Here is a 72,089-nt window from a genome sequence, read left to right as displayed (position 1 = left end):
TATTTCCGGGCGTCGGATATAACCTTCCGTACTTTATCCGATCATTCGCCTGCTTCCAGAGCCTGCGCATCTTCGGCACGACGCACGTGACTGGTTCACAAGTCCCAAGCTTGGTCCCACTGGGTATCCTCTGCTCCCGCAATGCCGAATTCAATATCCGTACAGGCACGCAGCTTCGTGCCGGATCGACCGCCCTGGTCAGGTAGAATCCTTGTTCGGCGGTCGGCGATCCGGGTTCCACGAATACGTTGTCCCCTTGTATGGGTTCCTCTAACCGTGCAGTAACCATCTTATCGCTGGTGGCTGGTGTCACTTCGTCGCTGGCCAGCTTTAATAGCGCTACTCGAGGTTGCTTCCCTGGGCGTCGGAGCATTACCTCTTATTTGCTGAGCCACAACGGACGTCGTCCCACGTCGACAGTCGCCTGGTATGCCAGTAGCGCGTCTATGCCCATGGTGACCTCATTCGTAATGGTGGCGACGAAGGTCCAGACACGTATTTGCCGTCGACCCAGCGTCAGTTAAAGTAGCGCCTGCTTCTGGACAGGGATGGTGTCTCCTGGGGCCGTTCGCAGCACGTAAGGCCGATTGGGTCCCCACTTTGGCTGTCCGTCAGAGATGTCCGGCCTCGCGATGGTCAATGCCGCCCCCGAATCTATAGTGACCTGGCACGGCCTGTCCCGAGCCACCCGTCGGCGATCAAGCTGTCGTCGTTCCGCTCGGTGAGCACATTTAGCGTGAAACGAGGGGAAGGTAGTGACGGTGCCGACGAAAACCTCTCCTTGTCAGCTCTAACTCATTTCCTTTATCAGGGGCCGCCTGCATACGGCAGTTCCTCTGCAAGTGGCCACGCTCCCTGCGGTTCCAACAGGTGATCTACGTTGGTGCGTCGTCATTTCGGCGGTGGAGTGCGTCGTTCTCCTGGTCGCTCGCTCTCGCCGTCGAATATCCGCGGCGTTCTATCGGCTCGCTTAATCCCCTCCTGTAGCTGGACTCGGTAGGTGGCTCTCCGTTGGTGGACACCGCAGAACTCGTCGAACCCTCCCACCATACTGTCATCTTCTGTACACGTAGTCTGGCGACCGGATATTCGGCTCTTTTCTTGGACGTCGGTCCGACCTTGAACCGGGTCTGGCATGTTTTCTTGGAAGTAATCCCGTCGTCTCGTGCGATTTCCATCTTCACGACGGTGGAGCCGCCATCGTTCCTAGCAGATTTCATTCGCATCTCCACAGCCATCGTGTTCGCACGCAGGGCGCTCACTTCCACTGCTGGGCCTCGAACTCTGGACTCCACAACCACGAGCTTCTCTTCGGACCGTTTCTTTTACAGTTCGTTGTCGTCCTGCACGTCGACATTGTCGACCTCTGTTTCGAGAGACCGCACTTCGTCTTCATCCTTTAACTGCTCGCTCTTCCGTTCACTTAAGTCTGTTTTCAGTTGGTCCGGGTTAGATCTCCGTTCAGATCTCATTTCACTAATGAGTTCGTCATACCCAGATAAGAATTAATTTTGAAGTTCACTAAACTTAGAAAAATATGGAGCAGTTCGGAATTCATTTCACTCATAGAATGCCTGCCAACTACAAAATGCGGTAGCAGATACTCGATTATGACACCAGTTTTAACGTAAGAGATTATTGACTAGTTTCTCACACTTGTCCATCCCACTTCTGATACCAGTTGTTACGTGTTGGTGGGGTAAAAATAAGTGAGTACAGAACCTGGTAGCGTTCTAAGATTTATTAACTAAGCACTAAACTAGACAGGACTACACATTACTTTCGCTCATACACACACTGACACAGTTCGCGTGTGCACGCTCTCTCTCTCTTAGATTATCACTTGTTCTCACCCTACACAGTTTTACATCCGCTCATAAGGTAAACAGTTATGTCACCATTTCACACGTCACACGCCCACACGTTCTCTCCTTCGTCATCAATCCGTCCGCAATGTAGCACGCTAGTCCAACTATCACGGCAGTCCACACAGCACTGGCAGTCACTCCTCTCTTATATACCTGCGCCGGTCCCTCCAGAACAGTCCGGATGCTAAATGTATCCAGGAACTTCGCTAGATGGAAGACTCCAGATCAATCGTCCAGTAATTTCCATAATCCTCTGCTAGCTGCCACGAACGGAAGCGTGAGGGGGCCGGTCTAGCACTTGGCGCGGTTGAAGCGTAAGCGGGTGGGCCGATACAGTTACGCTCCCGGCCCGTAGCAAGTGGACGCTATAACCATTACAGTAATGTCCATATACCTCTTTTAATATGTAACACTGTATCGTCTTCTATGATTTCCTCGACCCAGAGTGAGATGTCGTTAGACCTTACACATCTACCCGAGGATCAGGCTAATTGAATGCAGTCATTTCCCGATGCGTTTTCGGAAAATCTTGGTGTGACTGATTTAATAGAACACAAGATTGAGGTGACGGATTCAGTACCCGTAAGATATCCTCCATACAGGTTATCTCCAGTTAAAATGAAGGCTCCAAGGAAATTACAGACCATCATTCGACCTTCCAAGTCGGCGTATTCTTCACCCATTCTTCTGGTGCCGAAATCTAAAGGCATCTTCAGGCCAGTATAGGGTATTAACTTGTAAGATTGTACTCCAATCATTACCCCTTCCGACATATACACATGTTCTTCTTGGTTTCGTAAGGCTCAGTTCTTCACCATACTAGATCTTAAGCCAGCCTATAATCAGACAACTCTGGCGGAAGAATCGAAACATCTGATTGCTTCCGCTACCGACTGGAATTTGTATGAATACAACCGCGTCCCTTTCAGGCTCTCAGTGAGCGCAGTGGTTCTTACTCGGCTGCTGGACAGAGTCTTCTCCGACATTATATTTGAATATCTGTACCATTATCTAGATGACGTTATTTTCTCGGAGATCTTTGAAGAACACTTAGCTCACCTGGGGGCAACTCGAGAACGCCTTCGTGAGGCTAGGTTGACGGTCAAGTTGTCAAATGTATCGTTTGCTGAACTATCTACGTCCTTCTTGGGGCCTATAGTGTCACCTGATGGAGTTTCAGACGATCATTCCAGAACGAATGCAATCCGTAAGTTCTTTGGCTAGTTGCTTTGCGTCGCACCGACACAGATAGGTCTTATGGCGGCGATGGGACAGGAAACGCCTAGGAATGGGAAGGAATCGGCCTTGGCCTTAAGTAAGGTACAGGCCCAGCTTTTGACTTGTATGAAATTGGGAAACCACGGAAAACGATTTTCAGGGCTGCCGACAGTGGGGTTCGAACCTACCACCTACCGGATGCGACCTCACAGCTGCGCGCTCATAACCGCACGGCTAACTCGCCCGGTAATCCGAAAGTTTAAGCCTGGCCAATTCATACTCAACTTTGCTAATAGGGCGGCACTCTTAAACCTCCTCCGTAGGAAAGGTGTCAATTTTGAATGGGTTCCAGGATTTGAAATTAGCTCTCTGTAATGCCCCAGATTTGTCAATGCCAGATTTCTACAAGAAGTTCATTGTACAGACAGACGCCTCCTTATCTCCGGTACCTGTGGTTCTTCTTCAGGAATCTGAACTCGGAAGGCGGCCAATTGCTTATGATTCTAGGACCTTGTCATCTCAAGAAGCCATGTACTCTATATACGAGTTAGCAGGACTGGCCGCCCTATTTTAATGGAAAAATTACGTCCTTACCTTGAGCATTTTAAATTTGAATCGGAGGCCGAAAATCAGGCTCTGAGCAAATCGATTTTCAGCATTTCAATGTCATGTACGAATGTTTTCTGGCGGGTTCGATTCTATTGACCCGGAGGAAAGTCCTTCAGCTTCTATGGGAACAAATTCATTCTTGTGTGTGGATGGTTCTCATGGCTATTTCTGTCTAGACTTGCCACTTCTCAATCAACTATTTCTTGGCTCAATACTATTTTTGCATCTTTTGGACCCTGCCAATACATGTTATTTCTGATAACCCTAAGGCGTTCACCTCTAATATTAATTTCGTTCATTCTGTTTCGATTTCTCTATCTCACACGTCACGACGTCAGCATACAACCCACAGCCATCTCTGGCTGAGCGGGTTAATCGTAATCCACGATCTTCCCTGCGATCCACCATGAAGTTCATTATCGTTGCTACACGTCATTACACTGGTTATCATTAGCCGAATGGTCAATCAATGAGCTTTTACCAGAGACGATATGCCCACAGAATATCCGTAATCTGTGGAGAAAAGCCAAAAATAATCGTAAAGATTCTCATGAGAAAGGAAAAGAAGAGGTACGATGGTGGACGGAGACATACCAATTTAAAAGTCGGAGATCAGGTCATGTTTAAAAATTTTGTTCCAGCAGGCAAGCTTGCCCCCAGATTTCATGGACCTTGTGGTTTTCTAACCGCCTGTCACCCTCTCGGTGAGTAACCCTGAAACAGACCTGTTTGAACACCGTTGCTTTTCATTATTGCCCACCAAGTGATGGCGTTGCCTATTTCATTATATTTCTTTCCTGAGCATCTTATTACTTGGGTAAGAAAGTTTGAATAAGGAGGCCTTCCGCCCCCTGTTGGTTGTGATTTATTCTAAACTTATTTCCACGTTTTTTATATCCTTTTGTGAAATCCTTCCACTCAATATTTTAATATTCCTGCCATCACCGCCCTTACCTCCAAACCTGAGCCATAAATTCAATGCACTCGTTCTACAAACCACCAATACTTACAGCTCCACAGCAACTCTGTCTATAAGCCAGTTACTGTCGCTCAGAAATTGGATTGTTACAGTGCCCTAATTTCACCTGAGGCCACGTCGTGTCAAATGACGAGGGAGGCCGGCGCGGGGTATGGTCACACCTCGTTCCGGCCAAGTCCCCTTCTGAACGGCCGACCAGGGAACTCTCATCATTTTGAGTAGCTTAAAAGCTGAACCCGAACCGTCCACTGTATCATTGGGCGGAACTATCCTACTTGGTCCTAAGTGACCATCCTTTTGGCTGCTCCTCTCATTGTACAATAGGAAGGTGTCTGAGGGTACGTGGGGGGTCCGGGAAACCCCACCCTGGCATCGGTAGTTGCAGCCTCTCTTGCCGTCAACTTTGGGTGCAACTGACCGGACTTCTACGACATCGCAAACAATACCAAGATTTCTTACTTCAAAAAACAATCTATCAAGAAATTTTCCAACTAGTATATATATTTTCAAAAATTGAAGTTTAAGGTTTCAAAACTGTTCAGACTATTGTAAAACGTTCGGGGGTGGAGGTCTGAACGGCGTGTACACTTCCGTCCCATTGAACTGCGCGCCTTCTTTGTTGCCCTTCGAGGCATGATCAGAAGACGAAAATTGTGGTTCCGGCTACGGCTGCTCTAGTGCTTATGATTTCTGTTGACCAGGAGTAGTCCTTCAGCTTCTATTTCCATGATTCCTAGTGTAAGCGCCATTTTGAGTAATGCTCCTACGCTCTACCATCGGCCTAAGTACCCCCTCTGGTGGGATAAAGGACAATTAATTCTGAACGAAATTTCAATATTTTTCAAGGTGGCAAACCTTAAGTTTTTGTGGATTTTTAAATGTGTAAATGTTGTCAACACACCTACGGCTTCCTCTCCCCCTTACGTTATTAACCAACCGGGAATTTTTGGAATATTTGCTCTAGTACCAATATAAATGCTCCGTTATTAGACAGTAAAAATTGTCCAGCTAACTCATTCCTGATTGCCAGCGTTTCGCCCCCGTGTGCTAGGCTGGGCTCATCAGTTGGTACCTAGCACACCTACCAAGACGCATGGCTAGTGCATACCGTGGAGGCAACTGCGTAGGCTAGTTGTAGCTACCGGCAGTGCCAATGAACTATGAGATACTTTGTCTCATTACCAAAAATTGATGCCTGCTTGGCCATCAGATGATATGGATGTTGATTCCCATAGGGAATCTGAAATATTTGTTCCGAATGAGTAAATTTATAAAACCAATATAAACGGTCCGTTATTGGACATTATAAATTTTCCAGCTAACTCATTCCTGGTTGCCAGCGTTTCGCCCCCGTGTGCTAGGCTGGACTCATCAGTTGGTACCTAGCACAATAACGGATCATATAGATTACGTATCTATCAAGGTAATTTTTTCCGTTATTTATCACATGATATGGCCAAGAACTCGCAATATATTTATTTGTGATATACATTAATTTTTGACCGAGGACTTCCATCTCAGTCATTTTCGGGAGCATATCGAACACTCGTTTATTTACATTTACGGGGAACAAATGGTGCTTAATCCCTTCCAATTCTGTTGGCTTGGGGAATTGTTTCAAAAGAGTGGTCTTGTAGTAATACATTTGGGTGTTTAAACGAGTTTATGCTATTCGCTCAGTTATTGATTGCATCTATCGCCGGCCATTAATCAATGAATATACGGCTCGATATGGCAGACAAAGACCAGCTACCAAATGAATAAAAAAAAGAACGTGACATTGTTCGCGTACTGTAACCGATGTTCTTATGGAACTGTTCCTGTAGATAATTACTTCTATGTATATATTATTTTACTCGTTATAAAGAAATCTGGTATAAAGTTCAAAATATGGTACATGGCGGTCATAATGTTTCGACAGGAAGTTGCGTCTCTAACATGACTGTGTTAATAATAATAATAACAATAATAATAATAATAATAATAATAATAATAATAATAATAATAATAATAATAATAATAATAATAATAATAATAATAATAATAATAATAATAATAATAATAATAATAATAATAATAAATAATAATAATAATAATAATAATAATTAATAATAATAATAATAATAATAATAATAATGTCCGCTTCTGTGATGTAGTGGTTAGTGTGATTAGCTGCCACCCTTCGGAGGCAAGAGTTCGATTCCTGGCTCACCCGATAGCTGCAGTCGCTTAAGTCCGGCCAGTATCCAGTATTCGGGAGATAATAGGTTCGAATCCCACTGTCGGCAGCCCTGAAGATGGTTTTCCGTGGTTTCCCATTTTCACACCAGGCAAATGCTGGGGCTGTACCTTAATTAAGTCCACGGCCGCTTCCTTCCCACTCCTAGACCATTCCTGTGCCATCGTCGCCATAAGACCTATCTGTGTCGGTGCGACGTAAAGCAAGTAGCAAAAAAAAAAAAAAAAAAAAAAAAAAAGATCCCTGGCTCTGGTACGAAATTTGAAAAGTGGTACGAGGGCTGAAACGGTGTCCACTCAGCCTCCGTGGGTCAACTGAGTAGATGGGGTTTCGATTTCCACTTCAGCCATACTCGAAGTAGTTTTCCGTGGTTTTCCACTTCTCCTCCAGGCAAATGCAGAAAAGGCACCTTACTTAAGGCCACGGTCGCTTCCTTCCCTCTTGCTTGTCTATCCCTTCCAATCTTCCCATCTCCCACTAAGGGGCCTTGTTCAGCACAACAGGTGAGACCGCCTGGACGAGGTACTGGTCCTCATCTCCTATTGTTGTAATCCCGACCCAAAGTCCCACTCTCAAGGACACTGCCCTTGCGGCGGTAGAGTTGAAGTCCTTCGGTGAGTCCGAGGAAAAACCAACCCTGGAGTGTAAACAGATTTAGAAAGGAAAGAAATAATAATAATAATAATAATAATAATAATAATAATAATAATAATAATAATAATAATAATAATAATAATAATAATAATAATAATAATAATAATAATAATAGTAATAATCACTACAATGAAAGAGTGATGTCACGAAATGCAAAACTTCGGAATTACAAGACTGTTGTTCTTCCGGAGGCTTTGTATGCTTCAGAAACCAAATCTCTAGGAGGCTACCCTAAATAAATTGGATAAAATTGAAAAACAAGAACGAAGTATTCTTAGGATAATATATGGCCCCGTTCATGTAAATGGTTTATGGATCAAAAGAAAAACTGTAGATTTGTACAACGCAATCGATAAGTCTACTGATACCGTACGCAGAAGACAATTAAAATTCTATGGCCACATCTCCACAATGGATGACACTAGATATGCAAAATAAAAACTGCTTGGTATAATTAATTCAAAGAAGGTCAAAATCAGCTGGTTAGACGAAATAAAGCAGAACTTAAAAGGAATGAACATCACGGAAGATACCATCAGGGATCGCAAGGCTTTTGGACCTCTGGATGCAAAACACACGTTCACGGAAAAGGCTAAAAGAACCACAGGGAAACAATGGACGGAAGATCGCAAGAAACAGCATAACGAGTTCATTAAGAGATTTTGGGAGGAGAAGAAGAAAGGAAAACCATAATCAAGTTAACATGTTCCAACGCACTCTGTAAAGGATCATAACCATTATTATTATTATTATTATTATTATTATTATTATTATTATTATTATTATTATTATTATTATTATTATTATTATTATTATTATTATTATTATTATTATTATTTTGACTTAAACAACAATTCTCGATACGTTAACGTCAAGAAAGACCTCAAAGAAATTGTCCTACGAGCAGAAGAGGCACACAAACGAGATTTCTTCAGAACAAGCATCGGTTGCACTTCGTGCTTTCGGGATATGAAGTGGACATCTGGTGCAAAGTGGTCGGATGAACGCCATGCTCGACATAGTGGCTAGTGAAAACCTACTGGATCAATGAAGAACAGAGTAAACGCCAGAATGTATAACGAAACTTACCGTGGTTCCTAGTTGACAGATTAGCGAATAATAAGTAAATAAATAAGTAAATCTATATAAATAAAATTGTTTCTGTTTGTCTGTTTGTCTGTCTGTTTGTCTGTTCCACCATCACGTCGAAACGGCTGGATAGATCTCAACCAAACTTCATATTTAGAGTATACTGACCCCGGGGAAGGTTTCGATATGCATATCATTTTAAAATCTTTGAAAAGACGGGGGTTTTATAGGAAAAACGGTTTTCCTCCATTTTCTCTTATACTATTATAGGCAAAATATCGAATTTGTCGTATAAGGACGAGACAAAGCTCAATTTAATCCTCTTGACGCAAAGAACAAAACTCGGTAAGCCCTACGGGCCCGAAAACCATGTTTTAAGGCCCTAAAACCAACCGTTACGGAGATATTGGCACCACACTACCCCTGCTCTAGGAATCGGATAAAGAAATGAACTGCCGTAACCATGGCAACGTCAGCTCCAGGATTCTAGAGCAGTGAGATTATGCATGTACGTTTGGGCATAGCTGTCAACCAAAATAGGTACAAATAAGACTTAATATCTGGGAAAAAAATATACTGTTGTGTAAGGCACTCATAGGACTCCTTTGGGCGGGGATGGAAAGGGGGTGAAGAACGAGTGTAAAAATCTATATAAATAAAATTGTTTCTGTTTGTCTGTCTGTTTGTCTGTTCCACCATCACGTCGAAACGGCTGGATAGATCTCAACCAAACTTCATATTTAGGGTATACTCATCCCGGAGAAGGTTTTGATATGCATATCATTTTAAAATCCTTGAATAGACAGGGGGTTTATAGGAAAACCAGAATGGTTTTTCCACCATCACGTCGAAACGGCTGGATAGATCTCAACCAAACTTCATATTTAGAGGATACTCATCGCGGGGAAGTTTTCCATATGCATATCATTTTAAAATATTTGAATATATGGGGGGTTTATAGGAAAATCAGAATGGTTTTTCCACCATCACGTCGAAACGGCTGGATGGATCTCAACCAAACATTGTATTTAGAGTATACTAATCCCGGGGAAGGTTTAGATATGCATATCATTTTAAAATCCTTGAATAGACGGGGGGTTTATAGGAAAACCAGAGTGGTTTTCCCACCATCACGTCGAAACGGCTGGATAGATCTCAACCAAACTTCATATTTAGAGGATACTCATCGCGGGGAAGTTTTCCATATGCATATCATTTTAAAATATTTGAATATATGGGGGGTTTATAGGAAAATCAGAATGGTCTTTCCACCATCACGTCGAAACGGCTGGATGGATCTCAACCAAACATTGTATATAGAGTATACTAATCCCGGGGAAGGTTTAGATATGCATATCATTTTAAAATCCTTGAATAGACGGGGGGTTTATAGGAAAACCAGAGTGGTTTTCCCACCATCACGTCGAAACGGCTGGATAGATCTCAGCCAAACTTCATATTTAGAGTATACTCATCCCAGGAAAGGTTCCGATATGCATATAATTTTAAAATCTTTGAATAGACGGGGTGTTTATAGGAAAACCACAGTGGTTTTCCTCTATTTTCTCTTATACTATTGATTTTCTGTAAACTTCGTTTACCGTACGTGAAACGTCTCTTCATTATAAACAACTTTCGTTATGTTCATAATTTACCTTACTCTTCACATGACGGAGAAATTTACAATTTTCTGCTGGTATCATGCTCTGCATTTAGTGACCGACAGACCGACAACGAACCTACAGGTTACCATGGCAACGTCTCTGACTGCATGTCAGTAGGGAAGTAACGTATTGCCATTTTCCTCATCATGCTTTTAAATTCGTGGTTGTTCCTTGGGTAGATGGCAAGAGAGGCATCAATCGGCTCATCTGCGGGATATTGGCGGAATATCGTTGGAGGTTATAACCGCCCTCGAATAGATTAAGTAATAACACCATTAGTCATCTTCATATTTGTTTACCTAAGAATCACTGAACCTAAATTTCTCCTCTGTTAGCGCTTTATTATATCCATAACTCACGGCATTTATTTATTTGTCGTTATCCGGCTGTCCTCAGTTATAATCCATTTTCTATTAGTTTCAACATTCTTAACTGTATTATTTTCTTCCTTAATTACGCCGTATGTACGTGAATGCTAGAAACTACTGGATGCATTTCCACCAAGATTCGTATTTAGAATACACCTGTCCTTGATAGGTTTCAGGGCAAATATTGTTTCTAAATCCCTGAACTAACTGGGGGTTTATACGAAACCGAAACAGTGATTTTGCACTTCCAAAAAATATACGCAACAAAAGTTTATGGAAGTCTACCTACCTTGGTAGAAATTAATGTCTAAACCTTTTTTTCTCATGTGCATCATTTCGATACGAGGATCAATAAGGGAGATATCATTAAAGGACCGTTTTTCTGTACAAGTCCCATCGGACTTAACTCACGAGCGGGTGCGTGTAAAGCGTATTCCTTACAACTTGAAAACTACTGAAGACATTCGAAACAAAATTTATATTTAGCATCCACCTGTCCAAAGGTAGGTTTTAAACGTAAATAACATTTCATGTTCCGGAATGGACTGGCGGTTTATAAGGAACCGAAATGGTGATTTTACTCTTCCACAATATATACAGAACAAGACCAACCTGACTGGAAATCGACCAAACCTGATGGAATTCCACCTCTAAACCTTTTTTTTCATGTGCATTTTTTCGTCAGGAGGATTAATAAGGGAGATATCATGAATGGTCACTTTTGCAGGTTAAGTCCAGCGGACATAGCCCAAAAGGTGTTTTACATGGAGCAGATTCCTTATCTATATAAATCAAATCGTAACGACTGTGTACCTCTACACTGACTATTTTGGCGAAATTTTCGTACAGCTTTCCGTTTAAGGGGTAATAATAACAATCTCCATAATTTTTGATTTCCTGAAAGTCCTAATTTTTACCCGCCTCGCCCAAAATCCACATTGTGGCATAATCTGCCAGAAGAATAAGAAGATAATTGAAATTTGACAAAATTATACGTTTTAGCCTGTAACGAATGAAAAATCCTATATCATTAAATTTTTCATTTTTTATCCCCGAAGAATATCGAAATATGCAGGCAATTTTAATGATGGTGCAGACCTTCGGAAATTCCTATCACGTAACGGATTGCACAATCTCCGTTCAATTTGGAATGATCTACAACCTTGGTCTTATGACTTTATGCCGTATCTGTATCCCTTTTACGTTTGATTTTTCTCTATTAATCGATGTTAAGTCAATTTGGAATTTTCACATGCATTATTCATACTTTCAATTACTTATATGAAATACAGAATCATCAAACTCTTCACGAAAATTGGCCCACTCAGTAGCCATATGTGAGCCAAATGCTACGTATGTAGCTGTCACATTATTATCCGAAAAGTAATGTAATGTGAGATGATCTTACAAAACCTTTACCCTGTTCCACGTTTCTAAATCTGACCCAAGAATAGATGACATATCATTGGACCAGCCATTTAGGCCACTAAATCCGGCGTGTCTTATGGTATAATCCTTTGTCGATATGACGTACGTTTAGTAGCAGTTAATCTGTAAATGAAGGTCTTCAATATTGTAAACACGCATATACTTTCGTATGTCGATCTATATATATTCACTGATGTCGATTTAGCGATCGAGAAAGGGTCGGTCGGTCTGCTATTGTAATCAGTACTCCCCACACCGACTTTGACTGGCAGTAGGAAAGGGTTCCTTCTCCAACTCCTGTGTAACTGTCATTAGTAAGGAAGGCCTACAATTGTAATGAATAGTTCCCTTCTCGATTTGACTTGCAGAAGGTAAGTGAGCATGCAGTTTTGTTTAAAACTCCCCTACCCGATTGTGTTTGGCAGTAGGCAAGGGTGCCCGCCATTATAAAGAAATGTACTCATCTAAAATGTGACTGGCATTAGGCATAGTGGCCTGCTATTTTGATGGAAACTCACCAACTTGGTGTGACTGGCAGTACGCTGGCTGGCAGTAGGAAAAGGGGCCTGTCATTATAATGATAACTGCACAACTCAATTTCGAGTGATAGTAGGGTAATTGCCTGCCATTATAATAAAAACTGTAATCTGTCTGGAGGTAGGAAAGGGGGGCTGCCATTTTAACGAAAACTCCCCAAATCGATTCTGTCCGCATAGTAGGCAATGGGGCCTGCAATTATAATGTAAACTTCCCAACCTGATTGTGAATGCCAGTAGGCAAGTGAGCCTGCCGTTATATCACAAATCCGTAACAAACACTTTACATTGGAAACGTACGGGGACCTCCCCATGCTCTTTCTCGGATAACGCTAAGAGACATGCAATTTTAAAACTATCTTATTTACTGCATGCACACTATTTACTTCGATATTCGAATACAATGTAGAATACCGTAGCGAAGCACGGGTACATTCGCTAGTTATTAAATATATAAGAAACAAATAAATGTAATATACCAGCATAGAGTTACAAGCATCCGTAACTACAGCAAATTTATCTTAAAGGATGAAGTGAACTACAGATACAGGATAGGCGGTGAAATATCGGAGACAGCGGAGCACATTGTGAGTGCATGGGATGCCATGGCAGGTAAAGAATATACTCTTCGGCGTGATGAGGTAGCGAATTTATTTTACCAGGAACCGGGAATGAAGTCAGGACTTATAGATGAGAAAATCGTTTATTATGAGTACAGACCGTCTGATGTGCTCGAAAATTGAAGGTTCAATCTGTACTGGAATCGATCTCCGCAGGCAAATACGATCGTAAAAATCAATCAAACATGCCAGATACTGTCCTTATTGACAAATAACTGAGAAATACTGACCTGCTGGATGTGACGGTCTATTCCTATCACAATGTTCACGGGGTCTTTGTCGAGAAGTTTGAAAAGTACAGTACACTGACCTCGCATTTGAATTTCGAAAACTGTGGGATATGGACCTGACAACAATGATGCCTTTAGTCATCTCCATCTCAGAACTTGTACACAATAATCTGCAACAGAACCTGCAGGATCTCCACATTGCCTATACACTCCCACAAACGCAGAAGGTTGTCATAAATACCTACCGCGTGACAAGAACCCTCCAACCAGTAGAGGTTGGGAGAACTTGACAACAATACGTCTCCTGATCGATGAAATAATATAATGTAATTGTGTTCAAAACTGAAGCTTCTCTTCTAATATTAAGCGTATACCTGTGAGAAAATCGTTCCAGATGTAGGCTACTTCATGAGCTTCAGAAGTGATGAATTGAAAAGATGAAGAGAAAAGTTTGCAATCATATTTCATTCAGAAATATTTACAGAATACCGATTGACGCGATACGGATGACAGAAATATGAATAATTCGAACTGTGGTGGTCAATACGGGATATGATCACCTATAACGGCTATGCGTGCATTATGTAGTCTCTCCACACTTTGGAATTCTTGTGATGACACTTTCCTATTTCATCACCATCTTCAACTGTCAATTTTTCGACTGATTTTCACATGACTCTAGGTGAATTACCGCAACGTCCTACACATGTTATGAGGGATTTAAATCGGGAAAGTGGGCAGGCAAGCCAACGCGTTGAAAATCTTCTCTTTCCATCAATTGCAGTACAGTAGTCTAAGATTATCATCCATTGAAAAAAAAGAAAAAAAGCTCCGGGCAATAGCATCTCTGAATAGACACGCATGGGAAGGAATGGTTTAATTGCGGTAGTTTTCGTTAGTTACAGTACGGCGTACCGATATTGGTATCAGTAGCTGCAGTACAAATCCTAGAATGATTTTATTGCGGTAGATTTTATGTTACAGTACCTCGTTCCAGTATACAGCATAAAATTGACCTTCCAAGATCGCCTGTATAGCCATATCTAAGCCATACATTAATGTTCGCAGTGCTGTACCGTGTTTCAGACTCTCAAGAGATTAACTAGATTAACTGGCGTCCAGAGTCACTGCTCGTATTAAATTATTAATTTGCACTCATCGGTGAAAATATTCTCAGCCAGTTTCAATATTGTGCAGTTTTCGGGTATTTTGTACCTCTTCAAACAGATTCTTAGATACGCTGTTGTAAACGGAACACAGCGCGCTGAAGATGGTTTTCCGTGCTTTACCATTTTCGTACCAGGAAAATATTGGGTTTGTAATTAAGGCCACGGCCAATTCCTTCCCTCTCGTAGACTTTTCGTATTCCATCCTTGCCACAAGACCTATCTGTATCGGTGCGACGTAAATCCAACTGTAAAAAATAAATAGTTATTTTGCAACTCGATGTATTTTTAAGTATTCTAAGAGCTATATCTGTTAGAAGAAAGAGCAATTTTAATGCATTAACTAGGTTTATGAAGGTAGAATTCAAGTAAACGAATAAATGCAAAATTCCTTCTAAACCTCTTGAACATGTAATTTATGACATGTTTCTTCAAGTTTTGCTTAGGCTACCGTTGTAGTGTACTGGTGATATATTCAAGGAAGAATGCCGTGTGCTACATATTATATTTTTTTATTTATTGACATAAAGTTATCCTAACCGAAGAATAATACCAGTCATAATAGAACGAGTACCGTTTAACCCACGTAAATATAAATCACAGTATCAATAAGTCACATTTAAAGGAATTTGCTGTCAACGTGACAATATATGTCAATGGTGTGAATGGTTTCCAGAAGCCATTTATCTACTGATGTAAATGAACATAATGATACATGTGACATGTGATAGATTATTGAATGTGTTACATCCGTGAGATCATTCACTCGGAACAGGAATTCCATCCTCGTACATTAACCAACCATCGATGTAGTGTATTAGCAAACTGCAATCGGCATTTATAAATTAGTGGAGTGGATTCTATAGTACTATATATAGCTCTTGAATTTCTAAAGTAAGAAAAAACAAATTATACATGTTGAACTTCCTATTCATTATTATTAGTATTTTTTATCATCAGTTTTGAGTAATTAAATATGTGTTGCCCAATACTTTGTTACGGTACTTACAAAAGACCGTACATACCAAATCATGTATAGGAAGTTGCGACAATGGAAGGAACATACAATACAATAAACGTGTTGACAAGTCAGTGTGCAAGGAGGGATTAATAGAAATACGAGACGAGGAGAAATTTAAAAACCATTTCAAGATAAGGAGAGTATCTGCGTAATATTCAAGCACTGCCGTTCTCAGATAGTTTCAATATTCACCAATCTCACTTGTATATCGCTTTATTCACAGCCCTCCGAACATGGTCCTGTCTCCGAACTTCATCAAGAGGACACGATTCAAACCTCATCGAGGAAGCATTTTGTTATATATTCAGCCTAGATGTGGGAATTCTAGTATAAGATGAAAGCCGAGTAAATACAAGAAAGGGGAGGAAAGAAAATGGCAAAAACCAATATGAGTGGGGAATGCTTAGGTACACAGAGAAATAACAAAACGTGGTAACGAACACAACTGCACCATATAAGAAACAAAGAAATGGCCAATCGAGTCATTCATTTCTAAAAACATTAACAAATTTATAGAATAAACATAGGTCCCAGGAATTAACCTGGGAAGAGTCCTTGTGGCTCCGAGCAAATGGGAGTGAAATGCGTCGTTGCCGGATATCTGCAACATAAAATATTGGATTCAGCAAGAGAATCCTACTTGCCTCTTTCACTCCAACTCCAGCATGTAACTTACAAGAGATGTTCCTGTTAAGTTGAGCAACCCAGTGGAAGGTTGGGTAACCAATCCCATCGGCAAGCTGGGTCAGTGAGCCGTTCAGTGCTGGGGACTTCAAGGCTTTACAACCTTGATAGTCAACAACTCATCACTTTCAGTTGAACAACTACACACACTTGTGTGATAGACTGTATCAAACATGAAGTACGAAAACAATAATGCTAAATCGCTGAGTGATAACCAATCCGACCCGTTCATGACGGGGCATGTAGGTCATCGGATTCTAAGGGGCCTATGCCTTCATGTAACCCAGTCAGAACTAAAAGAAAAAGGAACAACTCATACCTAGCTACGATCAATATTAACTCCCTGATCATGACCGGGAAACTTAAACACACTCTTGAAATCATCAAACAAAAGAACATCAGCATTGCAGCCTTACAAGAGACTAGGTTCCCAGATGAAGATACCATGGAGTCTCAAGGTTATAGAATATATAAGGGAAAGCCTGGTAAGAGAGTCATGATAAATTTACCCTTCCTGCAGACCGGGTTTGCAGTACACCACAAACTAGTTGCTAGCATACTTGGCTTCTCTTCACCCAATGACAGAACTTCAGTGCTATCCTTCAGGTCTAGCTATAGGGGATACTGTCTGGTTAACTTCCATGCTCCTACCAATGACTCTACGAAGAAAAACTCAGAGACTACAGATCAGTATTGGGACACCCTTGAGGAAACCCTAGACCACATCCCACATCATCATACGACAATACTGATAGGAGATTTCAACGCTCAGATTGGGAGAGAACAGAAATTCCGGAAGATTGTAGGAAGATACCTCGCCCATAAGAGAACCAACGAGAATGGGGAACGGCTAATCAGTCTGTACACCAAGTATGGATTACTCTTGAAGTTTACGACTTTTAAACGCCTACCTAGGAAGGCCATGACATGGCGAAGCCTGAACATCATGATGGGCAAGTTCTAAATTGCCCACGAATAGACAAGAAGCACCACTGCGACGTTATGAACTTGAAGGTTTTACGAGGCGCTAACATAGACTCCGATCATTACCTGTCCATGGTTAAGATGAATCTGAAACCACTGTATAAACCAAGGCTATGCTTATGAAGAAAAAGAAGATTCCTAAGTTTGATATCACCAAACTTAAAGAAAACAATGCAAGTTACCAAGAGAGTCTGAACTAACACATCAATAGGATTAACACCACTACAAAATGGGACCCTCTTTGGGATGCTATTACAGACGCGGGCTCAGACCTAAAGCAAACAAGCACCCATGGTGGTCTAACGAATGCGATAAGGATATAGAACCCAGGCAACGAGAATGGCTCAAATGGAAACATCATAAAAGCCAAGTTAACCTACAAGCCTTTATTACACATAAAAAGAACACTTTCAGCATCATAAGAGGGGCGAAGAGAAAATACAACAAAGAACTTGGGAGGATGTTGGAAGAAACAACACTAGAGACTTATACAAAGGTCCAAAACAACACACAACCCAGTTCACACCCCTAACATTAAACCTCCAGAGAACAGACGGATCACTCTGCATCAATGATGATGACTGCATCAAGACCCTATCTGATTATTTTCAAGGACTTTTGAAGGCTGAAGAACCTGCGCAGCTCCTCCCAGTTAGAGAACTAGCTAACCTGGACACCAAAGACGTCCCTCCTCCCCTCCTCCCACCTATGAAGGAGTCAAAGAGACCGTTAAACTCCTCAAGGACAACAAAGCCCCTGGAGAGGACGGAATAGTAGCAGAAATGTTAAAACAAGGTGGTGAGCATTCGGGCACATACACAAAGTACTCCTGGACATACTGGCTAAGGAAATGCTCCCAGATGATTGGACACCAGCCGTTATCCACCCAATCCACAAGAAGGGAAGCAAAACAGATCCCAGCAACTATAGAGGAATATGACTCCTTGTAGTATCGTATGAAGTCTTTTCCATGATTCTGGAACGTCATATAACAAGACAAGTGGATACAGAATTACAAAAATATCAATCAGGGTTCATAACTGCAATGTCTTGTGGTGAACAGATGCAAAATCTGAAGACCATTCCTCAATATAGCAAGAAAAGGTGCCGACAGTGGGGTAGCTATATTTGCCGACTTTCAGAAGGCATATGACTCCGTGGTTAGAATCACACTCTTCAACACTTTAAGAGAACTGGGACTAAACAATAAATTGATAGGTTGGTGCAAACCACGCTGCAAAACACCACTTCCAAAGTCAAGTTTTGAGGTCAATTATCAGAGAGCTTCACAACCAAAAACAGGGGTGAGGCAAGGAGATGGTATATCATGCATATTATTTAACTGTGTCTTGGAAAAGATCATAAGAGAATGGACCAGGTCATTACCTGAGAACACCGGATTAAGGATGGGATTTAAATCAGACAATTTGAGGATTCCATACCTGGCCTTTGCTGATGACCTTATTTTATTAGCAAACGACACGCTTGAGGACACTCTACAGCTTCAAACACTGCACTCTATAGTAGCTAAAGCGGGTCTCTTGATCAAAATTTGAAAGACCGAGTTTATCACCAACATCAAAGATGCCCCGACAACAATGAGAGTCAGTGTTACAAAACATATCAAGAGATCTAAAATGTGAAGTACCTTGGAGAGTGGATATCGGAGGAAACGATGGTTGTTGAACAAAGGAAAATTAAGTTAGACAAGGACTATCATCCCTGCAAAAAAAAATTGTATGCCCCAAAGCATTTATCAAAGAATGTAAAACTGAGACACTATAATGCAGGAGTCAGACCATCAGTCCTCTATGCAGCAGAATGTCTATTCCTAACTAAAAAGACCCCACTGAGGGGCCTGGAAGTGCAAGAACGGAAATTCTTGAGAAAAATAATAGGGCCAAGGAGCCTACCAGATGGAAGGCGATGGTACAAACCCAACAATGAGCTCTACCAGCATCAAAAACCTCATAGATGCAATCAGAATGAAACGCCTGACTTTCTATGGACACCTACACAGAATGGATCCTAATAGATTATCCTATAAGATCTTCAAGGTTGCTAACAAAGACAAAGCTACTGGATTCCCCTGGACCAAGCAAGTGGAAAAATATCATGCAGAGCTTAATATTAATCAAGCCCCCATAACTGAAAGGAATGCATACCATTTAATGGTCAAAACTAAACCTTTCCTAACACTCCTTACACGAAGTAGCCGCAAAGGAGCCGCGAATTAGTCAGATGAGCGCAGAAAATAATTAAGCGAGAAAATGAAGGAATACTGGGCCAACAGGAAAGCTCAAGAAGCCGCTAATAACACAATCCAGTACGCCAAAAGGGGCAGACGACGACAAAAACACAGATAGACCACAAGCACCGTAGTTCACAGATGGCCTAAATGAAAAAAGAAGAAGAATAAACACAGTGAGAGATCAGAATGGGAAGTGGGTGCAACAGAATGTGGAGAAGAGCACAAACGTGAAAACTCACAATGGAAGTGACAACCTCTATACCTTTTTGATATAAATCTCTCAAACGCTGCTTTGATTCACATTTCCTGTACAGTTTGTGAAGTACATCTACACTTCCTAAGAAGTTCTACACTTCGTACAAATAATGCAGGTATCACAATTAGTTTAGTTCAATAGCATACAAGTAAAGAGTATGTTAACTCTAGATATTCAGATATTTTCATCATATTATCATGAGAATCAGTACTGCAGCATTGGAAGGAATACAAATAATTAAAGGCCCACACAACGTAAACTATGAGATTCAATATACAGTATAGGCCTACAACATTCCACCATCCGTGAGTGGAATTTCTTGCCTTAACCTGCTTCCTTATGGCATCTATTGTAGTGCATTTGTGTATAAATTTATGGTTACAGATCCTTTTAGTATTATTTTTATGACTATTTTCCGGCTCCTTGGTTGAATGTCCAGCGCAGATGTCTTTGTTTTAAGGGGTTCGGGTTGTATTTCCGACCGGGTGGTGGATTTTAAACATATATGTATAATTCCTCTGATTCGAGGACCGGGAGTTCGTGTTTGTGCCACAGCACTCATCTTCATACACACACAACACACTACACTAATAACCATCACAGAAACACGAAATAGAACATATATCCTTCCACATAAGGTTGCTGTCAGGAAGGGCAACCGGCAGTAAAACCAAATAAACATGCGCGACACAGATCACACCCGCGACCCCACCAAGATATGAGAAAAGCGGTGGTAGATGAAGCTGATTTCTTTATGATATTGATGGTGATGCAGTTGATGTAGATATTATTATTACTGGTAGTAGCAGTTGTTGTTGTGGTTATTACTAGCTTAGGATAACAGTATCAGTTTTTCAACTGTTGTCATACAAAACGAATGACAATTTTATGCGACATCTTGTGAAGATTTTCATGTCTTCGTCCTCATTTTAAAGTAAATAAATAAATAAATAAATAAATAAATAAATAAATAAATAAATAAGTAAATAAATAAATAAATAAATAAATAAATAAATAAATAAATAAATAAATAAATAAATTTACAGTAATATATAAAGAGATGCTGTGAACTAGTTTGCATGTAACGGATGATGTTAAAAACTACCGGACAGATATTGAAATTTATTTCAACATTTGAAAGGTAATAACATCCCAGGTAACGTGGGCTATTTATCATCCCATGATTATAAAGGGTCCCCTCGATAACGGCGATTTAAAGATAATATGGCAGCAAAAATAGATCAGAAAATTTACATATTTGCCTGTCTGTGTTCCTTTTTTTTAAAATCCTTTTTCATGTGAAAGCTGATGGATCTCAACTTTGGCAAGCCTATCTTTGATACTCAGGATTAACACACGGGCTACTTGTTATCACGCTATATGTTAAGTGGTTTATGTAGCGAAAGACAATGTGAAGCCAGTAAGAAGAATTCGTACGCTTGGGACTCTTAATATTGAATACGTTGCTAAACGGTTAGTGTTATTAAACAATGGAGGTCACCAAGTGCACTTGATTCGATTTCCTAGCAAAACTTTTGTATGAATTTTCTTCGTATCTCTAATAGTTATCGAGAACAATACTTTCGTTGTTTTGGTGCACGCTTTATCCCTGGCCTCCTTGTCCTGGTTCCTTTCATGTAATAACTAATAATAATAATTTGCTTTATGTCCAACTAACTACTTTGACGGTTTTTGGAGATGCGGAGGTGCAAGAATTTTGTCCCGCAGGAGTTCTTTTAAGTGACAGTAAATCTACCGACTCGAGGGTGACGTATCTGAGCACCTTCAAATACCACCGGACTGAGCCAGGATAGAACCTGCCAAGTTGGTGTCAAAAGGCCAGCGCCTCTACCGTCTGAGCCACTCAGCCCGGCCCACGTAAAACAAATAAATAACTAAAAATTACTTGAGGGACAGTGCTTAAATCTGACAGACATACAACTGTAAACTGTCGTTAACATGTAGACTACTTACTGTTACAGTGAAACTTAAGGGGCCATGCAGAGAAATGAAACATGATGCAAGTCATAGGAAAACGCACGCCTGCGACCCATAAAGTTGAATACACAGCCCAAATGGTTAGTATATAAAATAATGAAGTCGGCAAGTGTACATAAAATTCGATTTCCTAGGAAAATGTTTGTAAGTATTTCCTTCGTAATACTAACAGTATTGCAGGAACAATAACTTTGTTTGAGCGATGGACTGCGATGTCCTTACTTTGAACGAATAAAAAAACCACAAAATGGCGGAAGCTGCACCACTTAATTCGAAAAGAGTTACACACATTCGCCAACTCATGCACGCTCATGGCGCTCGCTTGGGGATTTCCGCGGCCTCTAACCAGAAGTGTGAAATCCTGTAACCTCATAATTGAGACTAGCTTTTACCCACGGCGTCGTTCGCGAGGATTTGGTAAGTTGATAAAAAATAATTGTCCCCCGGTACTGAACAAAGGTATTATCTGAAAATCCCTATAATATGAAAACTCACCGAAAAATCGCATTTCATTTACCCCAGAACCTCTTGGTAAACCACGTTTGTGGCATTGCCTTTTGGGGCTAAGATGACCAGGCTACTGGCAGAGCTAAATCTGGAACATGCGACATGAAACTCTACTGTACATGTGGAAAACAGTCCTGATTTAAATAAAGAAAGGGTTTATTTATTTCTAAAGGAGATTCCAAAGATCGATTTTCACGTCTGCAACGTTTTAGTTTTTGAGATATAAGTATCCTCATATAGATAATTCAACTCCTTCTTCATTTATTTTCGATCTCCAGCTTAAGTTGATTTTCCGAAAGCAAAAAGTACTTGTTTCTTTGTTTTTAAGGGAATTACAAATACCAATTTTCACGTCTGTAACATGTTAAGTTTATGAGATATACTGTAGATATACTGAGCAGTCAGCATTGAGGCCTTCGGTTCACAGGGTTCCGGGTTCGATTCCGGACTGGGTCGTGGATTTCAATCACGTGTGATTAATTCATCTGGCTCGGGGACAGGTTGTTTGTGTTTATCCCAACACTCTCTTCATATTCACTCAACACACCACATTACCAACCACAACAGGAACAAGTAAATGCATCCCTACGCACGGGTCTGGCGTCAGAAAAGGCATCCAGCCGTAAAACCGGTCAAATCCACATGTGCGACACAGTTCGCACCTGCGACCCACAGGTGTGGAAAATGCGGTAGAAGTAGACGATACTAATTTTAAAAATTCACCCGCAATTTGTATTATTTCACCCCCCAAAGCGGATATTTGAAAAAGTGTGTTCATTTATTTATAAAAGAGATTCCAAGTACCAGTTTTAACGTCTGTAACATCTTCAGTCTCTGAGATATATGCAACCTCATAGAAAGAATTCATCTCCTTCGTCACTTCTTTTCACTCAGCCCTCACACAATAGTGGATTACCTGACAACAAAAATGTGTGTTCTTTTATTTTTAAAAGAGATTCCAAATACCAATTTTCATGTCTGTAGCATGTTAGGTTATTGTGTGATATTGTAGATAATCTCGCTGCTGTAATAATACTGGAGCTGACGCTGCATGGTTACGGCAGTTAGTTAATTTACCGATTCCTAGAGCAGGGGTAGTGTGGTGCCCATCTCCATAACGGTTGGTTTTAGGGCTTTAAAACATGGTTTTTGGGCCCGCAGGGCTTACCGAGGTTTGTTCTTTGCATCAAGGGGCTTGAATTGAGCTTCGTATCGTCCTTGTACGAAAACATTCGATATTTCGCCTATATTAGCCTAGTATTTTTATATCTCTCCCCATGTCCCCCTAGAATTGTTTTGTAAATAAAATGCAGCCCATTTCCCTCATGGATAATGAATATTTATATTGATAAAATATTTTTAGAATCGGTCCATTAGTTCCTGAGATTAGCCATTATACAAAACAAACTTTACCTCTTTATGTATTGGTATAGATGATGAGAGTGTAATGTGTTGAGGCAGAGATACGTCGTTTATTCAGGATGCCACTCATAACTGTTAAACCAGTCGTTCCTCTGAAGTGCTATAGAACCAACGTCGTGGTGTTCATACATTTGCAATCCATCTCATAAAGGCTGCACATCTGTGAAAATATGACTGCTATTTCATCTTGCTCCAACCATTACCAACTACTGATTTAGAAGTTAATTCATAACCTTCCTTGCAATATAGAATTGTAGTTTCATAGCCATTCCCCATTTAATGACAAATATTCACTGGTAGGATTTTAGAACCCTCACATTACCTGCGGAGTATAACTCGAGTTCAGAAAGACTAAATTTAACAGCTAGAATGTATGAAACCCTGTAAAATTGTTGACAAAGAACAATTTAACCATTTGAAGGAAGACATAGTGAAGGTTTTAAGTCAACCTGTCATCCTAGTGGCCGTCACAAAGCTGAACGGTGATATTCATTTTCCAGTTTCTTTACGATAGATAGGACTTTGAATTTTGTGTGTGTACAGAATGAAACGGGATACTGTAGGATAAAAGGAACCATTAACATTGCCCAATTAAAAATATCCTGAGTTATTACAACAGATCAATGAATTTATTACTAGCAACAAAGGCCCTTAGGATACTGCCACAATACTTTTACAACGGGCAGAAAGGTACTTCACATTACTGTACTTGGGAGTTTACGTACTATGCAATGGACTCCTGAAAATCCTACCCATGGGGCAAACAGTTGAACTTAAACTGTCTCTGAAGAGTTGAGCCCATAAATACATGCGTGGGTATGAATGGAAATCATTAGCGACTGTATGCAGATGAGAGTGTGACTCACGGCATTATGCAAACCAGCTCCAACAGTTAGCTGATTGCCCACCCTCACCTCTTCCCTCCCCGCACGGTAGTTAGGCATTAGCAGCTATGGGAAATAGTCATAGAATGAACAATCATATTTTTGGCGTCAAGTAACGAGTGCATTTTCATTGTTCTCGGTATAACATTTGCTTACCCAGTACTATTTGCATATTAATTCTAACGATATTGGGATCGCATAGGGTGCATGCATTTACCAATGAAGTCGTTTGAACTTTCAGCATTTATTCCGACTTCCCTCACGGTAGACGCAACATAAAGAGTGCGAGAATACAGTAGCGAAGTTAATAGCATGGTACTCGGAAAGTTTATGTTCGTTTCCTAGAAGGTTTGATTTCGACTCCCGAGTTAAACGTAAATTTTCTATTTCATTCGAAAAATCAGGAACAAAACTCATCCTCAAGATTTTTAATGGTGAGTAAAGTGAATTTAAATATCTCTCTCGGGCAACTCGGACGTGATTACCTTTGTTTTCATATTCCAAATAATGTTGAATGCCAGATTGGTACCTAAATTAAAAATAAGATATCTAGGCAGTATAAATTAAGCTTTTGAAGACCATGATTTATTATGAACATATGCGAATTACCGAAATAGATACAAATGCATCCAGACAGAAATGTGGTGTGCTATGCAACAAATTCAAAAAGGTTACCTGCGGCCATTGTGGAATGCAGAAGGTTATAAAAGCACATATCTGAGTAGATACCAGAAAATGAAATGCTAAGGGGGTGAAGTTACGTGGTTGCCCAGTGAAAACATTGTGGCGTGATTTTAGACCGTTCATTATTTTACACAGATCTAAGTTAAGTTTTGTACCACACCGAATTCAATATATTTTCACTATGTCATGTGAACATGGTTTTGAATGAAAACATATATGAATACATTAATGCCTTTCCAATTGACGTTTGGGAGTGGCTTGCACGTCTGCGTGTGATGATGATGATGATGATGATGACGATAAAGGAGGGAGAGTGTGTAGTGTGAAAAACCTGGTGCGGGCACATATCCTATTACCGTCGAATAATACGATGGTTTTTGTTCAAGGCTTAAAGTACCCTTCCGGTGGACGAACCGCTATCCACAGCACAATTTTTCATCACTCCGTATGGAAACTGTGGTGAGATTTGGAATTGAACCCAGGTCTTTTGGAACGCAATCAAGTGTTTATAAATTACATATCGTGATTTTTCCTAATATGCTGGCAAACATTCTAATGGTGAAATGTTTATCCATGAGACCATTCAGGCTTAACGCCTTAACAACCATATTCTTATTAATAAACTAGCAAATGAGGAGTTGGATGCAATAACAGCGTAAGTAGACTTACGTTATTTTGACAAACAGAAGCTTGAAGTTTATGAATGTTCTGAGTTAAAAGTAATATTAAGAATCAACATGAATTTCATTTAGGGACATTTAAAAAAGCCAGGAAATGTATTTCCCAAAGAATTTTATTGATCTGTTAGCTAATAAGAAAGACAGAGTTATTTAAAGTTTCATTTTATACGCTGTTATTGCATGAAGAGCAGGAATATTATATTTTGCCATACACCGGTATTGATCAGGGAGTTAGGAAAGCATGATCGACCACTATAGAGGAACAGAAGTGGCAGTTTATCCCACCTCAGTTCTCCAAAATGTCTAAACTTACCAAAATTAAGAACAGATTCCTAAAAAAAAAAAAAAAAAATTAACTAAGAAATGTAAGACCATTAAGTTTATTCTTTATTTAATATTCACCTTTTTCGTTCTTTTGCGTGAAGGGTCGAGAGGATTTTGTTACAGCACTCTCTCCAACTATGGTATTAGGCTACGGTAATTGCCCCCCCCCACCAACAAATAGTTGAAATGTTATAAAATTAGTAACATTCCTTTCTGAACAACTTTTATTCCTATATTCATTTACAAAATGATTCTCTAAACCTAAAAGAAAAGAAAAGGAATAAAAAACAGATCACAAAGTATATAATTGGTATTTAGACATTGTGAGTCTTACTTTTTTGAAATACTCAAATGCATCATTGATCAAAATCAGGATGATTCATCTTCACATGCTGCATTAGCAGACTCTAGGGAATCATTACACACAGACATGATTTTCACATACCCCTCAATATTCAGTTTTTAAGTATTTCATCAGTGAAATAACATCAACCTTTTTGTCTGCTTTTACACTACACTTTCTTACATCATGTAGCCTCAAATCATTAAAACTGAGAAAGCTATCATTCCTCTTTAAGAAGATAAATGGCACATAGGAGTGTAGGCCTATGACTCTGATACAACACCATTTTGGTAATAAAGTCACACAAACTTCTGTATCATGAAATTGTTGCTTTTAGCAGAGGGCATTCTTAGAAACATAGGTCAAAGTGCTGATACCCAGTCTTTTATTAAATGTGACGCCACAAAACCTTCTCTTCCACTCGGTGACATCTTCTCCAGCCAGAGAACTGGCGGCAACTGAACGTGCCACTCGTGAAGCATGCATCATGCAATAACAGCGTAGCGCATGGTACCAGTTTTAGTGAGCTCCTGACCTCTAGCGGCATCCTAGCGAACTAAGACATGGACTGGGTTGTAGTGAAGGGACCAGGAAATCTGAAAACAGTATTCATGCAATAACAGCATAAGTAGACTTACGCTGTTATTGCATCTAGCTCCTCAAATGTACCCGTGCTTCGCTACGGTATTCTACATTTTATACGGATTTCTCCGTAAATTACTGTAAAGGCAGCGAGTAAGATTATATTTAATTGCATACCTCTTAGCGGTATACTAGAAACAAAGCAGAGAGGACGGAACATGTTGTTTCCGATGTAAGGTAGACATTGGGGAAGATTTGAGGATAATGGCAGGCCACATTTTCTATCGCCAATCAAAATCGAGTTCGGGAGTTTCTACTATAACGGCAGGCTCACCTGCAACAGCCATTCACATTAGATATGGAGAGTTTTCGTTATAAAAACAGGCCCTTTTTCGTAACGCAAGTCGCAGTCGAATTCGAAAGATTTTATTATAACCGAGAAATGCAGCGCTATCTAATTTATCAAAAATCGAGACACGACAGTAAATCCTACGACCTAAGTTGTTGATCTCTCCAATTAGAACGGCGATTATGCTATCTGTTTTGTAATATGACTTACCGTTTAGCCACCAATTATCCCGAAACGAAGGACTGGATATTTCGATATTTTCCGGGGCCAAAAGTTATACATTTCCATAGCCTGGAATTCTTCGTCAAAGGAAAGAGTGTCCAGGTAGCGGAATTAGCACTATCATACATATGGAGTAATTGAGGACGAAAGTAATACAGTTATGAAAGTTGAAATTAATAGAAAATAGGATTATAAGAGCCGGATAGGACACACATGTAAATACCAAGTGGATGTATTAGAAAATCAAATGTCCCTCAGTAAATGATGATGGTATGTGTTACGGATGTAAGACAGCGGTAACAGAGGAGAAATTGAGGCGCAGAGATTCTTAGGTAAACAGGTAAGATGACTAATTGTGTTATTCTTTAAGCTATTCGAGGACGGTTGTAACCTCCAACGATATTCGGCCAATATCCAGCAGAATGGCCGATTGAAGGAACAGCCACGAATTTACAGGAATGATAAACCGCCCGTCTATTCAAAGATGTATAAATGATATGCATATCAAAACCTTCCCAGGAATGAGTATACACTAAATATGACATTTGGTCGAGATCTATCCAGCCGTTCCGCCCTGATGGTGGAACAAACAGACAACTAGACACAAAAAATAATCACCGATTCGGTCTTGAGTTGACTTCAAACGTATAAATATCTTAAAAAGTGGCAAAACAAACGAAAAAACAGACAGCGGACCCCTTAAAACTTTATATAGATGAGCATGGGCACGTCTAGAAATGCAGAACTTTATTTCGAGAGTTACTGCTTTGAAACTGTACGACATATCTACAAACGGACTTCACCATCAGACACCTCGTTCAGTGTTCTACATGGTAGGTCCTATGAAATTTTATCCTTGGTAGAGTGTCGGCCTGCGGATCCCAAGATAGCGGGTTCAAACCCGGCAGAGGTAGTCGGATTTTTGAAGGGCGGAAAAAAGTCAATTCGACACTCCATGTCGTACTATGTCGGCATGTAAAAGATCTCAGGTGATACATTTGGTATTTAACCGACAAAATTAATTAAATCTCAGCCATAGACGCCCAAGAGAGATCCAGTTTACACTGTCTGCCATCTAACGGACCTAGAGTAAAACGGAACGTCGAAATTGACGAGCAGACAGCCAGATGGCGTCAGATCGAAATGTCTGCACACGGTAGCTGAGGCCATACGATTATTATTGTTATTTATGGGTTAGATTCAGTCAGAGTCATTGAATGGGGAAATTTGGTACAGTTTTCACATACTGCTTTATTTCTTTATACTCATGTGACAGCTAGAATCATAAAGTTTGGCGAACATATGGACACTGGTGATGTCAATGTGCGTGCCGAATGTCATGATTTCATATTTCCTATGAGTGTGCCAAACGGTAACATATATGTGTAAAAAGTAAAAAATTAAACACGAGAAATGCAGTTCTATTTAACGTATAACGGATAGAGACACGACAAAAAGTCATAGGATAAAAGTTGTAGATCTCTCCAAATTGAAAAGCGATTAAGTTTTCTCTTTTGTGATGCGACTTAACATTTAATAATGAAGAGGGGTTTCACATACAGTCCACGGAGTTTACAGAAAATCAAAAGTATAAGAGAAAATGGAGGAAAACCGTTCTGGACACAATGAGTCATTATGTTCAGCCCCTTAGAGCTCGAAATTTAAATTCCTTATACATTCGTATTTTGTGGCTCTATCACCTAAGTTGATTCACATGCCCAAGTCTATCCAGCGTGTTCTCAGTTACCTTCAATTATGCGATATGGAGTTGTAAGTATTTTTACCAGAGAGCATTTAAGATATTTTCCCCACTGAGTGTGCACTGGTAAATATATTTACCACTTTGTGGAAAGCTTTCATGTAAGCAGTGTTTTGCAAGTAATAAGTTTCAAAGTGCAGATAGAAAGCATGGAACAAGAAGTACATATAATTTTAAATGTCACACTGGCTCTGAAATTTGCACTAGAATCATGGGGATTAAGGGCAGAAAAGATTGACCTAAGAACGCAGGCTACATCTTTGTTTTACATTTTCTTTTTAATTCTAAGCAATGTAAAGACAAAATTTGTTTATTTATTTATATGTATATTGCTTTTCCTTCTTGAGCGACTTCAACGCTTCTCAAATCAAATAACTCGTAAATGGATCTTACGATGGCTATTCTACATCTCAGACCACGATTAAATTCCTAGGACACAATGAGTCATTATGTTCTCTTCTTTAGGGATCTAAATTTAAATTTTCCTTGCACATTCGTATTTTGTGGCTCTATCACCTAAGTTGATTCACATGCCTAAGTCAATCTAGCGTGTTCTCAGTTACTTTTAATTTCATCTTAAGTAATAATATTCTGTCATGTTAAGATCTACCCTCATGAGTAGTTGAGTTGATGGACGCTTCCCATAGGCATGTTAGTTATACGGCTTAAACCGTTGTTGTGTGTTCGGTGCAAATGGTGAAATGTTTGCCATATATTACGATTTGAAAGTGACTACGTGTAAATTGTGTTTTTGAATCTAGCGTCAAATTATTTGTTTCCTTATACACGCTAAGGCAACACGTCATGGAATTTCTGACGAACAGCACGTCAAACTGACTTTGCCCTACATTGTGAAGATAACGTTTTTATTTAAAGGTCCTGGTCAACTCAATTGGATAGAATTTGTTGATGACAATATTTTGTCCTTTCTGGATCATTTTCGCTGTCGGTGATGGTCTCATTCCAGTTCTGTTACTTGCTACCGTTACAAACTGTTTGTGAAAAGGGAGAAACTGTCTCATTTTTCATTTAATCCAACATTTCATATGATAATATTGCTTTTACACACAACATTTCAGTCGGTTAATATTGTACTCTGACAAGAATACTCACTTGATTTAAATTTTCATTATAAACAACTTTCGTTATGTTCATAATTTAGCTTACTCTTCAAATGACGGAGAAAATTACTATTTTCTGCGGGTTTCACGCTCTGCATTGAGTGACCGACAGACCGACAGCGAACCTACACGTTACCATGGCAACGTCTCGGACTGCTTGCCAGCAGGGAAATGACGTATTGCCGTTTCTGTCGTCATTCCTGTAAATTCATGGTTGTTCCTTGGGTAGAAAGCAAGAGAGACGTCAATCGGCCATTCTGTGGGATATTAGCGGAATATCGTTGGAGGTTATAACCGTCCTCGAATAGCTCTTGAAATAAAGTTCTGCATTTCTAGACGTGTCCATGCTTGTCTATATAAAGTTGTAGGGGCTCCGCTGTCTGTATTTTCATTTGTTTTGCCACTTTTTTTAGATATTTATCCGTTTTCAGTCAACTCAAGACCGAATCGGTGGTCATTTTTCGTGTCTAGTCGCTGTTTGTTCCACCATCAGGGCGAAACGGCTGGATAGATCTCGACCAAACGTCATATTTAGTGTATACTCATTTCTGGGAAGGTTTCGATATGCATATCATTTATACATCTTTGAATAGACTGGCGGTTTATCATTCCTGTAAATTCGTGGCTGTTCCTTGGGTAGAAAGCAAGAGAGACTTCAATCGGCGATTCTGCTTGATATTGGGCGAATATCGTTGGAGGTTATAACCGTCCTCGAATAGCTTAAGGAATAACACCATTAGTCATCTTCTTACCTGTTTACCTAAGAATCCCTGCGCCTAAATTTCTCCTCTGTTACCGCTTTCTTATATCCGTAACCCATAGCCTCGTAGTTTATTGAGGGACGTTTGATTTTCCAACACATCCACTTTGTATTTATATATTTGTCCTATCCGGCTGTCCTGTCGTGTCTCGATTGTTTAATGACCTATATCGAATTCAGTTTTAATCTGTCTGTGTCCGTTACAGCATGATGGGGAAATTGATGTGTAGATTTAAATTAAACTTGGCAATCGGTTTTGAATAAGGTTGACTATTATCTTGGCATAAGTTGTTCAAAACATTTCAGCAGAAGGGGTGCTTCAGAAGGGGCCAAAAGTATAACATTCGAATACACATACCCTGATTGTATAGACGTTGTCGCGTAAAACGTCATTGTCATTTGTATGACTATGGATAAAGTAGGCCTATACAGGTGGTAAAAAACAATATGAATCGGATATATAAGCATTAGAGGGTTGGCCATATTTATAAATAATAAAAAGATATCTCGCTCCGTTTTCATTTTATCACCTGCTGAATTTAGCCAATCAGATCCCTTCGTGGGCGCATTCAAATGGGCTTTGCTAGTTGGTGTTGCTAAATCTGCTCACGGCTCAAGATCGGCTTGTACCAATTAAAAAAATAACTTCGCCACGAGAGGTGTTTGAACACGGACCTCCGAGCTGACAGGATCGCACCATGGCAAGTACGCTACGGTGGCACCGGCTCAAAATACACGGTGTATTTGTTTTTGATGCTGGTTTTTCGGCATGGTTCTCAAGCCGTTCTTAAGTCACGTGCAAATTTAAATACACCGCCACGCAAAGCCCATTTGAATTCGCCCGCAAAGCGATTTGTTTGGCTAACTTTAGCAGCTAATATAATGAAAATGGCGCGAGATATCGACATATTTTTCAAATTATTTAACAGTATGACACACCACCTAGCGCTCGTGTACACTGTTAACGTAGTTTCAGACCATCCTGTATTTATCACGGCAAGTTGTCCCTATCTTAGAACAGGAGCACATGTACGGTGCTCTGCCAAGTTCTGAATATTTTGAAGAAGTAACACGACAGTTAAACCGAAATTTTAACGGCCCTATGAGCTAGCTGTTAGGCCCCTCTAAGCAATAAACATCATCAAAACCAAACCGAACATTTTACGTAGTATTTGTGGAAATTATGGCATGAAATATTTTTGCCAAATTTCGGCAACAAGTCAGCTAGTTACGATATAAATGTAATGAGTAATGAGCAGGTCTCACGAACGTCCGCTGTCATCTCTCCAGGAAAAGTTAGTAGAGAATATACTGCGCTGAAGGAAAAGTAGAACAGTATATTCTTGTCTCTGAAATGAAGGAAGACCTCAAGATTATATTACATATTCCCTTCAAGGCAGCTTACCTTACATTTAATCTTTAATGCCAGAATGCTTCCATGTTAATCCGCGACTCACATTTTAAAAGAGAAAAGGAAGGAAGAAAGAAGCAACGCAAAATTGATATTTCCTGGCCTGACTGCTTCCACTCTTTTATTTTTCATTTCCACTGATCCTTTCAGAGTGTCCTGCTCGGTATGCTAGTCTAATCCCCGTTCTTTAATATGCGCAGGATTTACCGCGAAGTGGTCTGCGTTGAGCTGAGTGCCTCCACGTCTGTCTGTAAGCCAAGAATCAGCCCACGCGAAGAGACTGTACGAAGCAGCCCTGTGGATTACTGTTTAAATGCCTATTATAATGATCTGCTGGATAGCTGTCCGAAAACCGATCGAAGTAAACTTGTTTTATTTTTTTTCCTAACATAGAATGGTTAAAATAACTTTCAATTGGCAGTTAAAGAAAGTTGTTGGAACAGTTAGTAATGTATTGTTATAAATTGTGCACATCAGTATTAAAAACTTTTCCATCCTTGTTAATAATAATAATAATAATAATAATAATAATAATAATAATAATAATAATAATAATAATAATGATAATAATAGGCCTGGACAAAGAATCACTTAGATGACGAATACACAAACTTTAAGTAGCGTACCAAATGTCTCGCATGATCTAAATGCCGTTTCTACGCAAACGACATACAACTTTATATCCAAACAAACCTGAAAGACATTCACCTAGACATTAACAAACCAAACGATGACCTGGAAAATATAAAAGACTGGACTAAAAATAACTCTCTTAAAGTCAATCCATTCAAATCGCAAGCAATCATAATTGGATCCAAAAGTAATCATATCAAACTGAAAAGTGTTAAAATTCCCCCAATCCTATTCCACGCAACACCAATACAAATAAACGAAACTGTAAAAAACCTTAGCCTCATTTTTGATAAGTACTTAAACTGGACGGAGCATACGACGAAAATATGCCAACGAGTATTCTTTTCTTTGCACTCTCTTAAACGTTTACGGGATCTCTTTCCTCTAAACACGTGAAAGTTACTTGTTCGATTATGGTGACGTAATGTACAACAACCTAAACACCACACTTAACGCTAAACTTCAGCGGGCTTATAATACATGCATCCGTTTTGTATTAAATATTCCCAGGTATTGTCATATATCACCTTGTCTTGAACAGCTGTCGTGGTTATATTTGGCGGAGAAAAGAAACTTTCACTCCGTTTCGCTTATTCACAACATCCTCCGTACAGACACACCAAGTTATCTGAGAATGGATCTTAAATACTTGTCATCTCCAAACAGTATACCTACAAGGTCAGAAACCTCTTCCCTGCTGAGCTTCCCAATTTACCGCACGACCGGGTACGGCAACTCATTCATACCTGCAACCACACGCTCCTGGATTTCCCTTCCGGCTGTAATTAGAGACATACATAGTAGAAATGTATTTTAAAAAATATGTTTAAATGGTACATAGACTTAAGAAATTAGTATTTAATGTTTTTTTTAATAGTGACTCTAAGAAATTTACCTTTTGTTTATAACTATTATTTAAGTTTAATTTTATAATTAATTATATGTAATTAGAAATCTTAATACTCTGTAGTTTGTACAATGTAGTACATATGAGATGGTTTGGCATAACAGCAGGCTTCATAGCCTGAGCAACGCCATATAAAACAAGTCAATAATAAAATAAATACAACAAAAATTATCAAACCTAACCCCATGGCACTACAGCTCTGATGGGCCTTGGCCTACCAACCCACCACTGCTGATCCCGAAGGCCTGCAGATTACGAGGTGTCGTGTGGTCAGCACGACGAATCCCCTCGGCCGTTATTCTTGGATTTCTAGACCGGGGCCACTTACTCCCCGCCAGATAGCTCCTCAATTCTAATCGCGTAGGCTGAGTAGACCTCGAACCAGCCCTCAGATCTGGGTATAATTCCCTGACCGGGCAAGGAATCGAAGCCGGGGCCTCCGGGTAAGTGGCAAACACGCTACCCCTACACCACTGGGGTTGCCTACAACAAGAAATGCCTTTCCCTAAATACCAAGTTAAGTCACTATGACATGGTTCTGAAGCCAGTAGTTATGTATGCATCCGAAACCCTATCTCTAAATACCAATAAAGGACTCCTCGAAGAACTGGAGAAAAAGGAACGCAGAATAATTAGGGGAATTGTGGGATCCAACTACAACAATGGCATCCACCACAGAAGATCCAATAAGGAAGTCTATAACAAAATAAAATTACACATACGATGCGCAAAAGATGGGCACGATTTTACGATCACCTCAAACGAATGCAGGGAAATATATTGACCAAACTGAACTTTCACCTACTGTATTTGATTGAATACCTAAAACCACGATGCCTTAGTTTAGTAACACCAAAGAAGATCTTCAAGTGCTACAGATCAAGCCAGAAGACGCCTTTGACAAAGGGCTTTTCCGAAAGAAGATAGTGACGAAGGGGCTAAGCCGAAACGAACAACCGAAAAGAAGACACGGCATCTCTTGGGCAGAGGAACGCAAGCAGGCACCCACTCAGAAAGATTGAGGGAATTCTAGGCAGGAAAGAAAGCAAAGTTCACTGCCAAATGTAACAGGACTTAACGTGCTCCTCGATGGCTCCACTGAATAAATAATAATAATAATAATAATAATAATAATAATAATAATAATAATAATAATAATAATAATAATAATTGTACCGGGAGGTACACCTCAACGCCGCGCATTCAAAACTAGCGCCTAAATGAACTCCTCTATTGGTAAAACAGTGAAACTGAAACTACATCAACTTGGAAATTTAATCAGAAGATGTCAAAACTAAAATATTGACTAATTTTGTTATTGTGAAGTTTCCTAAACTGAGTGAATTTCTCCTAGTTTCGTTTGCTATACATCAAGAAGTTTGGACATTTCTCCACAGATGACACTACCAAAAACTATTATCATGCACCCTGGTGCAGAGTGAAAGAACTTATAATTTACCGAAGTTTTGTATTTCTAGGTTTTTTTAACTGATTGATGTTCATTTATTTTTGGGTTGGCAATATTTCCTTTACCTTTCCACCAGTTTTAAATCTGGCCAATGAAAATTTTCTGTAATTAATTTTCAACCTATCACAGGCTTCTTGATCGACTCTGAGTGTAGCTTTTAAATAGACCAATTAAATTGAGAGGGTGTGGCGGGTTTAGTCTTGAGTGATCTCGAACCTTCCCTGAGGGTTTATAAACTGCGGCTTTTCACTTTTCTTGGCCAATTGATCGTCATCTTTCTGAGTGTGTGTTAAGCGGGATGCGGACGACCTCTTTCGTCGGCAACCAGAACATCTACTAGGTAATGGCCACATAACTTTATTCTTTCTTGCTACCTCCGCAGTTTAATCCGAGGGAAAGGTCCGATTCTTTAGTTATGTAAAGCTTTTCTAAAATGTAACTTTCTTCCGGCTAATGTAAAACCTTCATAAAATCTTTAACTGTAAATCGGGGATAGAGAGTGAAGTACCCTCTCGAGCTCCCCTTCATCTTAGTTTGATGTGACTACGTTTTATAATTGCCTGCTGCCATTTCTTGATGGATACCGTACTTTTGTATCCATCTCTTGGCACAGGCAAGAGTAAAGTGTAGCATTCACCGAAGTCCCAGTCTCATCCATGGCTGTGACAATATGGAAGCTGCTGGGGTATGGATGGTGCTGGGGTAATGACATACAGAGCACGACTAGTGCATCTGAGTTTAATGAAAGGTGTTACTCATAGTGTCAGTCGTGCTGCAATAGCACTTTCTGACCCAGTGAGGAAAGCAAAGCCAAATTACCTCACTCCTCGTCTTGCCTAGTACGCCTCATTTTGGTGCTCCCATTGGTTTTTGCGGTTTCCTTATAACCGCATAACTTTTGCTGGTGCTATTTCAGGATCCAACCAGCCTCTGGGCTGATGACCTAACAGACAGACAGACGTTTTATAACTGTTTTTCATTCTGTAATGTGATAAAGTAATTTCTATACGAGTCACCTCAGTAGTTTGGGAATTGCCCCTGTTTCTTCGGCCTAGAGCCCTTTGGGTTTTTAAGTGTTCAGTATCGTGGAGCGCAGTGTGCGCCTCCATTCATTTTGTGTCTGGGCCAGTTACCTAACCTGTTCTGTTTTCATGAAGGCCCCGTTGGCTGGGTTTTAAATACCCCTGTATAAATCATTTTCAAATTGTAAGTTGCGCCTTGAGAGGCCAGGGATTGTAAGTTGATGTTGCCTTGAGTAGGCTTGGAGACCTGAGAGCCTGTTATCACTTTTTCAAATTTTTTGATTGTAAAGAGTGCTTCTAAAAGGCTAAAAATTGTATTTCGGGAGCAAGTGCTCCATGAATTAGGGGATTTTGCCCTTAAATAAATTTGTGCTCTTTGTAAATTTGAGCTGGGAGCTCAGAAATTGTGAAGCGAGGCGCTTGAAGCCCAGGATTTGTAAAAATCACTAAAATTTGGATCTTTCTTTTCTTGTTTCTAGTTTGTCATTGTACCTGGTATATTATTATGTTCACTCAGTGAATGATTGTTAAGTTTGAAGTTCTAAAAGTAAAATATAAGCTTTTACAATTTTAATTCAATTCTTGATACTGTAGATAGACCCATTTACCCCGGCACCTTCTTAAGCCTCTTTCTGATCCACGGGTATCCTCGTAACAGTAATAATAATAATAATAATAATAATAATAATAATAATAATAATAATAATAATAATAATAATAATAATAATAATAATAATAATAATAATAATAATAATAATAATAATAATAATAATAATTCGATTAGTGAAAAGTTATGGCATTACTAGACACTGATAAGTCCAGAGGCCTTATGTGCAGCAGAAATTTTGAACATAATAAGAACACTTGAGAGTTTAGAAACGGTGGAACGAACGATTCTGAGGAAGATATAGGGATCACGAAGAACAAAGGACAGTCAATTTAGAAGAAGAGGGAACCAAGAATTGTATACCAGTATAGAGAATATCTGGACTTCGTACGAAGAAAAAATGAGCGTGTTCTTCCGTGCACATCCTGAGAATGGACCGGGGTAGGTTAACTCAGCAAATAACAAAGTTTCCTGTGAACAAGAGAACCAATGTACGCTGGTTCCAAGAGGCTAAAGGGATCAAGAAGACATGGGAATACAGGAACCAGACATGTATAACAGAGTGATTTTTAAATAAAAAATTCAGTCTTGCACAGGTTTCCGAGAAAGAACTAGGCCCAGAATAAAATAGTCATGGACCGAAGAGCGAAGAAGTTTGCGAAGTATGTGAAGGGAAGGAATTGCACAAGGAGAAAGAGTAGAAGAAACGAAGCTAATACAAATTAATTTTACGTGTTCCTCAGATGGCCAAACCGAAAAGAAGAAGACGTAATAATAATAATAATAATAATAATAATAATAATAATAATAATAATAATAATAAGAAGAAGAAGAAGAAGAAGAAGAAGAAGAATCTCCTTACGTACTGCTATTTTTACGGTTTCCGGAGGGAGACGTGAGGTGCCAGAATTTAGCCCCACAGGACTTAATTAACATGCCAGTAAATCTACCAACATGAGCCAAATACCACCGGACTGAGGTAGGATCGAATCTGCCAAGCCGGGGTCTGAAGGCCAGCAACTCAGCCAAGCTTAGATACTTATAACGAGTTCAATCAGACTACTCCAATTAATATTGCAAGATCTCTTCAGAAATGTTCCTGCAAAATAAGCTCTTTTTTCATGGAATAATGAATTTTGAGTAGCCTCCATTGCACAGACTGCAGCGCACCCGCCTCTCACCGCTGAATACCGTGGTTTAAATCCCGGTCACTCCACGTGAGGTTTGTGCTGGACAAAACGGAGGCGGAACAGGCTTTTCTCCGGGTACTCCGGTTTTCCATGTCACATTTCATTCCAGCAACACTCTCTTTTAACATTTCATCTGTCAGTCATATATCATTGCCCTAGGGGAGTGCGACAGGCTTCGGCAGCCGGCACAGTTTTCCCATCCTCGCCGCTAGATGTGGGCTTCATTCATTCCATTCCTGACCCGGAAGAATGACTGGAAACAGGCTGTGGATTTCAATAAATTTTTAGGTAATCTGGATGTGAGATAGTAGGTTCGAACCCCACTCTCAGCAGCCCTGAAGATGGTTTTCCGTGGTTTCCCATTTTCACACCAGGCAAATGGGACGATGACCTTCGATGTTAGGCCCCTTTAAACAACAAGCATCATCAGAATCATCATCATCACACCAGGCTAGGGCTGTACCTTAATTAAGGCCACGGCCGCTTTCTTCCCATTCCTAGACCTTTCCTCTCCCATCGCCACCATAAGACCTATCTGTGTCGGTGCGACTTAAGACATTCTTTTTTTTTAAAGAAGGAGATAATAGTTTCTGTACTGGAGTTAGTTACATATATCCAGATACAAACCAGAGGCAAACCATGCCGGTGCAGCAAACTCTGAGGCAGGCGTACATAGTGCAAAGCCTGAATATCTTAATTTCTTTACTTTATTACCACACTATTGTAAGTGACCATTTCCACAGGGATATTTCCCAACTGCGATGTACTTCTTAATAATAATAATAATAATAATAATAATAATAATAATAATAATAATAATGGAAGCAAATAGACTTACCAAAAAGATTTTTGATTACTTCTGGAGAGAAAAAAACACTACAGCATTTTAAGGAAACGAAGAAGAATATGGAGAAGTTAAGCATCTCGGAAGTCCACCTGTTAGAACGGAATACGTTTAGGTACACTGTGAAGAGTATGGACGAGTTTCAAGCCGCAGGAAGAACTAGGAAGACCGGAAGAGCCTGGACAGATGAACAACGGAAGCAGGCGAACCAACGCATGAAGGAATATTGGACACAGAGAATACTCTGCACGAAGAGAAAGAAATGAAGGTATAGCGTGAACCTTAGTGGTCCATTCGCTTGTAATAATAATAGTAATAATAATAATAATACTAATAATAATAATAATAATACTAATAATAATAATAATAATAATAATAATAATAATAATACCGGGCGAGTTGGCCGTGCGCGTAAAGGCGCGCGGCTGTGAGCTTGCATCCGGCAGATAGTAGGTTCGAATCCCACTATCGGCAGCCCTGAAAATGGTTTTCCGTGGTTTCCCATTTTCACACCAGGCAAATGCTGGGGCTGTACCTTAATTAAGGCCACGGCCGCTTCCTTCCAACACCTCGGCCTTTCCTATCCCATCGTCGCCATAAGACCTATCTGTGTCGGTGCGACGTAAAGCCCCTAGCAAATGATGATAATAATAATAATAATAATCCCTCCATTGGCGAATTTTTTCTTTGATTGTGCTCTCAAGCCGGTCTTAAGCCATTTGCAGATATAGCAACACCGCCTCGAAAAGCGCATTTGAATTCGCCCGCGAAGCGATCCGATCGGCTAACTTCAGAAGCTAATGAAATAACACTCATCGAGCAAAAACGGAACATTTCGGAAGACTTCGGGAACTGATTATAAAATTTTGGCTAATAACCCCTATTGTGAGAGTTCTACGCAATGCCATTGGAAAGGACTTTATTAATAAGAAATTTTGGAATCGACTTCTTCTTTTCAAATTATTTATCACTATAACCAACGTTGTAACGCTCACATACCCAGTTCACGTTGTTTCCGACCGCGCTGTATATATGACAAAAATAGTCACATTCGTCAGTAAGCAATAATAGCTCGTAACCGTTTTAGCGCGCCTTTGGTCTGAAAGGAATGATGAGGTCTTATGAAATAAAATCGAGCTTTGTCCTTCTGCAGTTGTAGATTGATAGCGAACGTTGGAGAAAACAGGAGCAAAATGATGATCAATAATGTAAATTCACTTTGTCCGTCGTCAATATATACAATGGCGAGATAGGGTATTCCAATTTCATTTAAAGATCGAGACATATAATAAGAAACAAAAGCACGGGACGAGGTTTATAAGGTTTGACGCTGATTCTTCCCTACAGGCATCCTCTTAATTTTTGAGTCAGGAATTGTCACCAGCGCCAACCTGTACGAAAATTACAGGCCATTCTACAATTTTGAGATTGGTACGAAATGAGGTAACAGGTTATATGGCAATGACAAAATATACAGTAAATTTTAAGACTGTTAATAATATACCTCACGTGTTATCATTGTGTGATTTTGTCTTCTCCCTACGCTTCGCCAAATAAGTTGCTAATGATTAATATAATACAACATCTATGAACAGGAATAGTGCATACTTCTGTAGCAATCCACTGCGATGGCATTGGCAGTGCCTGTTCCATGCTTACAATGACAATATCCAAGTATACCGTAGATTTCCCAAGGATCGAATCAAACCCGTGGAGGTAGTTCGACTGTCTTGTAAGCCTCACGCTAAGGAAATCCCGTCCCTGGTGCCTCGGATTGAGCACATCATTCTAAATTGCAGAAGAATCGCCGCACGGCTATGTAGGGCCAGCTGCGAGAGGGAAAAATGCGTATCTATCTTTGTAAACAGGTAGCGTGATGTTACTTGCTTGTTACTCACAGCAGGAGGTAACCAAAGCATCGAGCAAGAACCGAACATTTCGGAAGACTTCGGGAATTGATAACAAAATTTTGGCTAATAAACCCTACTGAGAGAGATCTAGGCAATGCCATTAGAGAGGAAGTTATTAATAAGAAATTTTGGAATCATTTTTTGAAACTCACTTCACAAAAAGAAATATAATTAATTATACCCAGAGAGAAGTTCGCCTATCTATCAGCAGAGGGGAAACGGCATGAGGCGAGGTCATCCATTCATCTAACGCGGAAAAGCCACAAACGGAATTAATTAATTAATTACGCCCGAGAAGGGAGCAGTTTAAATCAACGAACACCATTGTGCGGAAAATAGGTGGATTATCTGGTATGAGTTTCAGAAAAATTGGTCTGGTAGTATAGAAGATGGGATGATTGCACAACAGCAGATGACGCGTTGTCCCGCGTCATTAGATTTCGTATAAATACCCTCTCTGACCACGACAGAAACAATCAACATTCATCGGTCCGAGAAGGTGAATATGCGACAGTCGACACCAAGAAGACAACTTATAAAATTTCAAGAGCTAGGTGATAGACTTGGAATCTCGAAAGCCGTATTTTCTTGAGAGAGGTAGGAAAGGCAAGTGTTAGGAAAACTTCAAATAAAGTTCACTAACAGCAATGCTGCAGACACCGCAGTGCGACGGGAACATTGTGACACCATGCATTAGTGATTGAGAAGGTCTTAATGAACTTCTGTAAAGGAGATTAAAGTCTGTCTGCCTGTCTGTCTAATTTGTTAACACGATCTTTGGTTACCTGACCACGGGGAAAGATTTGGTTTAGGGGTAAGAAGGCGAGGTGAACGTTATCTCTACCCACGGATACGCAGGAACGAACACCTGGCCGTTAGACGTTAGTAGCATCATGCGGTCCAACCAGTCACGAGGTTATAAGAATTGTGCACCGTATCTTTCATTTCTGTATGATACAAAGTGTTATTTTATTAGATTATAATTTACCAGAAGGGGTTGCCTGGCCGAGGCGGTAAAGGCGTGCTCGGTTCGCCTGGAAGGACGTGGGTTCGAATCCCCGTCAAGGAGTCATAAAATTTAAGAAACGAAATTTCCACTTCCGGAGGTGCATATGGCCCTGAGCCTCACTCAGCCTACACCAAAAATGAGTACCAGGTTAATTTCTGGGGGCAAAGGCGGCCGGGCGTAGAGCTAACCACTCTACCCCATCACGTGCTGCGGTTAACAATGGTGGAAGCCTTTACCTTCCACTCCTTCAAGGGCCATCATGGCCTGTACGGAGGTGAATTTGTCTTTGTTTTCTTTATAATTTATCAGAAGAAGAATTAATCCGTCTTGCATCAAGAAGTGCAGAGTCAGTGTAAATGATAATTTAGTATTTAAGTGAAGAATGCCGCCAAACATTACGGGGCACTACGTCGTAGATTGCTGGCTTGATAAATGCTGCCAAAATGACGCCATATCAATCAGCACAATTACAGGTCTGTCTAATTCCAATATTATGTAATTTTAGTAAGAAATGTAAATGATTGTCCTTTTAATTTAGTTAGTAAATCATGACATCGCGTTTTGTATGTGTCGTGTGTAGAATTAAGTGTGTTGCGATTGATGATTTTGAGTCGTGACCTCAGAAATTGTACCAGAAAACATTGTAGGTGCGATTTTCGATCATTTTCTTAGCCCCGAGACGCGGAAAACTGCGTTAATTTACTTAAAATGTGAAATTAAATACTACAATAAAAATCAATTCAATAAAATCACGCCGTAAAATGGTGTATCAATGATAAAGTAATGATAACAATTATAAATGAGATAGAGTCAAATAACAGTAATAATAATATTCACGCTAGGAGGTAATTGAAATAATAAAAATGCATTCAATAGTTGGGTGAGCCAGTATTACAGTTTCATATAAAAACTCAGTGAAGTGAGATAATATTTCGCATTTAAAATTTAACTTTGTCACACTGTGTATTTGAGAGGTAAAATCACGGCATGCTAATTTCCTCCTTTTCGTTATTCAGTAACCGAGATTGTCATGATTTCGTTCAATACATTTTTAGTAAGCAGTTGAAGTAGCTATGCTCTCCTCTGAACACTGTTGATCGGTCGATGAAGTGACAGAAAGGAATCCCACACTGCCGCAAGATCTAGAAATCAATATTGCTCTATCGAAGCAGCCGAGGCAGACGACCGATCATGGAACGGTAGGTTCAAGGGTTTAGTAGAGTGTCGCTGACTAACTGTCGGTTCCGTGCCTCCGGCATATCTTCGTCATTATCCTGATTCATCGGTGAGTAATAAAATATGTATCTTCATTGAAATTTATTATTTTACTCAAATTCATGACAATATTCGTAAAAAATTCATAATTTGGAAACTTTGTACGACATTTTTACCATCCAAAATTAGCAATCCTGAGAAATGTACATTTGATTCCGCTAGCCTGTCCTCACACAGGCCTCTAAAACTGACAGACGCTTCCATTTGCTATCTGGTTAAATTCATTCGCAATAGAAGTTCGCCGGAAATTCCTCAGCGAACACATTTCTCATCCAATGACTTCTGTGATACAATATTAAAGCGACAGTCATATAAAAATAACTTCTCACCCAACAGGAAGTGTAGAAAGAACTGACTTATTCGTAATAACTCTCAGAGAGGGACAGAAACCAGAGCTGACATTCTCACACAAGCCTCTTTTTTAATCTCTCTCATGTGCAATTCATTGCAATTGAAACAACCGTTCTTTCTATTGAACGGAAAGATAGCCATATCCCTATGTATATAGGATATAGTACGTACGCTAGGTTAAAAAAAGAAGAACATGAATGGCGGAGCGATAATCCAATTTTGAGGCTCCATCTGGCAGAGATCCTTGCCAGCTTACACGCAGTGAACAATGGCTGGAGGTTCCACCGTTATTTGCCACTGCATACCTACTGTGTATATGATGGGAGTTGGAAGTGGTGAGCTGAAATAACTTATGCAGGACATAGCCCGTTTTAATGCACTGCAAATAAACGACAATAAATCAGCTTTATTATTCGAGTTTTTACGTTCACAAATATAAAATGTACGATCACATATTGAAATAACTGGTTAAGAAATGTGCTGTTACTATGTTCAATAATAATAATAATAATAATAATAATAATAATAATAATAATAATAATAATAATAATAAATGGCATATGGCCTCTGGAGAGACCTGGTGTAGCTCTTTCGATTTGGCGCCGTATAGACGACCTGAGAGTGTCCTAGAGGATGGGGCCCTGCCTAGGATTATTTCTAGTGTTTAATTCAACATACATACCCAGTCACCGAGCCATCGGAATTAACCAATTAAGCTTAAAATCCCTGACCTCGCCAGGAATCTAACCCGGGGACCCTTGGACGAAAAGCCAGCATGATAACCATTTAGACATAGAGCCGGACATATTAATAATAATAATAATAATAATAATAATAATAATAATAATAATAATAATAATAATAATAATAATAATAATAATAATAATATGGTATCAGGTACCGTGCGCATTCATTTTAATTCGATACTATTTAGCCAGCCTGCACTTCAATTTCGATGTATTGTCTTTCTCTACCAGATCGTAGGATAAAATGGTTCGGTGATTTTGGACTCATTATTATTATTATTATTATTATTATTATTATTATTATTATTATTATTATTATTATTATTATTATCACTATTGTAAGCTGTTATTTTACGCCAAATGAATCTGTTTCCAACTTTCAGATGAAAATTGATGGCCTTGAGGATGTAATACGCAGAATGGAAAAAAAAACTAGTGGTCGCTGGTGACGTAAATGCTCAAGCGTTGGAATGGGGCATGCCACAAACAGACTCCAGAGGACGTTGTATAATAGAGATGGCAGCCAGAACGGGTTTGGTGGTCAACAACATTGGAAATGTGCCAACATTCCGACGGCCAGGATGCCAGGGAACAATACCGGATGTAACCTTTTCATCAGAGGATATTATGCCTAAGATTTCTGAATGGCAAGTGATTGAGAACTATACGGGGAGCGATCACCAATATATCATCTTTCGACTTCTCCAAGAATCTCCTCAAGAAAGAAACATCTTGCGCAGGCCAGCACGGTGGAACGTAGCCGGTATTGACAAGGAAACGTTCATTGATGTAATACGGAATGGAATGGAGAACATAACTGAAAAATGTTCTACTCGTAGAGGGAAAGAAGCAGCTGGTGTATGTGTTGAACTCACTATGCAGCTAATCCATCAAGCATGCAACGCCTCAATGCCCCGAAGGAGGCCGCGAAATAGCAAGCGCCCAGCGTACTGGTGGACCGAAGAGATTGCTGAACTGAGAAAGAATTGTCTGCGACTTCGACGCAGGGCTCAGAGGATGAGAGGCAGTCAAGAGAATACCTCAGTCACAGCGGAGTACAAGTCAGCGAAGAAGGAACTCCGTAATGCAATCAGAAAAAGTAAAGCCGATAAATGGTGGGCACTGGCTAAAGAAGTAGAAGATGATCCATGGGGACAAGGTTATAAGATTGTAATGAAGAAACTCGGGACATTTTCAACCCCGAGTGCGGATCCGCAAACAATTAAACAAATTGTGGATACACTATTCCCAGACCATCCAGAGAGGATTGACTGTGATGACGAAAAAGAACTGGACGACATACACCTCTTCACTGTAGAAGAGCTGAATAGAGCTATTAGCTCTCTTAGAAACAAGAAAACTCCAGGACCAGATGGTATACCTACAGAAGTGTTAAAGGTAATAGCAGAACTATGTCCAGAACTGTTGCTGAATATGTACAATCATTGCCTGCAAACGGGTGTTTTTAGTCCCCGATGGAAAATGGCTCGTTTGGTTCTGATCAGCAAAGGAAAACTTGGCGGTTATAGACCTTTATGTATGCTGGACACAGCCGGAAAAGGCCTGGAGAAACTTCTGCAGCCCAGAATCCTCTCAGCAGTTCGACTAGCAGGGGATCTATCTGTTCGCCAACATGGATTTCGGAGAGGACACTCGACGCTAGATGCAGTGTGGGAGGTGGTGAATACAGCTGAAAGGGCACAAATGGGCAATCATCATTCCCGTAAATTGACACTTCTTGTGACCCTGGATGTGAAAAATGCCTTCAATTCGGCAAGATGGAGCGACATGTTGGTAGCTCTTGAGGAAACCTTCAAGCTACCACAATATCTTATGCGCATAATGAGGGATTACTTCAAAGATCGCACTCTGTTGTATGATATGGAAGATGGAGAAAAGACAAAACGCCTGACGGCTGGTGCAGAGCAGGGATCGATCCTTGGTCCAGAACTTTGGAACGTAATGTATGATGGCTTGTTACGTTTGGAGATGCCAGAGGACACGAAGCTTGTGGGCTACGCCGATGATGTGGCCGCCTTGATAGTAGCTCGTAATGTTGAAATGGCTCAAATCAAACTGAACCAGGTGATGCGGCGCATAAAAGAATGGATGATGAACCACAGTCTAACATTAGCCGAACACAAAACGGAGATAGTTCTTCTGACGAGGAAAAGGATCGAAACTCTTGTACCAATTACTGTTGGAGAGTTAGTGATTGAAACATCTGCGAGCACAAAATATCTAGGAGTGACACTTGACTCCAAGCTCACATTCTGGAATCATATTCAGAGAGCGACAGACAAGGCAGTAAAATACATGACTGCACTTAGCAGACTAATGGGAAATATTAAAGGTCCGAAATCCAGCAAACGAGGTCTTCTCATGTCGACGGTTCGGTCAGTGCTCTTATATGGCTCTGAAATCTGGGCTGAATCCCTGAGATTCGCTTGGTATCGGAGAAGAATAGCTGACGTACAACGGAGAGCGGCTTTACGTATTGCATGCGCATACCGCACGGTCTCCGAACCTGCAATCCTCACGGTGGCAGCAATAGCCCCAATAGACCTACTTGCATTGGAGCGACATGAAATCTGGCGAACCCAAGGAGAGCTGGGAAAGAAATGTGCAAAGAAGCGTGCCTTCAGTCAACGGATGAGGCGATGGCAACTCAGATGGGAAAGTGACCCTCGAGGCAAATGGACCAAGCGACTGATACCACGCTTGGATATCTGGGTTGAAAGGGCCCATGGTGAAGTTAATTACTACCTCACGCAGCTTCTAACAGGGCATGGATATTTCCAGAAATTCCTGCATAAAGTGGGCAGAGCGAATGACGCAGCATGCATATACTGTGATGACATTGACGACGTATTTCACACCTTTTTTCTATGCGGCCATTGGACGATTCAGAGAAGATGTGTGGAAACTGAACTAGGAGAATTGACAGCAGATAATATTATTTCGGTGATGCTGCGAAACCAGGAATCCTGGGATCGCGTGGCAGTGTACGTGGAGAATGTCCTTCGTCAGAAGAAGAAGGATTTGGAAGCATACGAACGTTCGTAAAGGAGAAATGAAGAAAGAAGACGTCTGAAAGACAAAGCACGATATCACCCTGAAGTAATGCGAGAGCGGTTCCGGGGTGATGATACACATCGTGGGAAAAGGGTGTGTGGTTTTTAGTGGGTAAGAATCCCACACACTTGTGGAGTGCGGACCCTTCACAAGTGTCTTTTGAAGATTTTCCACAATCCCTCGTAAAAAAATATTATTATTATTATTATTATTATTATTATTATTATTATCACTTGTAAATTATTTTCTCGTCCACTATTTTTAAATATAAATTTAATGCCTTTTATTGGCAACATTTAGATAATGAAATTCCCAGAATTTTTCCGTGCGATGATATCCGGAGTATGTAAGGATATGATGATCTCCAACCTTCGGGAGAAGGTAACACATTGAGAAAGGAGATGAAGAGATTTCGGTAGATAAAATAATTGGCAAGGATACCTTAATCAGCAGTTTCGTATATTTAGTGCATACTAAATCTGTCTGAGAGCCTAATTTAAAATTTTAATTGTCAAATGTTCAAAATATTTGTTGTCTTTATGTAATAAACTAAAGCAGAAAAAATGGGTAGATAGAAATAAAACACAATTAAGAATGTAAGAAAAATCGAACACGTAAACATATTTATAAATAAATAGATCAATAAATATGTATTTCAACTTTTAAATATTGTTGTATGTGGCATAAATGGTTTTGTCGCTGTACAGTGAGCAAGCAACTTCTGTCCCCGCTGTAACGTGGTGCGTAGTCCCCGGCCACGGCTGAGTGACAGAGGGTGAACGCTGGGCGACGGGGAGAGAAGGCAGGCACTAATCATTTAACTAACTATAAATCCATGTCCTCTGTTATTTCACGGAGCTCTTACAGCGAACCGAGTAAAAATGAGCTCTCCATCCCGGCGTGCAATGAGGGTTGTGGCCAAGCTGGGGGCGAGTGATACAGTCCTCACTCGTAATAGAACTTGACACCATGAGCAGCCCATCAACTACAGCCTCATACCTTCCAGGACTGTCCACCTGAGTAATTGAACCTGCCGATTAGAGCTATCTTCCACACTTTAGAGTGGAAGTTGATGTATGTTGTGGATTATGATGGCAGTTTAGAAATCACGCTATGGTGAAAATCATAACAAAAAAAAGCATATGCTGCACAATGTTTCTAGATGGACTTGGAAACGAAGTGGCTGCAGTCTGATAGAAAAGAATTGGAGTTGAAAGTGAACACTGATATTCTCGTCAAGGAAGATCCACGTTGAGAAAAGAATGCACCTTACTGTACAAAATAACTATGGCAGTCACTGGGATCAGTGTAACAGCAGTCTGTAATGGTTATTCAGTTGTAATATATGCAGAGATGAAAATATTGCAAGTAAGTTATACGGCAGGCAAGAGGTGGAAACACAGGATTACTTGATGTTTGGAATAACAACTCAGAACGTGTTCAAACTTAGACACGCGACCGATGAGCAAAGGAAAACGTAGAAGCAATATTGATATTTGAAGGTTACGTTCAAACGACTACAAGCGGCGTGATTAATTTTTTTGTGAAAGGAAGGTGCTTCGACCGAGGCGCTTTTTTTACTATCGCCTTATGAATCACACACCTTAGAGCCGAGATCCCTCCCATTGCGACAATTATGTCTTTGGTCTGCTGAAAACAGTCCTGATGAGTAAGTATTTCACCACCAATCAAGTGGTTCCTGATTTTGCGAAGTGTGGTTCAATCAGCAACAGCAACAACGTAGAGGGTGTAGAGAAATATGTTCAGTGTTTCAACAGGTACCAGAATGGCGGGGATGATTATGTGTGCAATCTGTCAAACTATCATCAGTAAGGGGTGGATTTTAATGACCTAACAATCTCCGAAATATGCAAGCAAATATGACCCAAAATATTTAATATATGACCGAAAAAGGAAAAAGAACGACCTCACATTTTAATTGCTTAATTTTGGCCTATAAATGAACGGCCAGTTTTGTTTGTTACATTCAATTTCTGTTAATCACAAAGTTCTTTCTTATCTTCAGATATGGCAGCACACGTATTCTGAAAAATCAAGAAATACGTGTAATTAACAAAGGATGATGATTTGATGAAGTATTTAACTAGATCTGATTCGGCAAAATTCTATAAAAATGTCTATTGTCTTAGCTTTCCCTTCCGGCAATGAAATTGCACTAGATGACCATGTACATTTTCAAATATCCAACTCAAACCCACTTCGGTAATCAGACAGAATGTTTCTGTACCTGGGGAAACTCCTCTCGACGTCACAAGATATTCTCCTCCGGAGAAAACTGCTGCTGAAAATCCCCAAATGTTGTATGGAATCCACAAAGAATGTCAATTAAGTTACAAAGCATAAAATGACCTTCATTTCAGAACAGCACTCCGTGCAGTTTTTCACAAATCTTTTCAGCTACTTCAACCTTTCCTTTCATTAAATCACAGTCAATGTTCTTCACAATATCCAACGTGTCACGTAGTGAAATTCCCACAGTTTCAAGACGAGTTATTGTTCTTAGTATCACAGCGAAACTCTGTGATATGAACGCCGAATTTCCGACCGAGCTGGTGGAAGTAAAAGAAAATCGCACAATCTTGACAGATGATGAATCGCAAGGATTGAAATTCCTGAACAACCGTCTTGAAGGAATTATAATTGCTGCAGTAATACTGAACAGCGTCGAGCCAAGTTCCCCAACTAGTAAGGATAGGCTGAAGTGGAAGAGGCCGAGTAGCAACAGATTCCTTCAGTTTTTGAACTCAAAGGGGAGCCTTCAGAAATATTTTCTTGCGATTTGCAATTAACTACTTCAGGGTAGTTGATCCAAACCTCTTCGGCCACTGTATGTAAAGCATGGGCAACGCACGTTACGTGGACCATTTTCAGATCAAGTATATTTAGTCCTTTGGCTACCTTCTTTATGTACGAGGCATCAGTAACAAGAAGTAGTATGTTTGTTCTTTTTACCCTAACGGTCAGAGTAAATTCATAGCATCATCAAACAGCACTGCAATGGAGGAAATATTTACTTTCTCTAAAACCGCACACGCCAGGAGAAACACATTACCGAGCTTGTCATCCTTCAGAATGCCAATAATACGTTAGCTACATACCTCCCTATTTACGTCAGTTACTTCGTCCAATGAGGCCCATATGTTGTGGTTGAGAACTTCATACCTTCTCTTCTTTAAAACATCTTCATAGAGACTCGAGTTATAACATTTTCTCAAAGTTGATTCATTGGGAATAGGTTGACAGTTATACTTCCCTAAGGAGGACCTGACGCTGGTAGCCTACTGTTAAGTGCCTTCAAGGAAATATTTGAAGTACCGGTAACCATCATCCTGCATATATATTTACAGAATTCAGATCTGTCGTAGCAGTGTCATCCAAAGTGATTCTTTCTGATACGGACAGTGAACTTGTTTAATCATTTCGTTTGCAATCGTTGCTAGTTGAGTAGAAAGAAGATAAATGGTTTGCAACGTCACGAATAGGAATTTTGCGTTGTTTTCCATTATTTCATAGTACTCTGCGGACTGATTTTCTTCTCTGATTGTAGTATTGAAATTGTGTTAACTGATAGGCATACCTTTTCATGCCTTTTTGCATATCAAAATTGCCGCAGAATCACATCTAATGTAAAATATTCACAGAACACACATTAATAATATCAAATCAAACATAATCATCAAACATCCATAAAATCGTAAGCTCCTAACCACATCAAACTTGACAAGTCACCAAAGCTAAAGAATATGTAGATGGTCATTATTACATGGATAACTATGAGAAAATTTCGGCAATAGAGTAAATGTACGGACATGCGGTCGTTACGATTTTAATATGGATTTTAAAGCATTACAATTACTTAGCCGATTCATTGTATTGTCAATAGCCTTTTGTACCTCTCCAAAGCATTTGCATTATAGGTCCCTTGAAATGGAACCGGCTTCATAAAAATATATTATTTTCTATTGGAATATAGGAAGGTAATCCCTTATTAAAGGATATTTAAAGCGAGCTATCACTTTAACGAGGCTTTTCTAACTCCATTTCCTCCTCAATTCATAGGACAGAGACAGTGATCTTTCCATGAATTTCAATTTTCGTATCTTCCGCCTTCATTTTGTTCGAAACATACATATAAAATAGAAGGAGATAGAAAGACACGGCTTGATTTTGATGTCTAACTGGTTTCATTTTCCCAAGACGGGCCGGGAACCCGAGGGAAATCACGACGATGAGGCGAATGCGCAGACCAATTGAATCCGAATTAGACTGGGAAACCGAGATCACTTGATGTCATTAGCAAGAGTCATCTTCCTCTTATATTAGACACGTAGTGCTCCGAGGAGTTGTTTATCTTTTGCCTTCGAATAACAAGACAAGTATATTACGAGTATTTTAAATAATCTAATCAAACACGTACATTCAGCGAACTTAGATTATTACTGATGAAAAGAACTCTTTAAATTAATGTAAAAGGTTCTTGATGCTTGAATTACTACTGTAATTGAAACACGTCCTGTTTCGAAGCAAAGACAACCAAGCTCTAGGTCTACATATCTGCTGATATCGTGATCGTACCTACAGCACCAGGATGTTGGAAGTTTAACAATGTGTACAGTTGGTAGGAGTGGTTGTGTTCTTTATTGTTCCAAAGGGAAGTACGGTTAGATCACGATCCCCTCTTAACTGATTAGAGCTAGGCTAGGGGGCTCAACGAGTCCTAGTTTCTGGATTCGATTCCCACTGAGGCCGACGGTATTTATTATGCTATTTGTTTTTACATCCCACTAACTACTCTTTTACGGTTTTCGGAGACGCCGAGGTGCCGGAATTTAGTCACGCAGGAGTCTTTTTACGTGCCACTAAATCTACCGACACGAAGCTGACGTATTTGAGCACCTTCAAATACCACCGGACTGAGCCAGGATCGAACATGCCAAATTGGGGTCAGAAGGCCAGCGCCTTAACCGCCTGAGCCACTCAGCCCGGCCCGACGGTATTTGAAGGAGTTAAGATACGTCAGCTACGTGTCGGCAAACTTAACGATACTTAAACGACCTCCTACGAAACAACATGCTGGTACATCGGTGTCTCATCGCCATTATTAATATAGTTATTTTTTTTTTCTTTTTGCTACTTGCTTAACGTCGCAGGAGCACATCAAAGGTTTCCGGCGACGCAAGGATGGGAAAGGGCCAGGATTGGGAAGGTAATAAACGTGACCACAATAAATGTACAGCCCGAGCATTTGCCTGTAGTGAAAGTGGGAAACCTTGAAACACCCATCTTTAGGCCTGTCGACGGTGGGATTCAAACCCACTGTCTCCCAAATGAAAGCTTAGAGCTGCATGTCACTAATCTAACGGCCAACTCACACCGTATTATTATTATTATTATCTAATTTTTAAGCTCCTTAGATGAATGGTCAGTGTAGTTGCCTTCCGTTCAGAGGGCCCCGAGACCGATTCCCGGCCGGGTCGTAGATTTTAACCTTAGACGATTACTTTCCCTAGCTCGAGGACTTCGGTTTGCACCATCCCCAACATTCCCACAACTCACACACCACACAGAACACTATGCTCCACTCCAAAAAAAGGGCTCTTCCCATACACGGCAGATGCCGCCCACCCTCTTTGGACGGTCTGTCTTACAAGTGATGCACCATCTTCCATATAATTTGTTTCTCTTGGAGATCATTTTCCAACATTACAAGCGAGTGTGGAACATTTTTAGACAATTCTTTCCTTGTGGAGGCACAGATAGATATAGATCACACTTTCCTCAGCGAGGTTTGGTTCTACCTTTCCTTCGACAATTCTGGGCCTGATACCTGCTTGCCAACAAAAGCAATAAGCACTTTATAAGTACACTTCGCAAGACCCGGACAATCATTGCCGTCCGAAGTGAGGCTTCTAAGAGCTACCAATTAGGGCACCGGATTTTTAAAACTATTCCGCACGATCGTGATGGATAGATGGGAAGAATAAAGGAAACGGATAAAGGAATGAAAGGACCAAAGTACGTAAAATTTTAATTTTCCAAGACCTTGCAAACTTTTAACCTCCAAGTGAACAGTGATAGACCAAGACAGGTTAGATAAGAGAAGTAAAGTAATCATCCCGGTGAGGAAAGTTGTAGTCAGACTCATCTATGGATCACTGGGTTTCCTCCTCACGCCCTCAGTTTGAGATTCCCTGCTGAGTTTAGTAGCTTCTTACGTCTGGGTGTTGTTATGGAAGCATTTTCTTCCCCACCTTCTGGGTAAAGACAAGTTAATCATTTCATTTTATCTGTTTATTATTTCTTTCTTTCTTTCTTTCTTTTTCTGTTTACCTTCCAGGTTTGGATTTTCTCGGACTCAGCGAGGGATCCCCTTCTACCGCCTCCGGGTCAGTGTTCTGGAGCGGGAGTTTTTTTGGTCCGGGGATATAACTCGATAGGAGGACCAGTATCTCGCCCAGCCGGCCTAACCTACTAAGATGAACATGGGCCTTGTAGGGGGGATCGAAAGATTGGAATGATAGACAAGGAAAAGGCAATAAAGCGGCACCATCGCTGCATTTGCCTGGAGGAGAATTGGGAAACCACGGAAAACCACTTCGAGGATGGCTGAAGTGGGAATCGAACTCACCTCTACTAAGTTGACCTCCCGAAGCTGAGTGAGCCCCGTTCCAGTCCTCGTACCACTGTTCTAAGTTTCGTGACAGAGCCTAGAATCGAAACCGGGCCTCCGGGGGTGGCGGCTAATGACGCTATCCACTGTACCACAGGGGCGGACTTATTTGTTTATTGATGTGACAACTGCACACTACAATGTCCTACGTCTCCAACTGTATTTATCATCAGTCATTTGTAAAGTAGGTCGTGTTGAATTGTCTTTCATTCCACTCAAAGTCAGATTTACGTAGGATAACGTTGTCACACAAACCTAGCGGCGAAGCCCTTCACCTGTCCCATCCACATTTGTGCGTTAAACATTTACAGCGCCAAACAAATTCCTAACGTACCTTTGGGGAGGAAACCGTCTCCAATATCGTCAAACAATTACGGCATCACGCTAGATCATTTCTGATGTTTAAACAGCAACGTGGTAACACTAAGAAAAAAGTGGCTGTTCGAAATAATAGTTTCAGGAATCTAACGAATAGTAGCTGGAGTGCAAAACCTAACGTATTAACCCTTTGGCACTCAGCCTATATGCAGGTGTTTGCTCGAAGACACTCAGACTAATTTTTGTGATTTTCCTTAAACTATAATTTGAATATTGACCTCCGAGTTGATGGGATTGTTCCCTAGTAAGTATGCTACGGCGACACTGGATGAAACCCAAGGTATGTTTGTGTTTGTTCTCGACATTAGTAGCGCTAGGCGATCGGTCGTTCATTTTCGTTAAGCAGTCATTTCGCATGTGAACAGAGGACTTCGACACACATTGAAACGCAAACTTTCTCAAGCCGATATTAAGCCACATGCAGATTAAGCCCATTTGAATTCACCCGCGAAGTGACCTGATTGGCTCAGTTCAGGAGCTGGACAACGGCGCAAGATATCAAACCGGATCTTCTTTTTAAAATCATTTGTCAGTTTAACCAACTCTCTAACGCTCACACACCAGTTTCACGTTGTTTCAGAACACTGTGTATATATACCGTATGGTTCTACTGCTGGGAGTGTCCGAGGATACGTTCGCATCATCTGGTACAGGTCTTCCTATTTGGCGAAGGTGGGTGACCTGCGCATCTAGAGATGAGACGATGATCTCAATGTAGAATAGAATATTTACTGGTATTTCCGTAAACACCGTTTCCGTTTCCCATTGTACGGCTGTGAAACACTGTCATTCAACATCGTCGTAGAGTATCCGACTCGATGGCTGAACGGTCAGCGTACTAGCCTTCGGTTCAGAGGGTCCCGGGTTCGATTCCCGGCCGGGTCGGGGATTTTAACCTTAATTGGTTAATTCCTACGGCACGGGGGCTGGGTGTATGTGTTGTCTTCATCATCATTTCATCCTCATCACGACGCGCAGGTCGCCTACGGGAGTCAAATAGAAAGACCTGCACCTGGCGAGCCGAACCCGTCCTGGGATATCCCGGCACTAAAAGCCATACGACATTTCATTTTTTGTCGTAGAGTAAAAGGCCAGTCTTGGAATGAATTGCCGTAGAGATGAAACCTTACGGTATAACGAAATCATTCTGAAATTGCTTACCAATAGTTTATCTGATGTTCCGAGAAGTAATATTAGTACGATTGCATTTGGGTGAGGCAGTGTTAGTATTTGTTAATCACAGAGGGTAGATGACAGCGAGGCGAGCAGTGGGTACGTTGGTACGTTGGTGGATAAGATACAGTTGTTGTCACACCGATAGGGCAAAAAGAAATTAGAGAAGAATTCGTGAATGCTACAAAGAAAAATAAAAGTCCGAATTTAGAATGAAGTATGTGTTGAAAATTCAGATGCCAGTGACGCTACAGAGAAAGGACCCACTGTATCACCAAGGTTGACGAACTGACTAATCGAGCAGCTATATATCTAACGTGTTACTGTACGGAGCACCGGATGTAACCAAGCAGTAGGTCGTGGCATGGACGAGCGAGTTCAGCCGCATTTTTAATTCCGAAAATTACATCAGTTTATATGAAATAATGTAAACCGGTCTAGAAAGCCAAGAATAACGGCGGAGAATATTTGTCGTGCTGACCACACGACACTCGTAATCTGCAGGCATTCGGGGTGAGCAGCGGTCGCTTCGTAGGCCATGGACTTTCAAGAGCTGAAGTGCCATGGGGTTGGGTTTGGAAACAATGTAAATGTGACATGATGTTTTGGTCAAGCCTATTATGCTAGATATGCTCTTATATGTCCGCCCGTACCATGAGAACCAATCACATAGGCTGAGTGGACCTGCTACCAGGAACGAAGTTTACAGCATTACCATAGACTTACATGTAAGGTGGTTTCAGAAATCTAGAGATTCATTAGATGAACGTCAAAAATTGAGCATATTTGTCTTAGCAAAGGTAAAAGAGAGAGAGAGATCGTGATTCATTAACGAGTTTCATTATTAATAATACGACAATGTAAACAGAGAATGCTTTATGAGTAATTATCAACGTTTTGCATTTTCAGTAATAACTTCACTAAAAAAATATTTCTCTAGCACACACCTTGCCAACAGATTAAGCAGTGTTACGAACAAATTGCATTTTTGATTCCGAAAATTACATCAGTTTTAACCTGCCAAATAATGCTTATGATAATGTGTTTTTTTCAGTCGTGTTAATACCAAGAAATTAGACATTTTCAGGCTGTACCTTTCTGTACTAGGAAGTGTATTGTTGCTACTACGTAAGTGATTATCTTCAAAGAAGAGAGGATAACTTCCCACAAAGTAGGATGCAGTGATGTATGAGAAGTTACATTACAGCCCGCCTCATTTAATAATTTGTGATTCAAAATTCTACTATTCACAGTGCTACGTCCACACGTAAAAAATAATGTAATTTACATATATTCATCATATTTTGTTTCACCTTCCGACGTTCTGTCCGCAAGCTGTTGTGGATTAACTGAGCACCTCTACAATATTACATTTGCAATTACCTATGTGCCCTGGTTAATTCCACAACTCATATCATAAAGTCTTTAAAAACCGAGTATTAGTATCATCCCCTTGGTATCTCTCTGCTTCTCTTACCCTCCACGACAGTCCATCATAGTCCTCTGTCACAGAGAGTAAAATAACTAGAGAGAGACCAAGCTGACGATAGTTAAACTCAGTTTCTTGGTTTGTATTAATGCGGCCGGCCCCGTGATGTAGGGGTAGCGTACCTGCCCCTGATGCGAAGTCCCCGTGTTCGCTTCCCGGTCAGGTCGGGAATTTTTACCTGGATCTAAGGGCTGGTTCGAGATCTACTCAACCTATGTTATTATAATTGATGAGCTGTCTTACGGTGAGATGGTGGCACCAGTCACGGGAGCCAAGAATAACGGCAGAGAAGACCACACGACACCTCATAATCTGCACGACTTCGGGCTGCGCAGTTGTCACTTGGTATGCTATGGCCTTAGGAGAATGTTGTGCCATGGGGTTTGGTTTGGTGTGTTAATATGGTCATGTCCTAGTTCATGAAACATGAGCAACGACTGAGTGGCCTAGTAAGTCGACCTGAGCATTGGAATACCAGTTGCTATGGAATAGGAGGAAGCTTATCGAACACAGTCTAAGCCGTTATTCTCCTTGTGCTCAGGCAGTTAATATTACTTCATACAGCGGTGTCTCGTAAATCGTTCGATGAGAATTCTCGTTGGGACTATGTGCAAGTTTGGTAGCATCTTACTACACAGAAAATTTACCGAGCACACTCAAAATGCCATAAGCGAGCCTCGGATCTATGACACTGGAATTAAATGGCGTATGGCTTTGGAGTGTCCGAGGACAAGTTCGGTTCGCCACATGCAGGTCTTTTGATTTGACTCCCGTAGGCGACCTGCGAGTCGTGATGAGGATGAAATGATGACGAAGACGACACATGCACCCAACCCCCGTGCCAGCGGAATTAACCAATTATATTTTTAAATTCCCGAGCCTGCCGGGAATCGAACTCGGGTCACCTGTGACCAAACGACCAGCACGCTAACAATTTAGCCATGTAGCCATGGGATTTGATGGAATCCCAGTACAATTTGACAGGCCGAGAACTCCTTGGAAAAAAATGTTGTTTTGAAAACTAATAATTTGGAAGCAGGCTAAATAAAAACTGGAAAGGGAGGGAAAAAAGGCAAAATATTTAAGACATTTTTGTTTAACTCTTAGAATAAATTTTGTAAAATATTAACCCTGTATGCATCACATAATAATTATTGCTACAAAAAGCCCATCAGACTTAGCGAAGGGAGGACTGGAAAATAATTTCTACCTAATATGTATGTTGTTCTACTGTACTGGATGTCATCATCATCATCATCATCTGTTTATCCTCCAGGTTCGATTTTTCCCTCGGACTCAGCGAGGGATCCCACCTCTACCGCCTCAAGGGCAGTGTCCTGGAGCTTTAGACTCTTGGTCGGGGGATACAACTGGGGAGAATGACCAGTACCTTGCCCAGGCGGCCTCACCTGCTATGCTGAACAGGAGCTTTGTGGAAGGATGGGAAGATTGGAAGGGATAGGCAAGGAAGAGGGAAGGAAGCGGCCGTGGCCTTATGTTAGGCACCATCCCGGCATTCGCCTGGAGGAGAAGTGGGAAACCACGGAAAACCACTTCCAGGATGGCTGAGGTGGGAATCGAACCCACCTCTACTCAGTTGACCTCCCGAGGCTGAGTGGACCCCGTTCCAGCCCTCGTAAAACTTTCCAAATTTCGTGGCAAAGCCGGGAATCGAACCCGGGCCTCCGGGGGTGGCAGCTAATCACACTAACCACTACACCACAGAGGCTGTACTGGATGTACTGAATATAATTCTGTATTTTCGTGTCATTGCAAATAGCAGGTCTTGTGAACGTAGACATATGCTGCATTTGACAGAATCACTGACAACCATCATTGCTGCTAGTAAATGCCCTGACAAACATTCTTATACATGTACACATGTTATGTAACGAATATTAGACTTTTTCTTCACAACTTTCTTTACGTCGCACCGACAGAGATAGGTCTTATGGCGACGATGGAATAGGCCTAGGAGTAGGGAGGTATCGGCTGTCGCTTTAATTAAGGTACATTCCTAGCATTTAACTGGTGTAAAAATGGGAAATCACGGAAAACCAGCTTCAGGGCTACTGGCAGTAGGGCTCGAACCTACTATCTTCCGGATGCAAGCTTACAGTTGCACACCCCAAACCACACGGCCAACTCGACCGTTAATGAGTATTAGTAATGTTCGCCATAATTATATGATACATGGCCTCCATGATCTTGCAATGTTATAGCCTACATCTGTGTTGTTATTCGATACTTACACGGGATAGTGAAATATATTCGATCCGACATTAATAGTGGTTATTTTATTTATTGCATTATTTATCGTCCGCCTCTGTGGTGTAGTGGTTAGCGTGATTAGCTGCCCCCCCCCCGGAGGCCCGGGTTCGATTCCCGGCTCTGCCACGAAATTTGAAAAGTGGTACGAGAGCTGGAACGGGGTCCACTCAGCCTCGGGAGGTCAACTGAGTAGAGGTGGGTTCGATTCCCACCTCAGCCATCCTGGAAGTGGTTTTCCGTGGTTTCCCACTTCTCCTCCAGGTGAATGCCGGGATGGTACCTAACTTAAGGCCACGGCCGCATCCTTCCCTCTTCCTTGCCTATCCCTTCCAATCTTCCCTTCCCTCCACAAGGCCCCTGTTCAGCATAGCAGGTGAGGCCACCTGGGCGAGGTACTGGTCATACTCCCCATTTGTATCCCCCGACCAAGAGTCTGAAGCTCCAGGACACTGCCCTTGAGGCGGTAGAGGTGGGATTCCTCGCTAAGTTCGAGGGAAAAACCGAACCTGGAGGGTAAACAGATGATGATGATGATTATTTATCACATTTGTCCACTTAAGTGACTGTAATTCCTCGCTGCATTCAAATTAGGTTGCATCAGGAGTTACCTATTACTACAACATTATATTTTTCAAATTCTGCCTTTGACAATTGTAGGCACGTAAATAGGTAGGGATGGCAACACCGATGGATTCCAGTGATGTAGTAGGCGTGGTTCATTACTGAGCTGGCCATGTTTGCGTCAGTATTCTGGGTTAGCTTAGTGTTTCGGTCTCACAGATAGAAGTTTCAGTGCAGGTAATTAGAGTATCGAACCAGTTTTGGACCTTGTAATTAGACGTAGACGATCCACAGCAATCCCAGGCGTCATTACATCGGTGAAACCCTTCCCTCCCTCCATGATCACCGTTCAAGAATATTTTGTTATAGGTGAGTGGCGGACAGCAAGAGAAATTTTACTTTTCTAGTTGCTTCCCAGTGAGTGAACCATTACTGTCCACCGCTCAGAAGTGTTCAGGAGTCTCTCCACCCCAACGAGCGAACACAGATGAGTCGTAAATTTGTTTCAATTGTCACCAAGAACATTATTGCATGTCTCAACTGAGAGGCATACATCCGAATTACTTTTAAAACTCTCGTTTAATTCTGATCTGCGACAGTGTTCGATTTTGAAACCCATAATAAGTCTTTTATATCTTCGCCATTTATGGTCCTTCTATTGCCTTCGTTGATACCCTTATTATTCGAAGGTTTGGAGTTCTTCCTGTTTCTTCTGTGGTTTACCTTACTGTACTTCATCTTAATGTAATATACACTTCCACTACTAATTATTCTAAAATGTTGTATTTATACAGCATAAAAATTAAATTACCGTGCGATTTGGCCGCGCGATTAGAGTCGCGCATCTGTGAGCTTCTAACCGGGAGATAGTGGGTTCGAATCCCACTAAACATTAAACATATGTATAGAGACTACTATACGTTGAAAAAAAATGTATCCTATGTACTATCAGCAGGCTATATTCGTTGTGTGAAATAAAGTACAAATGTATCACTGCAGGCGTTGTAACCTTACTTTTTGATGAACATTTGTATTATTATTGTTATTATTCTTATACATACGTACATAGATCATCATAATAGATTGTTATGCATTTCAGCGTTCAGTCCGCAAGCCTATGTGAATTGACTAAAGGCCGCCACTAGCCTTTATTTGCAACTAGTGCTGTGGTCTCATTTAGTTCTATACCTCTTATCTTTAAATCGTTAGCAACTGAGTCTAACCATCGTCGTCCTGGTCTTCCCCTACTTCTCTTACTTTCTATAACTGAGTCCATTATTCTCATAAGTAACAAATCCTGCTCCATTTGACTCACATTACCCCACCTCCGAAGCCGGTTTATGCGTACAGCTTCATCCATCGAGTTCATTCCTAACTTAGGCTTTCTCTCCTAGTTCCAAGTACCCTCCTACCATTGTTCCCAGCTGTTTGTACTAGCAATAATTCTCGCTATTATCACGTCTGTTACTTCTAACTTATGAATAATATATCCTGAGTCAACACAGCTTTCCCTCCCGTAAAGCAAAGTTGGTCTGAAAACAGACCGATCTAAAGATAGTTTCGTCCGGGAGCTTACTTCTTTCTTACATAACACTTGATCGCAACTGAGAGCTCACTCCACTAGCTTTTCTACACCTTGATTCAGTCTTACTATTTTACCGTCCTGGGATAACACATATCCTAAATACCTGAAATTATCTATCTATTCCAGCTTTGTATCACCAATCTGACATTCAATTCCACTGAATTTCTAACATACTGACATCAATTTAGTCGAAAGGCTAATTTTCATACCATACTCATTGCACCTATTTTCAAGTTCCAAGATATTAGACTGCAGGCTTTCGGCACAATCTGCCATTAAGACCAAGTCGTCAGCATAGCCCAGACTGCTTACTATATTTCTACTTGCCGTTTTATACTTTTCAGTAGATGATCCATGTAAACTACGAACAAGAAGGGTGAAAAATTACAGCCTTATCTAACCCCTGTAAGTGCACTGAACCAAGAACTCATTCTACCATCAATTCTCACTGCAGCACAATTGTCAACATTAATGCCTTTGATTAATTTTAATAATCTATACTTTATCCCACCGTCCCCTAGTATGGCGAACATACCCTGTCATATGCTTTCTCTAGATCTATGAAACATAAACACAACTGTCTATTCCTCTCGTATCATTTTCCAGTTACCTGGTGCATACAGAAAGTCTGATCCTGACAGCCCCTTTGTGATCTGAAACCACTCTGGTTTTCATCCAACTTCCTCTTAACCATTGATCGCACCTTCCCTTCCAAGATGCCAGTGAATTATTTTTGCCTGGTATACTAATCAATGAGATACGTCGATAGTTGTTGCAGTCTTTCCTGTTCCCTTACTTATAGATAGGTGCAATTACTGCTTTTGTCCACTCTGAAGATACCTTACCAAAACTCCATGCTAATCTTACTGCTCTATGAAGTCATTTCATTTCATCCCTCCCTTCATGATTTCAGGTCTAATTTCATCTATTCCTGCTACTTTATGACAATGTAGTTTTTTTTTACCATCCTTTCCAATCCCTCAAGCATAATTTCACCACCAAGGCTTACGCTTTCTCCCATATTTTCACACAGTTTTCCTAGGCATTCCCTTGCTTTTTCTACTACAGTATCTCTGTACGCCACTCATTTCCTTTGTATATCCTAAACCTGCTTACTGGCCACTGTTCGGAACTTATCACTAGTCATATGCATGTACTTCTGTCTAATCCCCTCGTCCTGGAGATTTTTTTACTCTTATTCGTTTGCAGACAGATTTCACTTGCTCTGTCCTAGGCCTAGAAATACTTAGTATCATCGAATAATCGAATAATCCCCGAAAAACCCGTACATTCCTAACAGATTTCCTGAATTCAAAGTCGGTTAAAATATGGTCTATTATGGGTCTGGAACCCCTAGCCTTCCATGTATAGCGGCGAATAGCCTTATGCTTCAAGAATGAATTCATAATTACTAAACGCATACCAACACAGAAGTCCAGCAAACGCTTCGCATTCCTGTTAGCTTCCATATCTTCCCCACATTTACCGATCACCCTTTCGTATCCTTCAGTTCTATATCCAACTCTCGCATTGAAATCGCCCATTAGCACGTTTCTGTCCTTGCTGTTGACCCTGACTACAATGTCAATCAACGCTTCATAAACTTGTAAATTTCATCCTCATCTGGACCCTTACATGAATACACTGAGACAATTCTCGTCCTAATTCTTCCATTTGCCAAACCTACCCACATCATTCGCTCATTTATGTGCCGAACAGAAACTATGCTGCGTGCAATAGTAGTCCTGATGAACAGCCCTACCCCACTCCTTGCATTTCCCTTTTTAACATCCGTCAAGTACACTTTATAATACCCTATCTGTTCCTCGAAATCTCCCCTTACCCCAATTGCTCCTAGCACATGCAGATGAATCCTCTTTGCTGACTCAGCCAGTTGTACTTTCTTTCTCCCATAAGCCCCGTTAATAATGGTAGCTCCCCATCGAATTTCATTTCGTTCGTCAAGTTGTTTCCAAGGAGTCCCTCGCATGTCAAATGGGAGTGGGACTCCGTTACTGCCATAGATATTTTTTTTTTTTTTTGCTAGGGGCTTTACGTCGCACCGACACAGATAGGTCTTATGGCGACGATGGGATAGGATAGGATAGGCCTAGGAGTTGGAAGGAAGCGGCCGTGGCCTTAATTTAGGTACAGCCCCAGCATTTGCCTGGTGTGAAAATGGGAAACCACGGAAAACCATTTTCAGGGCTGCCGATAGTGGGATTCGAACCTACTATCTCCCGGATGCAAGCTCACAGCCGCGCGCCTCTACGCGCACGGCCAACTCGCCCGGTACCATAGATTCCGAGGCTTGCTTAAATATTATTATTGTTATTATTATTATTATTATTATTATTATTATTATTATTATTATTATTATTACCGCAGCAGCAACTCTAGTGGTGAGAGTAGCATAACATGGATAGAAATTAGGCACCGCCGGGATGTGATGGTTTTCTTGTTATTCGGCTTGTTGTGACTGTTCCAGACGCGAAGATTACTGTAATGGTTGAAGCCACTAATGCAATTACTGGTCCGATGACCACAGGGTATTATTGCCCGCCTCATTAGGGGCCTGGCGGTCTGTTTGCTGAGAGTACAGAACCGCCATAACCACACCCTTACTCTCACCTCATGTTACGTTTGGGAATACAAGCAATCATACTAGCACAAATCTCCTTCTCGTCTTGTTCCTGCAATGACTTCCTTGGTTCCCCGATAACAGGGGAAGCTGACATCGTGTTAGCTCAGTAAATATGGTAAACAAATTTTTGGCCCGTAGGTGAGTGGAGTGGTGAAGCATTTCAATTAAAAGTTAACCTCAAAGTCCCTGGAGGGAGTTCTTTGAACCAGTGTGTTTGGCATTGTGCAAAGAGATGTTTATAGAATGTCTTGGGCATTGATTTTCCAATTGAAGGCTCCTAATATGTTATTTAATTTGTTTGGACTCAAGATTTATTAATATATTACTATTAATTTATTCCACAGTATTCATTACGGGTGACAGTAACTGTCCCAAGCACACAATAGTGATACATCACCACATTATCCTAAATATAACGTAATACAAGGATTACCAATTCAATAAAATGAAAACTGAGACTCCAACTAGAGAAGGTAGGGTAAAACCAGGGCAATAAATTCGATGAACGACTCTATCAAAACGATAAACTTTTAGACTTTATTCATTTCTTCAGTTGCTCCAATCATTTTACAACGTAGCCTGAAATGTCCTCTTCAATGAATCCATTTTACACCGAGAGGACGTAAAACCCGAATGACATCGTCAGTGGATTTTTAGGAGGTAACGTTGGTTCGAATTGCGGATAATGAGACTACGATCTTTATATCAACATTCATGGAAAAATACAAGTTCATCTGCTGGCAAGAATTTTAAAAGTATAATTTTAGAGCAATACTATGTTTTACAGAATCAAATCAATGCACAACCTGTTGCCCGAATTATTATTATTATTATTATTATTATTATTATTATTATTATTATTATTATTATTATTATTATTATTATTATTATTATTATTTGTATCAATTTAGGAAGGCTCGGCTTGTGCCGGTAACATAATGGGCTGACTCGGCCTAAGCAAGGAGTCACCCTCTTGATTATGAAACTACAGGTACATATATCTACAAATATTTACAACAGAAATAATTACAACATATACATTTATACAATAAATACAAACAACTTCAGACTTCTTATGTCCCCGTTTTGGGAATCTGTTCTTCAATATTACTGAAACTGCGGCCTGGAACTTCATGCTGTTTGGCGTGAGTCAGAGGAAAAGTCGTTCCTAGGAACTTTCTCATAATGTGGCAAGTGCTCAGGAGGGTGGCTCTCTGTAGTTCTACGTATGTGTGATGATGCAGGTTTAATGCGGCCAGAGAGCTGTGCAAGCATTTTGTAATAACACCGGTACATTATATTACTATTGGAACTGTGGTGACTGATTCTAGTTTCCAGAGGCGATGTATTACTATTGCCAGTTCTGTGTATTTTGATATCTTTGTGGCTATTGTTGTTTGCAGATTGGAGGTGTTTGGACAAGCAAATTCTATAAGGGATGCGGATCTTTTTGATTTATCGATTAGAATAATATCTGGCCTATTGTTGCTGAGCGTGACATCGGTTATGACTTCTCGGTCCCATAGTAGTTTGTATAAAGAGTTTTCGAGAATGGGTGGAGGTGTATATTTCCAATATGCAGTTGATGACTGAAGAAATCCACATTTTACAAAAAGTTTCAGGTGAATGATTTCTGCTACCTGATCATGTCGGTGCTTATAATCGGTGTTGGCCAAGTGTGGGCAGCAAGAGATGACGTGCTGTATGCTCTCTGTAGTTCTGGAACAGCGGCGGCAGTTGTCTGAGATAACTGTTGGACCGTTCATGATAAATCTACGGTAATTCCTTGTAGCAATTACTTTATTATTATTATTATTATTATTATTATTATTATTATTATTATTATTATTATTATTATTAACAAACACATTGCAATTGGGAAACATCTCTGTGGCAATGGTCACTTAGAGTAGTGTGATAATTAAAGAAAAGTTAAAACATAATTACCCAAAAATAACAATAACAAGATCAACAACTGCAACAGAAAGAGTAAATCAATTCCAAGGATAGAAAGTATTACAAGAAATACTATTAATTTAAAATTGTAAATCCAGCATCCAGCTTGCAATTGCAACGTTTTTGTTTTTAACCATTTGTACACCTACATACACTGACTGACAGAGCAAATGCAACACCAAGAAGGAGTGGTCAGAACTTTATGCCAATTGCAGGGTAGACTGACGTCACTGAGGTATGCTCATGATGTGAAACGGGCCGCTGTGCTGCGCACGTAGCGAACGATAAATGGGACACGGCGTTGGCGAATGGCCCACTTCGTACCGTGATTTCTCAGCCGACAGTCATTGTAGAACGTGTTGTCGTGTGCCACAGGACACGTGTATAGCTAAGAATGCCAGGCCGCCGTCAACGGAGACATTTCCAGCAGACAGACGACTTTACGAAGGGTATGGTGATCGGGCTGAGAAGGGCAGGTTGGTCGCTTCGTCAAATCGCAGCCGATACCCATAGGGATGTGTCCACGGTGCAGCGCCTGTGGCGAAGATGGTTGGCGCAGGGACATGTGGCACGTGCGAGGGGTCCAGGCGCAGCCCGAGTGACGTCAGCACGCGAGGATCGGCGCATCCGCCGCCAAGCGGTGGCAGTCCCGCACGCCACGTCAACCGCCATTCTTCAGCATGTGCAAGACACCTGGCTGTTCCAATATCGACCAGAACAATTTCCCGTCGATTGGTTGAAGGAGGCCTGCACTCCCGGCGTCCGGTGTCCGCTCAGAAGACTACCATTGACTCCACAGCATAGACGTGCACGCCTGGCATGGTGCCGGGCTAGAGCGACTTGGATGAGGGAATGGTGGAACGTCGTGTTCTCCGATGAGTCACGCTTCTGTTCTGTCAGTGATAGTCACCGCAGACGAGTGTGGCGTCGGCGTGGAGAAAGGTCAAATCCGGCAGTAACTGTGGAGCGCCCTACCGCTAGACAACGCGGCATCATGGTTTGGGGCGCTATTGCGTATGATTCCACGTCACCTCTAGTGCGTATTCAAGGCACGTTAAATGCCCATCGCTACGTACAGCATGTGCTGCGGCCGGTGGCACTCCCGTACCTTCAGGGGCTGCCCAATGCTCTGTTTCAGCAGGATAATGCCCGCCCACACACTGCTCGCATCTCCCAACAGGCTCTACGAGGTGTACAGATGCTTCCGTGGCCAGCGTACTCTCCGGATCTCTCACCAATCGAACACGTGTGGGATCTCATTGGACGCCGTTTGCAAACTCTGCCCCAGCCTCGTACGGACGACCAACTGTGGCAAATGTTTGACAGAGAATGGAGAACCATCCCTCAGGACACCATCCGCACTCTTATTGACTCTGTACCTCGACGTGTTTCTGCGTGCATCGCCGCTCGCGGTGGTCCTACATCCTACTGAGTCGATGCCGTGCGCATTGTGTAACCTGCATATCGGTTTGAAATAAACATCAATTATTCGTCCGTGCCGTCTCTGTTTTTTCCCCAATTTTCATCCCTTTCGAACCACTCCTTCTTGGTGTTGCATTTGCTCTGTCAGTCAGTGTAAATAATGTTCTAGGGGACTCGCTGTCTGTAATTTCGTTTGTTTTGCCAAATTTTTCAGATATTTATCCGATTTAGGTCAATTCAAGACCATATCAGTGGTTTTTAGCTTTTGTGTCAGTTTGTCTATTTGTCCGCCTGTTCCACCATTACGGCGAAACGGCTGGATAGATCTCGATCAAACTTCATATTGCCCCCTTCTTACCTGGCTACTCAGCCGGAGAACGAGAGTCTCATTCCCAGACTGTTCGTTTTCTGGCTATGCAAAAAAATTTTAAGGGCAGGGATAAGTTAAGGACTAGCGACAATAAAAATAAACACTAAATAAGGTTTTAAACATTTATTAAAACTAGCACTCTTCACAAAACTCACATTTGAACAAAATCTTGTGTTTTATGTTTTGAAATTTTTTAAAAAACATCTTCTCTGCCGGTCTGTCTCGATAATATGGAATTTCTTCCCCCAAAATTCAGCTGATTTAAATATCTGTAATTATACATATAATTATTAGCCTACGTTGAATTAAATAAATAATAATAAACTCGATTTGTGAGATGACCCTCTCTACTAAAATGATTATTTTAAAATTAAACATTTCTTTGGCTCAATAATCGTTAATGATTGAGCTAACTCTTCCTCTAATTAATGAGAAATATCTAAAATAAATTTCTCCTGTCGATATTTTCTTCACATTTTTTTCCTCAAATTCTAAATTCATTAACTGGAATATTTCTATAATTATTATCTTAAAATTCTCCTTAATAATTACATAAATTGATGTAGCGTTTTTCATCAATATCACCTTCATTGAAAAATTTTTAACAATGTACGGTTTACAATAAATGACTTCGTGAGTCCCATCCACGGGCATGACCCTTGCTTATTCATTTTTCTAGTACATCAGACCCTATTCTATCTTATTTTGAAATAAAATTCACTAAAGATTCACATCTCCGTAAAATATGATCCCCGCAAAATCACGAAAAATTGATCAGAACACACGCAGTAGACAAGAGATCAAGTCAGAATGTCGTCAAGAAAAATATCACATTTCCCAAAATAATGGCAAATCACACATACCACATTAACACCAGGATACACGGTAACATTAAATAATATTTACAACAAATACTAGTCCTTGATTATTATTTTTAAATTTTAAACTAACTCATGGAAGATTTCAGATGACGGTATCGGCTAAAGAAATACCACTGCGACGAAATGGCATGTAATGACGTCAGGATATCACTTCAATAATGAAACTAAGCTCAACAACGATGTTCATTAGAATGTTAGAGATAGATATCATCGGAAATATCATGTAGAACGCCATTAACGCAGGTTAAAAATAAATATTCGCGTCTATGATTCATGAGTTGCGACACTATTATTATCCTCCTAATATCTTGGCTATCAATTAATACGTGCTCCACTCGAGGAAATTATGTTCAACAACATATTCTCTCCACTTTAGACTCAATTAATGGATCCATAAATCAAACACCAAGTAATTGATCCATTCCCAAGTCCATAAATATATCAAATATAATAACTGTAATAAATACAATTAATGTAACAAATGCAATAAATGATCCGTCAGGATTCGGCCGTATTCCAGGCTCACATTTGCCCATTTAGAGCACACATTAATGTCACACAAAAGGAAATAATATTTACACTCATGACCTTATTTTATCTTTTAACCCGAGGTGAAGTTAAATTATTATTATTAACCGTGCGTGGTCACATATCCGCGTATACCAAAGCTCGATAAAATATCAGATGACTCTAACATGTTTGAAATGCATCCCAAAATATCGCAATATCCTCGAGGAAAATCTGACGTAAAGAAACATACTAATAATCTGTCCCACATGACTTCAAATAAATTATAATTTAATTTAAAATTAAATCATTATTATCGGAGAGGTCTATTGTTTTTAATACACTCCTGTACTGCTGAATTGGGACAGTCAGATTGAATCTCGAAGACATCCACACTGCACTGACACTCTAATAGAGTCCAGTACACATTCACACACAATATCTAACTACCTTGCCCCATGGAAAGAAGAAATGAAATATCTAACTACTGCAATACTAAGAGAAACCTATGCAAATGAATAAGGAAGAGTAATGTCTACATTCTGTGTACAAAGATTGACAGATATAATTTATAATATGGTACTTAAGTGAATGTTGAAGCTGGATTTTGGCTGATGACCTTAGACATGGGATAGGTCACCCGCCATCGAACTCCGTCCTCTCCATGTCCGAAGTCGCCTCACATTTTAGAACATCATTGCAGCTGCGAGGACGAACATGAAATAACAATGGACTTCCTTTGGCTGGTTTGCTGGCATCTTGAATTTATCTCGTTCTCCACGTAGTCTTCCTCTTCTGTTTTACCGAATTGAATAAGCTGAAACTAACAAACAAGTCTTGAAATGTGTCCAGTACACACACGCGATGAGAAATGTTATGAATTAATACGTATTTTCTCCAATAATCTTCTAAATTCGTAGACCAACATTTTTAATAAATCTGAACTGCCGAATAATCGAACCTGGGGAGTCTGTAAATTGAGCGTCGGCGTATTTTCCAAGTAGAAGCACGTCCAGATGGAGCAGTGAGAATCAGACGCAGAATAAGACGAGAATGAGCAGTTCCTTCAGGAAACACCACATTATAATTGTCTTGAGACAAAGGTGTGTCGCCGTAAACGTTTCTGATTGGTCAATAGCTTGCACTCGAGCGGATGTTATAATTTTATTGGAGGTACGGTTAGATGTAGAACGGCCTTTTCTTTATCGATCGGCGTTCTTTGGATTCTCCCCCGCCGGTCACGTGGCATACAGCTGGCTGTCAGGCACATAAAAAGTTTCCAGCTCTTCTCTCTTTCTTCGGAAATTCCGGTTTCGAGCCGCTCACCTCTCGGTGATACTGAACTGGGAAAATTTTCACCCTGGCTGATGAAATAATATTTTAACACACTGAGTTATTAAAATATTCCTTCTTTTACCAATTTTGAAAGGGACAATACATAGAGTATACTCATCCAGGGGAAGGTTTAGATATGCATATGATTTAAAAATCACTGAACAGAATGGGGATTTATAGGGAAAGCACTAGAGTTTTCTCCCATTTCCTCTTATGCTATTGATTTTCTGTAAAATCTGTGGATAATGTTGGAAACTACCCTTATACGTTACGTCCCTTTGTCATGTGCATAATTTTGCTTTGCCAATGGACACTCTTTCCTGTGGGGGAATATTCCTTGCGGTTCAAATCTATTACTTTTAGGCCCCGGAAAATGTAGAACTATTTAGGCGGTGCATACCTTCATTTCATGGTAACTGATTCCTAAATGGTAATTCATTTCACAAGGCAAATTACACAATCGCTGATCAATTTGAAGAGATCTTCAACCTTGGTGCTATGCCTTATTGTCGTATCTCGATTCTTTATACTTTATATAGCACTGCACCTTTCGGTTACAATCAAATCTCTCCTATTATCATCCAAATTTTCGAAACGTCCACCTTACATCTGAAAGAGCGGATAGGGTCTTGCCTGTTTTGTTTCAGGAATAGCGCTATGAGACGTGCGGTTATAATAATCGTATTCACTGCGTGTGCAGTACCTTACGTAGAACTCCGTATATAAGGTATAATACCGTAGCGAAGCACGGGTACATTCGCTAGTGGGCTATATATGAGCTGCGTTGGGTCGATAGATGGGATGTTAAAGCACAGAAGCTCCAACTCTGGCGAGGAAATATTTTACCAATATGGACTTTTTGAAGAAGAAGGCACAATT

This window comes from Anabrus simplex, chromosome 3, assembly GCF_040414725.1.
Source record: "Anabrus simplex isolate iqAnaSimp1 chromosome 3, ASM4041472v1, whole genome shotgun sequence".
Lineage (NCBI taxonomy): Eukaryota > Metazoa > Arthropoda > Insecta > Orthoptera > Tettigoniidae > Anabrus > Anabrus simplex.
Note: the sequence above shows the minus strand (reverse complement) of the source record.